The sequence below is a fragment of the Leptidea sinapis genome, chromosome 14, assembly GCF_905404315.1.
Source record: "Leptidea sinapis chromosome 14, ilLepSina1.1, whole genome shotgun sequence".
In the NCBI taxonomy this organism is placed as follows: domain Eukaryota; kingdom Metazoa; phylum Arthropoda; class Insecta; order Lepidoptera; family Pieridae; genus Leptidea; species Leptidea sinapis.
The window spans coordinates 5,395,076-5,467,164 of NC_066278.1; the positions used below are offsets into that span (position 1 = coordinate 5,395,076).

Genomic DNA, 72,089 nt, shown 5'->3' on the forward strand with positions numbered 1-72,089 from the left:
AAGCTCATTCTGTGGAATTTGTAGTACGTGGAAGAAAGCTCCTTGAAAACCGCACTGTGAACGACCGCCGCACATCCAGATGGTGGGGATAATATCCTAACTTGTGGCGTCTCATGCGAAGGTGGAATTCAGCGGCAGGATTCAGGTTAAACAGCTCTTCAGAACGCTCGCCGTGATAAATGTGGTAGAAGACACACAATGAAGCGACGCGACGTCTCTCCGCTACGCCAAGTGATCCAGACGTTCACAGATCACTGGGTCCCCGACAATTCGAGCTGCTCTGCGTTGGACGCGGTCAAATGGATCGAGCTGATACTGGGGTATGCCAGACCAGAGATGACAGCAATACTCCATGTGTGGCCGGACCTGCGCTGTCTAGAGTGCTAGAATGTGGGCCGGATTGAAGTATTGCCGTGCTCTATTAATGACGCCGAGCTTCTTTGAAGCCTATTTGGCTTTGCCCTCCAGATGGCCACGGAATTGGCAATTACTCGAGATTTCGAGACCCAGTATTTCGATACTAGGCGAGGCTTTAAGGGCAGTGTTGTCGAAGAGCGGTGATACGACAAATGAGTTTTTTTTTGTGGTAAACGCGCAAACTTGAGTCTTCTGGGGGTTAACTTGGACAAGATTCAATTTACCCCATTCCGCGACCTTCTCAAGAGAGGACTCGATAGAAGACATAAGTCTCTCCCGGCACTAGTAGACGGATTTCCGAGAGAGACCTGCATGGCCCGTGTATACATCACCAGTGCTATCATGTACATAGCAATGTATGTTGGAGGTGTCCAACATATCATTGATATGCAGAAAAAACAGCGTGGGAGATACCACACAGCCTTGGGGCACTCCAGCGTTCACAGGCTTCGGGTTCGAGCAATAACCGCCGACAACGACCTGTATGCTGCGCCCAGTGAAGAAGCTGGAGGTCCACTTGAATAAGCTCTCGGGAAGCCGAAAAGATGGAAGTTTTGGAAGAGAGGAGCGCCTTGTGACATACACGCTGTTAGGTATACCAGAAGATCGACCCACCCTGGCGAAAGCCGTACTGTCAGTCGTTGATCAATAGGTGACCTTCTAGGTATACCAAGAGCTGGCGGTTAATTATGCATGATTTTGGAGAGCAGGGAATTAATAGCAATAGGCCTGTAGTTTGCCGGATCCGAACTGTCTCCTTTTTTTGGATCGGATGGATAAGGGCTGACTTCCATGAGTCAGGGACTACGCCTTTTGAATAAGAGTGCCGGAATAAACGCGTTAGCACCGGCGTCAACTCAGGGGCACACGATTAGATGCCATCTCATTATAATGCCATCCGGCCCGCTCGACTTCCTGAAGTCCAACGAAAACAGAGCTCGCCGAACAGTTTTCTGTCTGAACTGTACTTCAGGCATAGAGCTCTGACACCGCGGAATGGTCGGCGGTGTTTTTCCGTTGTCGTCAAGAGTCAAGTTGGAGGCAAAAAGAGCGAACACTAGATCGGCTTTCTCTTTTGCCGTATGGGACAGGGTGTCATTCCTCATGTGCAACGGCGGCAGGGATGGCCAGAACGGACCAGAACTTGCGTGTTCCAGTCGGGTAACTGGAAATCTGTCGCTGATTTTGACAACGTGCTTCGATTTCGCACGGGCGACTTGCCGCTTAAAGAATCTGGAGGCACGGTTATATTTCCTCTTTAAAACTTTGCAATTCGGATCCTTTAAGCCCAGCGCCGCAACCCAAGTTTCATACGTCTGTTTTTTGCAGTCAGATGCTGTTTTGAGTGACGCATCGAACCAAGCCTGTGATCTGCCACCGATTGGCAGTATCACACCGGCTACGGCAACGGCGCAGGTACTGGGATCATCCAAAAGGAAAAAAATCTTGCTCCAAGGGTAGGATGCAAAAAAGGAATGCATCCTATCCCAATCTGCTGACTTGTAGTGCCAAACTCGGCAAGTCGTTGGATAGGCACTGACCAGACCAGACAATAGTCGGACGTTCCGAGCGGGTCCTCGACACTAACCTATGCGAAACATAGCGGCACTAGGCCGCTATTTCACGCCAGTATTCAGTGCGAGTGTGGTAAGTCTGGTGATTGTTCTGACGTAATGAGATGGCAGCGTGACTCTCCCACTTTTAAAAAGCCCTTAGTCACCTCTTACGACATGTATGTACGGAACCAAAAACAATTATAATACGAATGTCTATTCATTCCGAGTATGTTATTATTCAATACTTTATTTTAAGAGTATCTTATTTTTGTATCGTACTATTCTAAGCTTAATAATTATAAACGGCTTTATTTTTCTCAAAATTGATTCCTTTAGAATTCTCTTTGATGTCATTTCTAACACCACCACCGCTTCGGAAACAAATGGCGCTATGAGAGAGAAGAAACAGCAAAAGAAATTATTATTATATATTGTTTAAATATATTTTTATGAATGCTAAGCTCCGTCTAAACGATTCCGTTGTTTCTATTATGACAACGGCTAAGAGAGATAAAATTACTACGCTCGAGCACAATCTTGTCCCACGTCTAGTATAAGATGATGTTTAAAGGGGGGCGCTTCTGGCGTTCTCACGTATAAAATGATCTGTATATTATATTCTTAAAATAAAATTGAAAGAAAAAAAATATCATTATATAATTACTTTACGAGCTTAATCTCAATATTGCAATTAAATTTACTAAAACAATTATCCAATAATTATAATAAATTAATGGATTGTTTTATTACCACGGGTCAATTTATATTTGATACGAGTTACGATAAATTCTAACATTCTCTTACAAGCCTTGGCCTAAGTTCATCGCGCGAACTCAAATCGTATTTAACTCCTTGAAATTTATAAGTGTTTATAATATCAGTTTATAATTTCGTATGGTAAGTTAATATTATAGTTATTTAAGTTTACTTATTTATGATTATCCAAATGATTTGAGTTTTCTTTAGTGTTAATTCCGCCAATATTTGTCTTCAAACAATTCGACACGTGTTTCGCCTCTACACGAGGCATCCCCAGGACATGTTGAGTCGCCAAAATCTGGCACGAGACTCGTGTCTCGTGACTTAGTCTCAATGAAAACTCAAATCATTTGGATAATTATGGATTTCCGCAAAGTAACGCCTACTTCATTAAAATTAATTTTTGATTACTTAGTTTAAGAGATCAGAGAAATTTATGATAGACTCCTGTTGTAAGTAGAAATAAACACTTTCCTTGGATTTGTTGTAGGTGAAGTTGAAATCTTTTTTTTAATGTAAAGCTAACAATTGCAACGTTTAAATAAACTATTAATTAAATAGGTCATTATATTAATTTACGGTAATTACCTTAATTATGAGCAAATTACCCAGCTTTAATATTTTTCAAATGTTAAGGTATAGATTAATCATTAATTTTTACGTGACAAGTTGAAAGCTTTAATAACAAGTCCAATAAGTGTTAATTATAGGAAACAAAAGTTGTAGCGGTTCTGCAAACATTCTCTATTTATTGCCTAAATGATTAGTGCTTAGATTAAATATTGTTCTTCGCTGCGCTCCAACTAGATACCGCAGGTGTAGTCGCAAAGTGCGGCAACTAATACTACGCCCAAGTGGGCGTACTCGAGCCAGTCTAGAACATTGTGCGACGTTGAAGGGCCACATGTTCTGTTAAACTTTGCTAATAATTGAAACTAAAATGCCGGGGTTGCGTTGTAAAACATTGTAAAAATAAATACTACAAGAAATAAGAAAGACACTTGGATCACATATTATCATCAGTAAGTATATTGTATTTTATTACTTTTTATTTGCTTCACCTGTATGTATGTTTGTTTGTAACCGACTCATTTAGGCGCGATTTTGACCCACTTTAAACGGCCAGATTTTATTTCAAACTTCGTAGATGAAAGGAGGATCGATTACAATACATTAATTTGATAAAATCATCCCATTTTTCAATTTGCAAAAAAATATTTTTGTTAATTTATATAATTTTTTCATCTATCGTCGATATGGCAGTAATTGATGTTCAACTATTATCTTTTCAACCAAAGCGTGTTTTTTAGTTTATTTAAACTATTTTTATTAATTTCAATATAACGATACAAACGATTTCAATATACACGAAGCGTATGTTACAAAATTTGAAAGTTGCCATTGAGTGTCAAGATGTCACGCACACAAGTATCTAGTAGATGCCGTGATAAAAAAGCTTATCGTTCTGCGGTAGTGCGGTGTCTGGTCGCAGCGGAGAACAATCCTTAATTTGAGGATTAGTGGTTCATTTCAATGTCAGTTTATTAATTGAACTTCCCTATTAAACCTGCTTATTATATTATAGTCTATTTCTATTCGTGTCATATGTTTGTCTTTTACAAATAACAACGTTAAATGGTAAATTGTGATACAAGGGTTGGAAATAGGTTGATCCAAACGAGCCGACAGAAGTCCAAAGCGAAGGCGAGGGTTTTTAATGCGAGGAGTTTGCAATAATATGCTGAATGATTAAGTTTATTGGTGACAAAATCATATTTTGTCTGATGTAGGACGCCCACGTCCGCTCCGGATCATGCAGCAGATGACTTAGGGTACCCACCTCCTTCCCATAGTCCTTACGACCTTTCGGTCATCAAGACCTAGGTACCCACAGAAACAACGGGAGATGTACCGGATTTGAGGTGCGGAACATTTTCTTGACTCCCGACAAGTTCTCATTTTTTTATGCGTCCCTAGATGGCCCTCTCCCCTTTCCTGGGGACGACTTAGGGACTGTCAAGATAAGAGCATAATCCCAATCTTGGTTTTGCAGTCGTCCATGGTGCCTGTTTACCTCTTTTATATAAAACAACAAGTATCGTTAAATCATGATAGATGACGACCTGTATAGCCGAGTGGTTAGCGATCCTACCTACTAAGCTAGAGGTCCCGGGTTCGAATCCCGGTAGGTGCAAGCATTTATATGATGAATATGGATGTTTGTTTCCGAGTCATGGATGTTTAAATGTATTTATGTGTGTTTATATGAATTTATGTTTGTTTAAGTAAGTATATTGTATTAAATATATCGTTGTCTTGTAACCCATAACACAGGCTATGCATGCTCTCGTGGCAAGATAATTTGTGTAAAAAGTGTGTCAATATTATTATTATATTTTTATATATTTTTATTAATATATTATTATATTATGATAAGTATTACTTCCCATATAAACAAATATGTACATAGAAATACAAGAATTAATACCTTGAATATAATAAGTCCACAATAGCACAAGGTAGATTTGTTACAAACAACCGATAACTAAAACCTAACCTAATTTATATTAAAAATGTTTTCAGACAGATTGTTGACATTATGGATTGTACGTGCGATTTCATTTTACCTACGCTCAAAAATTGGGAGGAACACTACGATAACTGCAAAATTAGATGGTTGTCTCGTGGAGAAACAAAATTTATCAAGTATGTTTTTACACTGTTGTTGTTTAACCCAGCCTAGCGAAACACAAAACGGCATTTTGGCAAAGCCGATTAAAGTAAATAACATTCCTTTCTTTTGGCTCTACCTCAGTACTTATAATAATGTTATAATAATCTCAGTACTACTATTGATCAATAAAATATTTTCAAATAATTACTCTAGAACGAATGTGAAACAATCCTTATAATAGAATATCTACAACATTCAATGATATCAACGATTATGACGTTGACATTTTTCACGACACGTTTAAGTCATTTAGAAATAAAGTTTTAGAAAAAATAACGACCACGGTAGATAATAGTTTGTATTAGATTGTTAATGACTTATTAATTCTTACTTTTATTTTTGGTAATTTCACACTTACCACATTATAATTATTTACATTGTATAGTTTCTAGAATAAATATTTATTACTAAGTTACTTATTTTTTTCTTATTTAAAATGTTGAATGTACTTAATTAGAATAACCTACATAGAATTAGTATGTAAGTGCAAATCAATTGTTAATGTTAAGTTGAGTTATTGCTACATCTAAAATAAATAAAAAAACAAAAAAATCTTCATTTACACTTGATCGTTTGGACTAATCTAATCAAAATTGATTCATTATTTCTTCCTTCCAGAAATAATGACGGGACAATTATATTACGAAATGAGCACGTGTTGAAGATGAAAGTTGATGTGTTATATCATCTAGGGTTTGACACCCACACTCACGACTTGCCGTCGATGTTCGGAGATGTTAAGGTACTAAAAATTCCATGAAGTTTGCTAACTTTTTTTTACCTATAACAGAGGAGTGCTCTTGCGATATGGCCAAGCGGCAAAAATTTACCACCACTAAACACTTTTGACAAAACCTCATCTTCTTCTTTATAAATAAAAATCTATGTTTGTATGTTTTTTCCTATGCGTTCTGAAACTATTGATCCTTTTGACATGAAAATTTGATAAAAACTTCAGGAAGTACTCGCGAGAGTTCCTGGCCCAAAAAATCAAGAAATACTAGAACCAACCGTGCTGACTATACTCATCTTTTCAAGACATGCTGTATCGGATTGAGGTTGGGACATCGAGTTGTCCAATCCGAACTTCGAAATCCGACCAATAGCATATACGCTTCCACATCAACAGACCGATGAGCGCGAGCGATGTTGTCCATAGAAATCAGTATCCATGAGGAATCAGTGCGGATTATGCATGAGAACTTCCGTTGAATTTCATATTCATGTCCATTCGATGTGCCATTTCATATGATAACTTCGAATTGATGATTCCGTACGATTTAATTTATGCCTTGACAAATATTAATGCACCAGCGATATTCAAATTTTTTCAAAGCATGCCTCTTTCTCCTCACCTGCTCGCACTTGGCGATGGTCAATTCTGGAAACAGAGTTATTACAGAGCCTCTTGATATATTTTTTGTGTCAATGGTGGTTAGGTTCAGTGGGGTCCACATATTGCCCAACTAGCAGATAGACTCAGCTCTGCGGCATATGCCGTTAAAAAGATGAGAGAGTACACTAATGTTGCGACCGCTAGATTTGTGTACTTCAATTATTTTCACAGCATAATGACGGTATTTTACTGTGGGGCCATGCTGCTGACATTGACATTTTGCCCTGTGCTGCCTCGGGGCGTAAAAAGAATAGGGTAGTAGGTCCAAGGGTGTCGTAAGAGGCGACTACGGGCTTTTTGAAAGTGGGAGAGTCACGCTGCTGTCTTATGACGTCAGCACAATCGGGCCAGACTCGTCCGGGCTACTTACCACACTCGCACAGAATACCGGCGTGAAGTAGCGGCCTAGTGCCGCTATGTTTCGCATAGGTTAGTGTCGAGGACCGGAGGCCCTCCCCCCCCGCCCTTCCCCCCCCCCCCCCCAACAAAATATGAGAGCGGTCCTAAAAAATAAAATAACCCCAGGAGGGTACCGGCTCTTGTAGAGCCGGAGAATCCCTCTCCGAATCCTCCCAGAATACGAGGGGCAGCCCGAGCATTCGCGCTCGGGCTGCCCCTCGTATTCTGGGGAGGGCACAGTACCGCGTATGTCACAGGACAAACAGGGCAGCAACACCACGGCACCCCGCTCCACGCTTAATGTGGACTTTTGTAACATCCGGGGAATTCACTCCAACTTAAACGCCGTCCACCACCACCTTGAGACGGCGCAGCCGGCCTTGTGTTTCCTTACGGAGACGCAGATATCTCGACCTGCCGGCTGTCGCCGTCTCGGCAATTTTGAGGGTAGGGGCCTGTCTACTCTCTGGCTCCGCGTAGATTTAGAGGACCGCGTCCGCATCTATGCGTGTGTCTACAGGTCCCATAGTGGTAACGCAGAAACGGATCACCTCATGGGCTGCGTTCAAGCGGCATTTGATGACGTGCTTGCTCAGATCCCCTCCGCTGAAATCGTAGTCTTGGGTGATTTCAACGGGCACAATGCCGAATGGCTTGGATCACGTACCACAGACTACGCAGGGCGATCTGTGCATAATTTTGCATTGGCGTATGGTCTGTCCCAATTGGTTGAGTCGCCGACGCGGCTCCCGGATGTGGATAGCCACATGCCGTCCTTATTAGATCTTCTGCTGACTACACATCCCGATGGTTACCAGGTCTCTGTCGACGCCCCTCTCGGAACGTCCGACCATTGCCTGGTCAGGAGTGTAGTGCCTATCCGACGCCAACGTCGCAGACCACCAGCGACCCGCCGCGTTTGGCACTACAAGTCAGCAGATTGGGATAGGATGCGTTCCTTTTTTGCATCCTACCCTTGGGGCAGGGTTTGTTTCCTTTCGGATGATCCTAGTGCCTGCGCCGTTGCAGTAGCCGATGTGATACTGCAGGGCATGGATATTTTTATACCAAGCTCTGTAGTACCGATCGGTGGCAGATCACAGCCCTGGTTCGATGCGTCAGTTAAAGCAGCATCTGACTGCAAAAAACAGGCGTATCGAACTTGGGTTGCGGCGCTGGGCTCAAAGGATCCGAACTGCAAAGTTCTGAAGAGGAAATATAACCGTGCCTCCAGATTTTTTAAGCGGCAAATCGCCCGTGCGAAATCGAAGCACGTCGTCAAAATTGGCGAGCAGCTTTCCAATTACCCGACCGGAACACGCAAGTTCTGGTCGTTGTCGAAAGCTGCTCTTGGTAACTTCAACCAGCCGTCCATGCCGCCGTTGCACATGAGGAATGACACCCTGGCCCATACGGCAAAAGAGAAAGCCGATCTCCTGTGCACTCTTTTTTCCTCCAACTCGACTATTGACGACAACGGAAAAACACCGCCGACCATCCCGCGGTGTCAGAGCTCCATGCCTGAAGTACAGTTCCGACAGAAAACTGTTAGGCGAGCTCTGTTTTCGTTGGACGTCAGGAAGTCGAGCGGGCCGGGCTCCAATCGTGCTTAGAACGTGTGCCCCTGAGTTGACGCCGGTGCTAACGCGTTTATTCCGGCACTCTTATTCAAAAGGCGTAGTCCCTGATTCATGGAAGTCAGCCCTTGTCCATCCGATCCCAAAAAAAGGAGACAGTTCGGATTCGGCAAACTACAGGCCTATTGCTATTACCTCCCTACTCTCCAAAATTATGGAGAGCATAATTAACCGCCAGCTCTTGGTATACCTTGAGGGTCACCAGTTGATCAACGATCGGCAGTACGGCTTTCGCCATGGTCGGTCGGCGAGATGGGCGGCGGCTATTGAAAGCAAGGGGGAAGGCCTGGCAGTTGGTCTGGATATAGCGAAGGCCTTTGATCGTGTATGGCACAAGGCGCTCCTCGCAAAACTTCCATCATTTGGGCTTCCCGAGAGCTTATGCAAGTGGACCTCCAGCTTCCTCACTGGGCGCAGCATACAGGTCGTTATCGACGGTTATTGCTCGAATCCCAAGCCCGTGAACGCTGGAGTGCCCCAAGGCTGTGTGCTATCTCCCACGCTGTTTCTTCTGCATATCAATGATATGTTGGACACCGCCAACATGCATTGCTATGCAGACGACAGCACTGGTGATGCCGTATACACGGGCCATGCAGGTCTCTCTCGGGAAAACGTCGACCAGTGCCGGGTGAAACTTGTGTCTTCTATCGAGTCCTCTCTCGAGAAGGTCGCGTAATGGGGTAAGTTGAACCTTGTCCAATTTAACCCCCAGAAGACTCAAGTTTGCGCGTTTACCACTAAAAAAACCCCATTTGCCGTATCACCGCTCTTCGAGAACACTTCCCTTAAAGCCTCGCCTAGTATCGGAATACTGGGTCTCGAAATCTCGAGCAATTGCCAATTCCGTGGCCATCTGGAGGGCAAAGCCAAACTGGCTTCAAAGAAACTGGGCGTCATAAATAGAGCACGGCAATACTTCAAGCCGGCCCACATTCTAGCGCTCTACAAAGCGCAGGTCCGGCCTCACATGGAGTATTGCTGTCATCTCTGGTCTGGCGCACCCCAGTATCAGCTCGATCCATTTGACCGCGTGCAACGCAGAGCAGCTCGAATTGTCGGGGACCCAGTACTCTGTGAACGGCTGGATCACTTGGCGTTGCGTAGAGACGTCGCTTCATTGTGTGTCTTCTACCGCATTTATCACGGGGAGTGTTCCGAAGAGCTGTTCAACCTGATTCCTGCCGCCGAATTTCACCTTCGCACGACACGCCACAAGTTACGATATCATCCCCACCATCTGGATGTGTGGCGGTCCTCCACAGTGCGGTTTTCAAGGAGCTTTCTTCCTCGTACCACGAAGCTGTGGAATGAGCTTCCTTGTGCGGTGTTTCCGGGACGATACGACATGGGTACCTTCAAGAAAAGCGCGTACACCTTCCTTAAAGGCCGGCAACGCTCTTGTGATTCCTCTGGTGTTGCAGGAGAGTGTGGGCGGCGGTGATCACTTAACACCAGGTGACCCGTACGCTCGTTTGTCCTCCTATTCCATAAAAAAAAAAAAAAAAAAAATTGATATAGTTCGTGCTATACATCACCTTGGTTATAGACAGTCTCTCAAAGAAAATTTTAAAGTAATAAATATTATGACTGTTCATTGGCAGTAAATTTATGAAAACTTAATATACGTTTACAAAAATAGTCACCTTTTTGCTCTTAATAGTGATTTTCATTATTATAACACTAGAAATAAGGGATTGCTTGTAACTAATTCTAGTAGGCTTCATAAGATACATAATATAAGATTGATATAACTTTTTTATTTATGAACCGATTGAAATGAAACAAACACTTACCCCCTTATTCATAATAGTCTGCTAACTTAAAGCATTGCTAATTCGCACTCCGTCTTCTTCTATTGACCTAAGTCAGAATGAGAAAAAACACTCCTTAGCGGCTGTTTAGTTAGCGGACAATTATGAATAAGAGGTTTAATCTTATGTGGAGTAAAGCGCAACGCAACAGTGAAAACAGTGCATTTAAATCGGCCGTTACTGAGATGAATTAGCATACACATACGTACACAGACAACCAGACAATTAATTCTAAAATCGTTGTTTTCGGTTCTATTGCGCTCACAAAGTCCCCCTATAATAGTTTTTTTTTACATATATCTTCCATATTGTCTGCATATGGAAGATATATGTAAAAAAAAACCACCAGTTACGATTTTACTATATTATGTACGTATTGATTGATTTTTCATATTCTTGGTTTGTTTCTCAACTATAACATTATACCAACTTTATTTGTAAGGCCGTAAGAAGTTTGTAGTTTTGATAACTTCCAGACAAAGAAGTGATTATTAAAATTTTATTATGGGATGACTTTTAGTGTCAATTATATTATGAGGATCATTTATAACAATATTTTAAATAGCTATTTTTTTCCGCAAAATAACAGTTTCATTAACGCGTCTTCATCCAAATGTTTTGAGCCTTCTTTGGTGTTAATTCCGCAAATACTCGTCTTTAAACAATTCGACACGTGTTTCGCCTTACACGAGGCATCCTCAGGAGATGTTGACTCGCCAAACTCTGGCACGCGACTGGCAGACAGCTTTAAAGTGAAACTTTTATTACATCGTCTCAAACTTTTTCGTCTGTGTGTTGCATGTCGTGTGACGGTCGGGCGGCGCCTATAGTTCGCAGCAGCTGACCGTGTAGTGTATAGACTATTCCTCATATCATTCCAATTTTCCAAGTATATATAGGTTTAAAGAGTTTATTTCTCAAAAATAACAAAAGTTCTCTTACATGAGAACAATGATTCTAAATAAATATAAAAGAAAACATAAATTTTATAGTTACGGTGATTTTAAACAATAATAGATTCAAAACATGCTATATTCTAAGGTAACAATATATCTATTGTGATTGACAGTGCTTTTATAGATTGAAGATTGATAAAGCGATTTTTATACCCTTAATGGAATATCATCCCAAATTTTTTTAATTAATTTCTATAATGTCAAAAAGAGTTTCACTTTTACCGTGGTTTCATAAAACCACACATTCCTTTTTTTTCTGTTTAAAGACGAGTATTGGTGGAATTAACACTAAGGCTCAAAAAAAAGTAACTTTGTGGAAATCCTACTTCAATTTTGCCTACTTCAATAAATGTGTCTTCAGTTTGTGTGCATGGGTGGAACTAAACAGAGGATGATGGAGATGGCTAAATACATGAGTAATTTGTTGGGCGTGGAATGTGATCTTGTCAACTTGGTAAAACATGCTCACCGATATGCGATGTACAAGGTTGGACCCGTACTCTGTGTTAGTGTGAGTATATGTTTTGTTGTCTTTATATATAGGTACTTAAAGTTGAAGTTGGCTCGTTATTCACTTGGTATAATTCATTCATAAAAAAGTGTATGTGAATTTATGTACGCACTACGCACGCAAGAAGTTATACTTCTTCGGCATAACAAAACAGAAATCCCAAAAAAAGTAAAATAACGTTTATTTATTTAAATATCATTAAATTATTTTTTCACAAACATAAAGAAAATATTTTATTTTACTTTACAACATCAGAATACAGAACAATGTATTCTGAGTTTACAATATACATATTATATTGAATTCTTGTGCACTGGTTACGGTTCAGTAGTATGTTAAGGCGACACTAAATGCCAGCGACCTTGAGTGATATGAGCTCACGGCTGCCGGCCCGCCATCTATGTAAAAAGCCAATATTTTCAATATTCTTGCGTGGAAAACGTAACATTTTAACAGTTTCTAACAGTTTTTATGCTTAAAATCCTCGCTATTCATTACTAATTTGAAAAAATGCACCTACACACAAAAAGTACAAGCTATTAGAATAACTTTTCTTTCTGAGAGTTGTACTAAACAAATGCATAATGCCATGCGAAAAATCTTCTTTAACTGCTAAGAAAAGTGGTAGTTCAAAAAGGCTCTGGAGTGTTAAACTATAACCAACAGCAAGCATTAGAAACCTACAAATGAGACTTAAGGATAGGAACAGGACTTAGTAGTGTTCATAGCTCCAAATGCTATATTTTCACCACAAAACTTGTCTAAAACACCTTGTTTGCGTGTTTTCTGCTTACCCTTCGCCTTAAGTATGGACTCCGCGCAGGCCACGGAATGGGTTCTCCTCGTCCTATCTAACGTTTAGGAAATTTAGTTACAGTTCATGTGTTTCAATTTGGTTACTCAAACGCAGTAATGACTCAAACACTCAAGAACCATTGTAACCTTAAGTATTCTCACAGAACTAGTACCAAAGTCTATCACTATATATATATATATATATATATATAGACAAATCACGTCGTATAAAAACAAAGCCGAAATATGGAAAATGCCACAAATTATACCGTAATTAGCTTTCGACTGCTATACCTATACATTGCCGCATTTACTCCAGTTTCTAAAATATTCTTGGTCAATAAGCAGCAATGTAAAACATTTATTCAGTTCAGGTTACGTATGTTGAATTAAGAACCCGATTCGAACAGTGTCAGTTGAAATACGACTAAGGAGAAATGTGTGCTTACATTGTCTTAAGCACACTTTTGCTGTTCCGCTCTCAGACTGCGAAAAATATGTCTAAAGGACGCGTTTACGAATCCGACAAAAATAAGATCATTTTCGGTAGAGTTTGTGATGAAATGAAACTTATTCTAACAAAACTAAAAATTGCCATAAATAGATTACTTCTTTATCTCCAATTAGCGGGAAATTTTTGCTTTGAAATTTTGATATTTTATGTCGTAAAAACGATTATCCGTTAACTCTTCACACAAAATTGACGAAATGGGGCTTCATTCAGGATCAGTTTTCTGCTACTACTTACATAATTTTGTCTCTTAAAAATTATGTAAGGAATGCAGATATAATATTTTCAAAAACACGATAAATAAATTAATGAATATGTTATAAATAATCTCATTAAAAAATATAAATGAATCGTCTAAAATTCATATATTTTTCTGAAAAGCATGAGCTTTAAAGTGTGGTATTAAGGGTTATTTTATTTTGTCACTCCGTACGCATTGCACAGAAAGATCTATCGAAACAACGTCAGTCCGCGCTCGGCCGCCGTCGTGGGTAGACTCTGTGTCAGTTGTAAGCAGCAGCTCGTACTCGAAAAGATCGCTGTACGAACATGAATATTTTGTATAAGCTATACAATACTGTCTTTGATACTTTACATATTTTGTAAGCAGTCAGATTTTCTAAAAATGATATTTCTTATTTTTTTGTAGAATTAGTGATTTTTAAGTTCATCCCTAAATATAAGGTCTATATTAAATCGACATCGTGTTAAAATTTAAATTAAATTAAATTTACCTTAAAAATTTAAATTAAAAAAAATTAAATTTACCAACTTCTCTTCATGGGTGTCATTTTCATGATTTTCGGGGTCAACAATAACGAATATCTGGTCAAAATCGAAATCCAAGATGGCGCCCATGAAATTTACCAACTTCTCTTCATGGGTGTCATTTTCATGGTTTTCGGGGTCAACAATAACGAATATCGGGTCAAAATCGAAATCCAAGATGGCGCCTATGAAATTTACCAACTTCTCTTCATGGGTGTCATTTTCATGGTTTTCGGGGTCAACAATAACGAATATTGGGTCAAAATCTAAATCCAAGATGGCGCCTATGAAATTTACCAACTTCTCTTCATGGATGTCATTTTCATGGTTTTCGGGGTCAAGAATAACGAATATCGGGTCAAAATCGAAATCCATGATGGCGCCTATAAAATTTACTAACTTCTCTTCATGGGTGTTGTTTTCATGGTTTTCGGGGTCAACAATAACGAATATCGGGTCAAAATCGAAATCCATGATGGCGCCTATGAAATTTCCTAACTTCTCTTCATGGGTGTCATATTCATGGTTTTCGGGGTCAACAATAACGAATATCGGGTCAAAATCGAAATCCAAGATGGAGCCTATGAAATTTACCAACTTCTCTTCATGGGTGTCATTTTCATGGTTTTCGGGGTCAACAATAACGAATATTGGGTCAAAATCTAAATCCAAGATGGCGCCTATGAAATTTACCAACTTCTCTTCATGGATGTCATTTTCATGGTTTTCGGGGTCAAGAATAACGAATATCGGGTCAAAATCGAAATCCATGATGGCGCCTATAAAATTTACTAACTTCTCTTCATGGGTGTTGTTTTCATGGTTTTCGGGGTCAACAATAACGAATATCGGGTCAAAATCAAAATCCATGATGGCGCCTATGAAATATACAAAATTTTCTTCATTGGTGTCAAATGACTGTAAATACATCGTCAAAATTAGAATTCATTCATGAACTTAAATTTTATTTTAAAAGGCCTGTCTAACAATATCCCACATGCTAAATTAATTCTTCATTCCCGAAATATATAAATATTTACGTTTCTACTTTTCACCCACAATATTTAGAAAACACATTCCGTTACCAATCTAATTAAAAAAATCTCAAAATTTTATTTTGAAAGACCTATCTAATGATACTCTACATGCAAAAAAAAATTTCTTCCTCTTTTTAACCACAAGAAGCTCTACCCTTCTTATCAATTATTACCACCATATTATGTCAAGAAGAGTTATTTCAATAGATATTGTAATCATAAGGTATAAGCTATTACATAAATGTAACGTATATCTTCCTTAATCCCGCATTATTTTCAAAAGACCAAAGGAAATGTCATGTATCAAACCAGAATCTAACTTTCAAAGACCTATCCAACGATACCCCACAAGGTTAGTCTCCAGTATTTTTTTCAACTCCACTTGTAGGGGAGGTGTCCTTAGGGAGGAAGCTACGTCCAAAGCACAAGACAACACAAGAAATGGCGTGCGTACAAAGTACACATGTCAGAATTGAAACTTATTTGTGAAAACCAATTTTTAAATCTCGTTTATATTAATAATTATCCTAATCTGTTCTCTAAACCAATTTATTTTTCTCAATATTAGAAATTATTAGATGTTTTACTAATTATTATTACTCATGAAACCTGTACAATACAAAGCTAGTAGGGAAGATGTTCTACTTACTCGCGGCCGCACGCTAAACCTACATGATACAATGCTAGTAGTGAATTTGTTTTACTTCATAGCGGTAACGTCTGCTTCATACTACATTCACATTTTCTCACTCTATCTCAATCAGACTCAATCTCCCTCCCCTCTTCTTGGATAAAAACGTCCTTCATTTTCGTGACACTTTATTCCGTTTCATCCGTAAAAATTTTACTCTCATGCGGGCAAAGAAGTTTCACTTCAAAAATGATCCCAAATTCGTTCTTTACACCCTCGAGAACCTCGAATACGATATCCATATTGCTGAAATCATAATTTTGCGCAGCGGCCATCTTGTATTTCAAAAGTGATCCCAAAATCGTTATCTGCGTCCTCGATAACCTCGGATACGATACATATATTGCTGAAATCATAATTTTTCACGGCGGACATCTTGGATTTTAAAAATGATCCGAAAATCGTTCTCTGCACCCTCGATAACCTCGGATCCGATACCCATTTTGTTGAAATCATAATTTTGCGCGGCGGCCATCTTGGATTTCAAAAATGATCCCAAAACCGTACTCTGCACCCTCGATAACCTTGGATACGATACCCATATTGCTGAAATCATAATTTTTCATGGCGGCCATCTTGGATTTTAAAAAAACTGCGTTTACTGTACACGACGTTATGCGACGGAACTGCCATCTAAAGTTTCAATATTTAACTACTAAACGAATACACCAACCAATTATCAAAAATACATATGTATTAAAAAAAAAACAAAATTCAAACTTGCTAAAGTATCAAATTCATTTGATTCCCGCTATTAGCTTTAAGTACGTGTATGTGTTTGAGCGGTGTCAATGTAGTGGTGCGATTCGATACCTCTCTGTTTTGAGAACGCGTCCTTAATAAGTGTATAGAAAATCATTAGCCGGGTCCTGACTGAGCGAGCAGCATCGCGAGGAAGCCGCGGACGTTTGCGGCACAACGTTAGCCGTGATAAGCCGCCTCGGCCTGTAGATTTTTTGCATGAGGCTACCACGGACAGGCACCAGTGGGAGGCTCCTTGCACAGGATGCCGGCTAGATTATCGGTACCACAACAGCGCCTATTTCTGCCGTGAAGCAGTGATGTGTAAGCATTACTGTGTTTCGGTTTGAAGGGAAATGAGACTTAACATCTCATGTCTCAAGGTGTCGAGCGCAATTGTGGTGCCGCTCAGAGTTGTTGGGTTTTTCAAGAATCTTGAGCGGAACTGCAATGTAATGGGCAGGGCGTATCAGTTACCATCATCTGAACGTCCTGCTCGTCTCGTTCCTTATTTTCATAATATCCATCGAACTCTCAGCTTAACGTAAAGTCGAATAGAGATATACAAAGGTACACTGTGACAGAGACTTCACGTGCCTTATATTAAAGCCAGATTTGCAAAGCCAGATTTGCATTGGGGTGTCCGCGTAAGCGGACACCCCATACCGACTAAAACCTCCTCTGTGCTGTTAGCAGCTCTGGCTTTCACAGCGAAGTAGGACGTGGGCCGTGGAGGCCGCAAAGACTACGCAACAACAGTCGCGGGGCGTCTCCTAAGGAGACTCGAACCTCAGACCGGCTGTGTGCTTGTGGGAAGGAGAGAGAATGAAAATGAAGATGAAATGAAGATGAAAGATGAAAAGGTGATAAGAGCACACTCGCCGGCGAGTGTGGTGATGTTTTGTGTAATGTATGTAAGTGTGTATGTATGTGTTTATGATTGCAAGTATGTGTGTTTGTATGTATGTACGTAGTGTAAATGTTTGTGTGCATGTATGTTTGTGTTTGTGTCTGTTTGTGGAGTGTGTTTGTGATTGTAAGTATAATTGGTATGTAAGGTAAGTATATAAGTATAAGTGGTGTATGTCAGTCCGTCAGTCAGTCCGTGTGTGAGTGAGTGTAGTGAAGCGATTACAGGACGAGGACTAACGTCTCGTCGGGTATCAAAACAATGTGTGGTGTATCTAGGGTGCGGGCCGCTGGCCATCGTCAGAGTGACGAGTGCCAGTGGTTTGCGGTGGTTGACCGCGCCTACGCCTGCGAAGGCGGTGTGTGCGTGTCTGTGTCGGTGTTTGTGTGGGTGTCGCGTTCGCGATGGTGATGTCGTCATCCGGGTCTACCGTTACGTGTCTGGGACGTCTTATTGGGTTGAGACTATGGTGAAGGGGGGTGTACCCGCATGCCTTCCTAACCAAGATGTTGGGATGGTTAGGCACCTTGTCAAAGAAGCGTCGCGAGATCTCTTTAAAGTGTTGAGCTATTGACGGAAGCTCTAGGTCGCGGTGAAGGTCAATGTTTCGGATGAACCACGGGGCTCCGGTTGTCATGCGCGTGAATTTATTTTGAACTACTTGCAAACGACGTAAGTAGCTCGGTCGGGTGTGCGCGAAAACGACGCTTGCGTATGACAGTATGGGCCGTACGATGGTTTTGTACAGCGTCACTTTGTGTTTGAGCGGAAGTTTGCTTCGCCCACACACAAGTGGATAAAGGCGACTGAGGACAAATCGGGCTCTATTGCATACCGTATCGATATGTTTCTTGAAGTTCATATTGCTGTTGAACGTGACTCCTAAGTATTTGTAATCCTTAACCCACGGTATGGGTGTTTCATACAGTTTAATAACGTCGGTCGGTTGTTTTTTAGCGCGGATGCTATTCGCGTTACCGAAGAGTACCGCTGCACTCTTGGTGGGGTTCACTTCAATCCGCCATTTTCTGAACCAGTTGCCTAGTTCATCGACGGCGGCTTGAAGCACTTTAATGTTCTTGCTCAAGGTTGAGCGGTTGGAGCCGAAGTAGAGTGCCGTGTCGTCAGCGTACTGAGCGAGCTGGACACTCGGAAACTTGGGAATGTCGCTCGTGAAGAGCGAGAAAAGAGTGGGAGAGAGGACCGAACCCTGTGGCACGCCAGACCTGATGGGTCTGGGTGAGGATAGGGTGCCCTCTACTCGATATGGAAGGAGCGATCGGTAAGGTAGGCTCGAATGATGCGCACGAGCCTGTCTGGCACTCCCAGTTGATACAGCTTGAATACTAAGCCGTTGTGCCATACCTTGTCGAAGGCCTTCGCGACATCGAAAAACACGGCTGCCGTGGTAGCGTGAAATTGACGCCGTATGAGAATGTACTCGGTGAGTCGGTGAGCCTGCTGGGGACACGAGTGAGCGGTTCTGAATCCGAACTGTATGTCGGGTATCAGGTTAAGCTCCGCGATGTAATGATTAAGACGCGCGAGAATTAATCTTTCGTAAATTTTCCCGATCGAGTTAATTAAACTAATAGGCCTATAGCTACTCGGATTAGCTTTAGGTTTATTGGGTTTTGGGATACCGATAACAATGGAATCCTTCCATTGTTCGGGGAACGCGCTATTAGACAATAGAATATTAAAAATGGTAACCAATAAAGTAATAAGGGTCGAGGGTAGGATTTTAAGAACCCTATTGTTTATAGTGTCGGGCCCCGGGGCCTTTTTGGAGTGAAGCTCCTTAATGATTAGTTTCACCTCTTCGTAAGAGGTGGGTTTTATTACGTCGCCTGAAGGGCTCAGAGCGGAGCGACGTTCAACTTCACGATCAACTTCGTCAACGTGTGTCGGGTCGGCTGCTGCATTTGGAGAGCACTGACTCTCGAGACTATCGGCGAGGCATTCAGCCTTCTCATCGTCATCGAGCGCCGGCTGCAGTCCCGGTCTGTCCAAAGGAGGCATGACAGTGGGCGGCTCCTGTTTGAACGCGCGAGGCAGCTTCCAGAAAGCCACATGTGATGGCTTAAGGTTGCCGAGCAAGCGGTCCCAACGTTCGCCGCGGAGTTCCGCGATACGTTCCCGTACCACCCGCTGTAGGTAGCGGAGGTGGCGCCTATTCTCGACCGACGGATACCTGTCGTAAAGTCTAGTGGCTCTGTGCTTCTGTGTGAGTAAGTTCCTGACCTCTGGAGGCAGGTTTAGGCGATGCGGTTGCATCGTCGGAACCTGCCTGGAGCAGGCCTTGATCCTACTCTGTATGTGTGACGTCACATGAGAGATAGCACTGTGAGCCGTGTCGACCGAGTCGATGACGTCCGGTATACGGTCAAGGTCGTCGGACTTGATAGACTCGAGATCCTTTTCCAGCCGTTGCCAGTCGATCACTGTTTTCGTCGGTGGTTGAAAGTTAACCGGTGGGCCTAGATTTAGGACGACGGGCCGGTGGTCTGACTCTAATTCATGAAGAACCTCGATTGAATTTACATTGAGCGTTACGTTTTTAAGTAACGCAACGTCTAGAATGTCGGGTCGGTGCGCGACGTTATCCGGATAACGTGTTGGTTCGTCGGGTGCTATTACTGAAAAGTTCCGCGTGTCTGTGAGAGAGTCTAATAAAATTCCGTTTCTATTTGTGGCTCTACTGTTCCAGCTAGAGTGTTTGGCGTTAAGATCGCCGCCCACTATGACTGCGGCCCCGTGGCCGAGTAATGCTTCTATATCTGTGTCTAATATTTGTTTGTTCGGCGGAAGATAAGCTGAAATAACAGTGATCGGCTGGTGATTCGCCATACTGACCCGGATGGCAGAGGCCTCGATATTAGTGAGGACCGGAGGATCTATAGGTATACAGTGTAGAGACCTTTTAAAATAAATGAGGGTGCCGCCCATACGGGTGGTGCGATCATTCCTAACTAAGTTATAATTAGCGATACGCGGATCGCGTATACGTGGTTTTAAAAATGTCTCTTGCACTAAGAATAGGTCTAATTGATGTTCGTGAGCGAACTCCTTCACCAAGTCTAGTTGAGGCTTAAGGCCTTGGGCGTTAAAATACGCTATACGGAGCGTATGTGGTTTGACCCGTCCGCTTACGTAATTAGGCATCGCGAATGTTGTTTTTATACTTTAGCCCTATTTCGGTGAGGGCACGGAATATTTTGCCGTTGTCTGCCATAACTTGCAGGAGCGACGGCGGGTCTTCCCGGACAGCATCGAGCCTGCTGGCCAGGGCTGTTATTTCATCGATGTCGAACATCTCTGACAGTTCGAACATGAAAGCAAAGGTGCTGCCGCCTTTGCTACCTGTTGCCGCGGACGCGGGCGCCGGTGGCCTCGGTCGCGGGACCGACGCCGCCGGGCGGGACGCTAGCGGAGGCCGGAGGGGCGCGGGGGCCGCGAAAGTGGCCTCTGTGGCAGCGTTGGCAGCCGGAGGAGACCTCGCCCAGCCGTTTACCTTTGGAGGCGGCGCAGGTTTGAAGGTTGGAGTGAACTCCACCTTCTCTGTTCTGCCTTGCGGCTGGCGGCGCCCTGGGTGACGCTTGTGTTTGGGTGCCTTGGGACACCCGCGATAGCTCGCGGGGTGCCCCTTCTCCCCGCACAAGACGCAGGCCGGGGGCTCCGCGCATTGCGCTGGTCGAGGGCACTCTGGCGTGCCGTGTTTCCCGAGGCACTTCACACACCTCGGGGTGTGTTCGCAATTTCGTGCTGAGTGCCCGTATAATTGGCATCTGTGGCACTGACCGGGCCCCCCGCGGTTGCGAGGAGCTACGGTACGAATGCCCTGAAGGGAACAAACCGATTTTATATTGAAGATTTCCTTTCCCTCTTGCGTGAGGTCGAGGACTACGAGAACCATGTTAAATGGTTGTTTATTGTTGGTTCCGCGCATACGGTGCACCTCGTGTGCAGGGTAACCCTGCTCTTTGAGGTCCGACAGAATGTCGGCCTCGTCTAACTCTTTGGGGACGTTTCTAATAACGACCCTCAGACGCTTCTCCTCAGGCAGGGCGTACGTGTGGAAACCCACACTCAGCTCTCTAAGAAGAGATGTCAGGGCGCGGTGGTCCGCTACCTCTCTGGTCTCTAGTTTGATTAGAGATTGATACGCCCTCGCCTGGAAGGAGAGCGTCTTCGGGATCCTGTTTTTGATTGCTAACCATCGGCCTCGGTCCCCTATAAAAATAGGAGGCGGGCGCTTGGTCGGAGGCGGTACGCGGGCTTTAGCGGGCGCGGGCGCGGACGCGGGGGCGGAGCCAGTCGTGGCCGCGGCTTTCTTCGCGGGTGAGCTATCCAGAGAAGGCGATTCACGACCGCGCTTCTTCTTGCGACTGACGGTGATGAAGCCGTCAGCATCCGACGCGACACTCTCCGCTCTCGACGGTAGAGCGGATTCCGGCCGGGCCGGTGAAGCACTGGAAGCCTGAGGGGCTACCGTGCGGTCAGAACTGACCGCGGGGACCTTAGGGGTCGCCTGCGCGTCAAAGTACGCCTGAAGGACAGGCGGACGGGCTGATCGGGTGTTCACTTTCCTCGGTTGGACCGAGGCCACGGAACTTGCGTCGGACGCATTACCTAACTCCATTTCGGATTCCCCGTCGGAACTCGAAACGTCAGATGACGATCTGTATTTTTTAGATTTGGATTTCGCTGTCTGGATATCTATCGTTTCCTTAATTAACGGAGCGATCTTCTCCGTAAATAGCTTATCTAGCAGGGCGCTTAGAAGGCCCTCGTCGGCAACCATTGGTGAAGCCATGGTTGTTATTAAAAGTTAAGCGGGTGACAACCCCCGCTGCCCGAGTCAGGCAGAGGGGGAATATAATGAAAAAGTGGACAACTATAGTTTAGTTGTGCACTTGCACATTAATAAAATACTATTAATATTAATAAGGTATGCAAAATTAAAAGAAATTAATAATAATAATTAAGCCTAAGACTTAGCTTTGCTGGATGTAGACTGGCTGGGCCGGAACCCCGATGTACGCTGTGCAGGCCCCCACGGAGAAGACACACACGGCACGATCTGCAACACTCACAACACACATGATTAGCGTGCAGAATCGCGAAACACAGCACAGGTGCTAACTAACACGATCGTAAAACCGGGTAATTAACACTTATAATCACTAAGCTACGTTCCGCGAAGGAACGTAACAGGTGCGAGACTCAAAGAGTCCCGAACAATGGCGCGCGATGACAATAGCTAGCCCAGGTGGCCTGAGCAGATAGTGCGATAACGCAGGTAATAAAAATATTCGAAGGAGGACAGATAACGCGGCACGTGTGCTCGCGTCGCCTGCCTGAATCGAACTACACTTACCGAGGCGCTTTTGAGCATGGACAAAATCCGACAACATATGGCTCGGGCGGGGCACGTCTTGACCGACCGAGGATTTCCTTCACGAGGCTCAGTCAGTACGCGGCTATTGACCTAAGTACCTGCAGGTTTTATTTTATTGGTGCTAGCTGGTACAACTTTTAAGGGCAAAAGCAAATTTTCAATATTATCTTGGTAAGTATATATTTAAATCACATGATAAAATAGTTGTTTATATATCGATCGTTTGGCTTTGTATGTTGCAGCATGGCATCGGTATACCTTCATTGACGATAGCTCTGGAAGAAGTTATAAAGATGTTGTATTATGCAAAAGCGAAAGACCCAATATTCATCAGAATTGGAACGAGCGGTGGAATAGGTCTACCAGCAGGGTCTGTTGTTGTATCCAGTTGGGGTTGCAGTGGAACTTTGGAGAAGACTTACGAAATTGTAAGTTTCATTAATATGCAACTATTACTATTATTATTATAATGACTTACGGTATGCAGACATCTTCGCTAACTATGGGCCTGATAACAAGCATATGATCGCTCAGAGGGCAATAGAGAGTGCTACGCTCGGAGTTTCCCTGCGAATCGATCAGAAATGAAGAGATCCGTAGGAGAACCAAATCACCAATATCAACATAGCCCAAATTATTGAGAAACTGAAGTGGCAGTGGGTAGGGCACATATTTTAACGGAGAGATAACGGCCGGTGGGGCAGAGAAGTTCTCGAATGGTGACCATGTACCGGAAGAGGTAGTGTTGGTAGGCACAGATAGGTAGGTAGGATAAGATGGACCGACTATCTTCTGGTCAAGATCGCCAGAATACGTTGGATGAGGGCCACGCAGGACCAATCGTCATGGAGATCTTTGGGGGAGGCCTTTGTCCAGCAGTGGAGGTCTTCCGGCTGATGATGATTAGTATTAAATGGAGTTTTCAGAGTTTTCCCTATAGTTGTAGTATAAGACGGTTTTACTTGCCAAATATCATAGTTTCAGGTCAACGGAAAATACCCTAAAAATGTGAAGTTCCTTGAGATTGTCGAAATCCACTTTTTTACGGCAAAAATAGCCGTATCTTATTTTTACGTTACTAAGAACTTTGATTGTTTGACAGCCTCAAGAGACTGTAGACGTGTAGCCTTGTAGGCACAAAACATAACGTAAAACGTAACATTTTTCCTCAGTGACGTTAAACAAGTTCCCAAATTAAAAACTTTAGTTATAATTCATTTTTATATTTTCAGGCTATCTTAGGGAAAGTGAAAAAATATTCAGCTTATTTCGACAAGCGATTAAGTCAAGAACTTTTTTCAATTTCATCCGATTGCGTAGATTTTGAAACATTCAGTGGAGGCACTTTGGCGGCAAATGATTTCTACAGGGGTAAATGTTTCATATAATACCTACTGCATATTGTATACCTCTAGACAAACGGTATTGCCACACAAAAAAACCTAGATTATTCTGAGAATATGCTGTTGATATTAGTGTTACACTGCAGAGGAGATTCTTCTTCTTCCTGACATATCCGCTACATGATAATTATCTGATTATGTGTAACAAGGCCGTAAATATTGTTACAGTTTAAAAAGTTCTAACTGTTATTTTATTCAAATTTGGAGTGCGTTTATTTTATTGAACACTTTTATCATTTCCAGCCATTTCGTATAGTATTTTCGAAGTTCATATCACATAATATTGGAATGGGGTTTAAAGAAAACAGAATTGTGGAAATAGTAAGGAGATAAAAATAACAAGCCATTTACCAGTGGGAGGCTCCTTTGCACAGGAAGCCGGCTAGATTATTGGTATCACAACGGCGCATATTTCTGCCGTGAAGCAGTAATGTGTAAGCATTATTGTATTTCGGTTTGATGGGAAATTACTGGGTAAATGAGACTTAACATCTCATGTCTCAAGGTGTCGAGCGCAATTGTGGTGCCGCTCAGAATTGTTGGGAAGGGCGCCGTATCTAGTGAAATTACTGGGCAAATGAGACTTATCATCTTATGTATTATAATAATTACTAGATTAGGTTCTTTAGTATTAATTTTTTAATATAAGATTAAGTGTATATAATTAGATAAGGTACCATATGTTATTTTTTAGTTTATGCTCATTTTAAATGTTTATTTATTTTTATAAGATGAATGTTACACTAGCGCATTAGGAATAACCCTGTAAAGCTAGGTGTAAGTGTTGAAAACAAATAAATAAATAAAAATAAAATAAAAAATGTCTCAAGGTGACGAGCGCAGTTATAGTGCCGCTCAGAAATTTTGGGGTTTTTCAAGAATCGTGAGTGGTATTCTAATGGGCAGGGCGTATCAATTACCATCAGCTGTACGTCCAGCTCGTCTCATCCCTAATTTTCAATAAAAAAAAACAAGCGCTTAAATAACCACGAGGAGGAGTGAATTAAATAAGAGTGATCAAAATTGATGATTTATAATTTTTTATTATTATTATGCAATGTAATTAAATACAAAAATATATGTATTCACAATTTATATTTCGAAAAGAAATCCGTAAAACATAATGACTGATATCTGCGTGATAAAAGCTTCAAATTATAGAGATTAGGGAAGCCCGGACTTCAAACTGTGGCATGTTAATTTAACTACACCTTTAACTTCAAATTACCGAAGGGCCCAATTAACATTGATTTTATTCAATTTATCGAGTATTTTTCAAGCAGCCGGAAAAAAATTAAAATTATCGAGTGATTCAGCATAACGGGTTCAAATTTTCGAGAGCCGGTTGCAGACTGAAATTTAATAACTTTAGTAAATTATAATTTTCACGAGTATTTGTGAAATATTTTTATAGGTGAGGCTAGAACAGATGGTGCATTCTGCAGCTATACAGAAACAGACAAGTTAGACTTTCTAAGGAAATTGAAATCAATGGGCGTCCTGAATATGGAAATGGAAGCGACGGCCTTTGCTGCTGTCACCAGGGATGCGGGGCTGAGAGGGGCTGATGTTTGTGTTACGTTACTGGATAGGCTGCAAGGAGATCAGGTAAGTTATTTTGTTTTATTGAATTAGGCGTGATTTTTATCGAGTGTAAATAACGCCAAGTTTTTATTGAAGTACGCGAAGGCGTTTCTTTGCGGAAATCCATAATTGTCGAAATGTTTTGAGTTTTCCTTAGGGTTCATTCCGCCAATATTCGTCTTAAAACAATTGGACACGTGTTTCGCCTCTACACGAGGCATCCTTAGGACATGTTGACTCGCCAAACTCTGGCACGAGGCTCACGGGTCAGTGGGACTGACATTAATCTGTGAACATAGCAGCGGAAGGCTGCTGGTTTATGTTGTAAGGGGTGGCAAGATGAGACGGGAATAGCAATATCTGTATATTGTTTTAAGACGAATATTGGAATTAACACTAAGGAAAACACAAAACATTTGGATACGCCAAGTTTGCCAAGTTTTGTCCTTTGTCAAGGGGACAAAACTTGGCCGAATTTACACTCAATAAAAATCACGACATTTGGATATGTTTAATTTTGCAGGACAAGAAGAAATAGAACTATATTATTGTTTTCAGAAATGCTGTACTGGAAATTACATAACTTCTTTAGGTAATCTAAACATCTTTAGGTAATCTAAAGAAATTATGTAATAATTTAATCATGTGGAACCAGAGCAGCTGTTTCAAATGGGTTTATGATATTAAAATCTATAGACTTAAGAATATACTAGCGTTTATATGATCTGACAGCATGATAATGCATGTGACCACCTTAATTTGTATAAGTATTAGTATTTTAAATATAATGCCAACCGTGGCTCATTGTATAGTCAAAAAAACTCAAAGTCAAATATTATTTATTCAATTAGGCTTAAACTCATTCAAAAGTACTAAAGAATAAACTGGATGCATAAATCTTCAGAGCTTCAATTCATTGTTTGTGTAAGGATGCTTCGTGAACATGATGGTCGTGATTACTGTTGATATTTGTTGTTGTATCACTTTGCATATATATCGTTATTGAAATGATTTGTAAATTTAATTGAAAATAAGAACCTGTAATACCATTCTGTTTGGAAAAGAGCAACCTTAGAGTTTCTTGCTCGTCCCTCTCTAAGGAATCTGCCTTCCGAACGAGCTTTATGAGAAAATTACATATTTCAAGTGTAATGCAATTTATCTACGAAATAATACATTTTTGATTGATTGATTGTCATAATGAACAAATGCAAAGATTAATTAACCTCGACCTGGCAACACACGCAGCACCCATTCACGAGTTGAAGCATGGACCAGCCATCGCTCAGTAAAAAGTGCGAAGGGAAGACCCGGCACACGACGCTGCCGCGAGCAATGACTTATCACTCAAAATCGATAACAGTAACAGTTGCTATATTTCCGTTAGAGAAATTCTTCTCTTTCGCATGCTTCGTCTTTACTCTAGTATATTGTAAGTCAATTTCACGTAAATAGTGCTATTTTAAAATAATTACCAATCGTTCCTTGCAGGTGACACCGAGTAAAGAAACTTTAACTGTCTGGCAAAGACGTCCTTTAGTCCTCGTGGGAAAATATATATGTAAATATTACAATATATAAGGCGAATATTATTTGTACCTGCAAACATAACTATCAGATCTATATGAATTCTCAACACAAATTATAGTCTTATTATATTAATTCATGATATATATATTTTTATTATTCACTAGCTGATACCCGCAACATCGTCCGCGTACACACATGATGAAGCACGTTGTACTTATAAAGATCTTTATTTCGGAAAACTGCTCCAGTTGTGTGTGGTGCGCGACCGAAGCCATTCGACATTTTGCTCGTTAAAGTCACACAAGACTAAGATTACAGCGCAGGGTATCTGTGCAAGATTGTGTGCGAGATTGTTTAAAGTCATTGACTGTTTAAAGGGTTTCTGCGAAAAATATTTCAAAATTTTAACCCGGATATGTTAAGTATCGAGATATCGGGGTATGTTACATATAGAGAGTATTATTGAAAAAATATAACTCTTAGGGAAAATTTCGTAAAAAATACCAAGTGCTACAAACCAAGAGTGGTTATTGCAAGACTTTGCTGTCATAAGGGCAAGGACTGTTTTTATTAGCTTCACCTGTATTTATATTTGTTTGTAACCGACTCATTTAGGGGCGATTTTGACCCACTTTAAACGGCCAGATTTCCTTTAAACTTCGTAAATTTATCGAGGACCGATAATTACATTAATTTAATAAATTTATTCCATTCTTCAATTAATGCAAAATAAGATTTTTGTTAATTTTTATAATTTTCATCTATCGTTTAAAGTTTTGCCAGGAATTGATGTTAATTTTAAATTTCAACCATTATTTTTAACTGATTTATCTAATATTAGGAAATTTTCGAATACCAAAGAGAATTTTTAATTCAACAATGCAAATAGTAGTTAAAGAAAATATAATTTCTTTTATAAATAAACCAATCTAAAAAGTACAAAATATATTCCATTTTTTTTAGTTCGGTTCTATAACACGCGTGTTTTTTAGTTTTTTTTTAACTACTATTTATTACTTCTCATACTATTAAATACACGCATAAAGTCAGGAAGTATTTGTGTTCTAAATGGCAATAATTTTCTAACATAATTAGCAACGATCAAAACCTTTGTAACCCAAGCCGGGAATGCGCAGGTTTCCCTCCAATTTGTAAATTACGTCAGAGCTCAGTTGACGCGAGCCGTCGTATTGGACGGTTGCCGCCAGTCTCGCAGCGCTTTTTAATCACTCACTGAAAATTCAAATACAGGCTTTTTGTATTACAAATGCTACGGTTTTGTATGAATGTGTTTAATTATAGTGTTAATATAGAGTGGTGCTAATGGAAGTCTATTTTAGTTCTAAATGGGTGAGTATTTTAAGTCGTTATCATAACCTTTTCTACCTTAATATTTTAAAAGGAAATTATTAATTACAACAATTACGGTATCACAGATATGAAATTTGCTGGTTATATTTAATTCCTCATATGTAGATTGTAAATTAAAATACGTGTGGTGAAAAACAAAAGTCGAACTCTGATAATATGACATCTTCTATTGCTCCGAAGTTATCATGCGGATCTGCGAAGATGAAAACATTATACCTACACAGAATAGCTGTACAACTTAGATATTATTTTGTTGATGTTAGGTATAAACTCGTGTAAAATAAAAGTTTATACTTATTTGTCTATAATGTTTTATCTTATAGCTAAAAATAACAATTGAATTAACTGGATGGTTTTGCAAAATTAGTGTGTGACATATTGAACAAATTTAAACAGACATTTTCTTTTAGGGTTCCATAACCTATTACTAAAACTCGATAATATAATACATACTTACGATACCTATGTCCGGTACTTTTTTGACTTAAATTTTTCAGGTTTATCATAAGTTCAAAAATTTTTATAATTTTGTTTAAAGCAACAAAAATACAGAGGTTCAGTTTTATGGGCTCTGACAAATCTATTCTACATGATTGAACGATCTTAAATAAATTATATTTTTGTGTTGAGTTTCCTAGCAGTTTTTTGTTGGAAATATTGATGAGACGAGCAAAATATTCACATCCAATGCATTGCCGCTCAGGATCCTTGGCTCAGCTCAGGCTTGTCACTTTAAGAAGATGTTAAGTACTGACTAGTCCAGTAATTGCACTAGGTACGGCGTACTTCGAACCGGAAATAATAATGCTTGAAGGTAGAAAAAAACACCCCTGGTCCTCTTCTCGCAAAGTTATACATATACATCTGTGCCGATGTTATTACACGTTTTTCATAATATTATCGCTTAGCTACATACGCTTATAGATAATCTAGAATTGTATAAAAGAGCTAATGCCCTAAATTCTTTAAGACTGTTAAAATACCTAAAGGTATGTTACCTTACATTGTCACTAGCAAAATTAAATGTAAATCTAACCTAATAAAATTGTTTTTATGTAATATAGACACTCAGCTTTCTTTCTATGTATTTCTGTGGTGAGCGTTTGACTCGCCGATTACGCATAAACCTAGTCGGTTTTTCTGAATATGCTTTTTTTTTTGATATGTTCTTCCTTGATAGCTAACACTCCACCAAAACACAACTGAAGTTGGATAAGACCTACGTTGTACTGTACTGAATAATTAGGAAGCTTCCCACAGACTTCGTCATTTTGCTTTTTAAAATGTTGCGAGAGTAAAAATATTCTCGTCAGTAAATATTTATTTGTCCTATATATATATATATATATCCTATTAATTTTTAAGTTATCGATTAAATAATAACTAGCGTATCTTTTATAAGCTTCAAGACCAATAATTATAATAAAAAAACCTTTTGTACCGAAAAAAAAAATACATGCAATAATTTTAGAACTAAATTTACAAGGTATCCCTAATAATTTCCATTGCCTCCCTGTCTTGTGTGACTCTCCTCCAGGTCTGGCCCGCTGTTAACGTAATTTCATCCTGCCATCTGGAAAACTGCCTTCTTCGATTTCGCTTGCCATCCCTTGGATACCATTCCATCGCTGCCTGGCTCCGTTTTCCGTTTGTGTCTCGCATCGCCCTTTCCACCTCCAATTTTGTTGGCCAAGACCACTAAATCTTTTAAATACGCTTCATGGTTTAAGGTGCTGTATTCATTTCCCGAGAATACAATTTTTTTAGAGTTAATGATATATATTCATATAAGAACGACAGGGTCCAAATATAAACTTTTTTTTAAAACAGTATTTATGCTCAGACTAAGTTTAAGTCTGTCGATAAAAATTATTTCAATTGCTTTACAAATTCTTCATTCAATAAACAGGTTTTCGAATCTCTGGCAATAGTTATAAATCATGCAATTCTACAAATTTCATTTCAACTGTGTACAATTTTACCAATTCAAAGCGTCAAAGGAATTATTACGTATTATAATCACAGTCCTCTGGCCGTTGTCGATACATCGCAACGAGATTATCTAGAGTGGGAATTAGATCACGTCCTACATCGTAAACATTCTATTTCTATGCATACCCATACCCATACTAACATCCGTTATAAAATATTGTTTTTATTTGGTTTCCCTGCCAAAAGCAAGCCTATGCGTCCGTCTGTCTGTCACTGCAATAATTAAACATTGGCAATTTTTTTAATACGCCATTTGCAAAACAATAATTGTGAACATTGGAGCGTGTATACAATTTTCCACCTGAAAATATTGTTGGCCGATTCGGTTCTGGCACTCGCCGGCCGCTACCGCGGCACGCTACACTCGGCGTTGTGATTAACAGTGTTAATTTGTTTTTGGGACCTACTACTGAACAAGGGCCGATTCCCTAAGATAACAATTAGTTGATTACACTAATGCATAACTAAAAAATAATGACTATACCATAAATACAAGAAACAGACCAAAAAGAGACGGCCTCATAAATTAAAGACCAGTAAGATTGATGACTAATCGATTGATAATCTACCATGAAATTGTAATATCACGGCTTTGACAATATAGCTGCGACATAAACATTTATTAAAAGTATATCTCAAAATGGCCCGAATGATATTATAAAAATACATTTAGTTTTGATCATACCAACAGTCACCACAGTCCACACGCTATGTGTGAACTGTGGTGAATCGTCCCTCGAAAAGTCCCTCGAAATAACATTCATATAATATGTTGGTAACGGGAGCGAAAACGGGAACCGGAACTGGAATAGGACATGTTATAATCTTCAATATCAAACTTTCTTATAATTTCTAAATACCCCTTATCTACGCGGACGCAATCGCGGGCATCAGCTTGTACAAAATAAAAAAAATGCATAAAGTTATATATGGTGGTATTATGGTAAGGAACTGTCCACTGAAGGCATGTCGGCCGACTTGTAGTTGTAAGTAAGCTTATTTATAACTACAGTAAAAGACTTCGAAGTTATTTGAAATAGGGCGATATAGACGGTTTGAATAATTAGGTTATGTAATAAAAAAAGAAATGCCTTGGCATATAAATTCTTGCTTAACATAATCAAGAGAAAATTCATGCCATAAGTATGAATAATGTAAATAAGAAAAGAAAGATGTTCTGTCTGGCATAAATGATTGAAGTAAAAACTTCTTTATAAGCACTGAGCACTTTATTTTGTCGGTATTGAATGATACTAAGCCATCACGCTTGACTATAGGTATAAGTAAAACACGTTTTCGGTTCGTTTTGCTTCCAACAGTGTTGCGTTACCAACTAGCCTGGTCGTTCAGCGGAAGTTCTGCGGAGGCTGATTCTTCGGTGGAGGGCGAGAATAACCCCTTTATAACTCCCGTGTGTATGGACTTGCTGGTGGGCGGGAAATGCAGTCTGCATGAAGGCTTAAAACTTGTAGTGGAATTAACACTTACCACATATCAGATGGATCTCCGCAAAATAATGACCAATTCAATACAAAAGAATCTTAAAAGTACTATTTCATTACCATTTCTCGACGACAATACGACGACGATTCTCAATTTACAAAAATTTAAAACATATATTCAGTTCGTAATAGGCACTCGTATTTCGATGGTTGCATCCATAATCTGATTTCTCATTGAATTTTGATGAACATAAGAGGGCATAGGCTTATTCCGCTGTTGTTCTCGAAATATATTTTCATTTTAATGAGTGATGGAAGGGCATTGAAATGCGTATTGCTTTTTCAGCTCCAGATTGAAAGTGGTTAATTTTTTTTTATGAAAGTAAGGGACAAGACGAGCAGGACGTTCAGCTGATGGTAATTAATACGCCCTGTCCATTACAATGCAGTGCCGCTCAAGATTCTTGAACAAACCTAAAAATTCTGAGATAAGAATTCTTATCCCAGAATGTTTGGGTTTGTGTCTCATTTGCCCCGTAATTTCACTAGCTACGGCGCCCTTCAGACCGAAACACAGCTTAGCTTACACATTACTGCTTTACGGCAGAAATAGGCGCTGTTGTTGTATGTTTAATTGAAAGTTTGTTGATTTAGAGAGGGTGAATAAAACTATAAATTGTAAAATTTTATTGCACAAACGAGGATACAAGCAATGGGCAGATCTACCTTGTAATACATTCTCAGATCAAAATCTATTAATACAGGAGAACTTCAAAAACAAAACGATTTGTAAAACTGCCTCCGCCGCGTAAAGCTTGCTGCTTGAACTAATGGAAGTGAACTAAACAGCTCGGATATAGGTAACTACAGCTACTATAACCAGTGGAGATCAATAAAAAACCTTAGAGAGAATAAAGGACTACTACTACCTCTTGGCAATCGTCATATCGCTCTAGATATGCATCCGGATTTTATGAACGATACTGAACATCGCAGAACTATTTTGTTGTCCTAATTCCTAGTTGTGTTATTGAAAGTCCTTGGTCTTTGGCAAGGCGCGATGACATAATATATATGACCTCGCTTCAAATATTTGTCAGGAAATACAATACTCAAAGCATTAAAAGCATTCTTTACAAAATAATACATTAAATACTGCACTAGTACCTACTTTTATAAAGGAAACCGACAGTAGACCTACCAGCATAAGCGAAATATTCGAAGATTTCTTGCCATATCTAGGACGCTGTTCAAAATCATTTGAGAATAATCCTTATGGGTATATATAGACGCGCACTTTTCATTGAGTCATTCAGTAACTGATAAATTGAACATTTAGTGCGATACTACTTCTGTGTTATTGATACTTTTGTAGTTAGATTTATTTTACTGACTGACTTTATTTTGACTGACTGAATTTTAATGTTTTTTTAACCCTATAGGCGTACACCCTATAGGCGTAACACGTCACAGTACAGACACACCATACTTATGCTGGGTTTCATCAACTCACTTTAGCAATAGCTAACATGTTAAAGTACCAGTTAAGAAAAAATTATTGCAAAATTTGTAAATTTTTAGATAACGTCATAACTTTAACTGTTAACTGTAACTGTCCAATATTCGCCGGCTAACGGCCGTTTTCAATAAACTATCTATCCTTACTTTAACTTACTAAAGGTAGACAAATAAATATATCCTTTTACGCTTACTTAAATTTCAATAAACTATCGACAGATAGCATTGGACTATAACTATATTTGAAATAACTATGGATAGATAAGATCTTGTCAATAAACGATGATAGCAATATATCCGTAACTAGAGATACGTTATTGAAAACGGCCGTTAATATAATTTTGAATAGCTAAATATCGACCTGTCAAAAGTTTCAAATGAATATTCGATATTAATAAAATATATCATGTTTTAACTTTAACAATGCCAAGGAATACGATTGTGCAATACATTCCGCAGCCTATGCTATTCTATATATTAAATTCAACCTTACTGTTAACGTTAAGTTTGACTTAAGCCTTAACTATAACAGTTAATATGATGCAATATAGGCTATATTACATACAGATTATTATATACAGATTTATTAAATGTGTAGATCTGATAAGTAGTATCCCTGTGGGGCTTAGTGTCGCCGATTGCTAATACAAATGTCGTGTTATCTGTGGGTGGTCTCTTACCAGCTGTGTTACTGACATCACAGTAATACTTAGAGAATTTTTGTATCTGCTACCGTCTGCGATTCCATTCGTATTTATTATAGAATCTGACTATTGAATCGGGTTTTATTAGATATTATCATTTTCTGAAGTCCACACATAAGTGAGGGGCGCAGGGTGCGCCGCCGGTGATGACGTCCACTAAACTTCTGTGTCACTATTGGTGAAACTAGTCGGTACCAACACCGATCGTTAGTAAAGCCGATTTAAATAAATAAAGTCTTATTATTCCAGTAATTACAGTAGCTACGGTGCCCTTCAATCCTAAAGAAAATATGGCTTGCACATTACTGTAGAAAAATACACCGCTCTGGTACCCATCTAGCCGGCTTTCTGCGCAAAACAGCCTCCCAACCGCTGTCTTTCCGTCCGTATGTCACGGCCACTTTTTTCCGAAACTATAAGAACTATACTGTTGAAGCTTGGTAAGTAGATGTATTCTGTGAACTGCATTAAGATATTCAAACAAAAGTAGAAAAAAATCCCCATACTTAGAACTGAAACTCAAAATTTTTTTTCGCCAACACCAACCACAACCACATGGGTTTGGTGAAAAAAAAATTTGAGTTTCCCACGTCTATACGTGGGAAACTCAAAATTTTTGGATTATTATCTATGGATAGCTCTTCAAATGATATTTAGTTTCGAATATCATTTTTGTCTAAACCCTAACTTGTTGTAACTTCTAAAACAAGAGAATGATAAAACTAAAAAAAATATATGATTTACATTATCATGCAAACTTCCACCGAAAATTGGTTTGAACGAGATGTAGTAAGTATTTTTTTTAAATCGTCATAAATCGTAAGCCGCAATTTACCTTTAATCGTTTACTTGATGCTACGGAACCCTTCTTGGTCGAGTACGACTCGCACTTGGCCGCCTTTTTTTTAGTTAAGCATCAGTGTAACATCTTGTATTAAGGTTTCTCTAATTAATGAACATAAAATATAAGCTAGTAAGAATTGTTCGAAAACTTAGGCATTATAACATATGAAAGTTATCAATGATCTGTTATACAGGATGTCCCAAAGTTATGGGACGTGAAGGGAAAGTACCTTAAATATCGAAGATAGGCTATTTTACTGAAAGAAGACTTTATGTTATTTTTAAAAGTTAGTAATTCTGCATTCAAAGATTTTCTAAAAATTACTTGCCTCGTCTGGGAATCGAACCGACTTAAATGTAAAAAAAAAACACCCCTACTTTTATGATGCCAATCGAGATAAGAGAGAGAAGACAAGAGAGATCAAATTTTGAGCATTTAATTAATTAATTTACAAAAAAAAACCCACTTAATTGACTACTTTCTTTTTAATACTATGTTACTTAAGAAGAGTTATTAGTTTTGGCCATTCTTTCGATTGGCATCATAAGAGTAGGGGTGTTTTTTTTACATTTAAGTCGGTTCGATTCCCATACGAGCCAAGTAATTTGTAGAAAATCTTTGAATGCAGAATTACTAACTTTTAAAAATAACATAAAGTCTTCTTTTAGTAAAATAGCCTATCTTCGATATATAAGGTACTTTCCCTTCATGTCCCATAACTTTGGGACACCCTGTATATATTTCCTCGCTAACCTCATCTAAAAGAAAGTGTCACATGCAGATAAGAAACGAGATAAAAGCTTTAAAGAGCTTTTTATCTGGCCTTTACATAAGTCAAGCCACTTGAGTTTGATTTAAGTGCTTAACTTCATGGAGGAGGAGATAATCGAGTGTATGAGTGATAAAAATTATTTTAAGCCAAATGCTTACTCACTTTAACACTTATAAGTTACTTCATATAAAACAATTTGGCTTAACTATGGGACGCTCGGCTACGGATGCAAGTGTTGAACTCATCAGGAATATTTTTGAGGCCTGGGAGGAATGCACTTGGTATCTTCTGTGATTTATCTAAGGCTTTTGATTGTGTTCAACATTCAACGCTGGTCAGGAAGCTATGTCACTATGGTATAAGAGGATCTGCACTCGATCTTCTGATCTCATATTTAAATAATAGGATTCAGAGGGTCGAGGTGAATGGCAGGAGATCTCCTGGGACTCCTCTCGGTATGGGGGTACCACAAGGGTTTCTTATTCTTGGACCCTTCCTCTTCCTAATTTATATAAATGATCTACCTAACCTTGTAGAAAAAAAACACAAGATGGTATTTTTTGCGGATGACACTTCACTTATATTCAAAGTGAAACGAAGACAAGTTTTATATGACGAAGTAAACAATGCTCTATCTGACATCGTGTACTGGTTTAGCGCCAACAACTTATTGTTAAATAGTCATAAAACCAAATATATTAAATTCACCGCGCCAAATGTCAAAAATGTAGATGCGAATATTTTATTAAATGGAGAGGTGGTAAAACCAGTGGAATCTGCTGTATTTCTTGGCATTACTCTTGATTCCAAATTGCAGTGGGGCCCCCATATTGAAGGATTGGCGAAAAGGCTTAATTCTGCAGCATATGCGGTTAAGAAAATTAGACGCTTAACTGACATAGATACTGCGAGATTAGTATACTTTAGTTATTTTCATAGTATTATGTCCTATGGTATATTGTTATGGGGCAGTGCGGCCGATATTAATACCATCTTTGTGCTGCAGAAGAGGCTATTCGCGCGATTTATAACCTAGGTCCTAAAGAATCATTAAGAGAAAATATTTAAGAATTAAACATTTTGACTGTTGCTTCTCAATACATTTTTGATAATGTTCTGTATTTTCATAAGCACATTGAGGAATTTTAGAAACTGTAACATTCATAATGTTAACATGAGGAACAAACATAAACTTGTTATGCCTACTACTCGGTTGCGTCGAGTTAGTAAGTCTTTTGTTGGGCGATGTATATGCTTCTACAATATGATCCCAGAAAATGTACAAAACAAATGTGTTACAAAATTTAAAAGAATTGTTAAAAAACGTTTGTGTGGCAAAGGTTATTATAGCATAAACGATTTCTTAATGACACCACGGACTGGGAATAAAGCGAACACCCTCAGGCTCTTTAATTATAAATGTTTATTGTACGATATTACATTGTAATCCATATTTTATATTAAAAAAAAAGGCCGCTGAGTTTCTTGCGCCCATTCTTCTCAGGTCTGAGGCAGTCTTTTGATTGGGCGGTAGTTTTTGACGTTCAATAAGTGATTTTAAATAAAAATATTTGAATTTGAGTATGGGTCACCTGGTGTTAAGATTAATAACAGAAAGAAAGAATGAATAGTCATTTATTCAAATAGGTCAAAAACACACACATGAATGTGTAACGGCCATTCCCATTATTCAGTCTTTCTCCGGTTGTGGCCTACTTGAGATAAAAAAACGTAACTATCGTTGACTTTTGTGTCCCAATAAATTTATCGACGTTAACTCATCTTATCCGTACACGCTGTCTGTCAATTGGAGGTCGTATAGCATACCAACGATAGAAGTTTGTACATTGGAAATTGCGATTCACGCGTCCCAATATAAGGCGATAAGAATGACTTATCAGGTATATTGGGACAGCTTCAGATTATTGACAGCTAATTACTGACAGTAAATATTATATTGGGAACGGCCGTAAGATACTCTGACGCGCTAATTGGGACAAGACAAAAGTTCGGAGACAACTGCAGCTCAAAAATCAGGGTTTGACCTCCTACTATTACCTACATCAAAACTTAACTATTTGCAACGAAAATTCGGTAACTAATTGGGAAGGAATTATTCTGCGTCGGAATGTTTTCCTTGTCGGGTTTATATGCCACGCTTCTGTTTGCGGCTTGCATAATTTTAAGCTTATTTAACTGAGCCATTTTAAATGCTGTTTGGAGTTATCAAGAATTTACGAAAAGAAACATCAAAAAGGTAAACATAGAGACAGTATAATGACATTGATCGTCGTGAATTTTTAATATAATAATTAAAACCATGAAGAACCACATTCCAGAGCTTTTATTTGGAAAAATTGCTGCTTATATTTCCTCTACACAAAATTTTTATGTTGACTAATAAATGGAATGCGGTTTTTTTGTTCAATTATACTGCGAAACTACTGAATCGATCGTAATAGTAGTTATACCATAAGATGCAGCGTGTTTCGGAGAAGGTTTTCGTTTGTTTGTTGGTGATTATAATAATAATAATAAAGCCTCATTTAATCCAAAACTCTTTTTACACAAGCGAATTATTAGTAGTATTAGTAGGTAAGATATATTTCTAATAGTTTGGTGTTAGTAAGATTAGTTGCATATACTTCTATTTATTTGAGTTGTGAATCTCGTTAGAGTAAAGGCCTCCTCCATGTTTTTCCATAGTGTTAGATTTTTGCTTTTATGCATCCAGTCTTTTCCTGCAATCTCTATTAAGTCGTCAGTTGTTGGTGATTACTAATCTGAAATCTATATTTTTTGACTGAGATAAACCTAAATATTCGCAGTACAAATAATTCAGTCAAGCACTCACTGAGATGAATGGCCGCGGGGTATATAATTTATATGGCTAAATAACATTAGCCGGGTCAACCAAGGGTCAACATTTAATTAACAAACTATACATCACGCGATCTATATGATTGTTTTGAATGTATTCACAACAGTGTACAATATATACCTACGTTTAATTTTATGAAACTAAGGGACGAGACGAGCAGTACGTTGATACGCCCTGGCCATTACAATTCAGTACCGCTCAGGATTATTGCAAAACCCAAAACTCCTGAGTGGCACTACAATTGCTCTCGTCACCTTGAGACATAAGATGTCTTGATGTCTAGTCTTATTTGCCCAGTAATTTCACTAGCTACGGCGCCCTTCAGACCGAAACACAATAATGCTTACACAATACTGCTTCATGGCAGAAACAGGCGCCGTTGTGGTACCCATAATCTATCCGGCATCCTGTGCAAAGGAGCCTCCCACTGGTAATCTATATAATTATAAAAGAGATTTCCACCGGTAATTGACTCATCATGAAATCTCAGAATCTACAAACCTTACAAACTTGGAATTTGGGAGGTAGATTATTTGTAGGGCGTAGGTGTCAAATGGGGGGGGTCGAAGGTTGTATGAAAGTCTAAGTGTATGTAAATTGTGACCTCTTTAGGTATGACCTGTGAACTGCGGTGTTTACTGGCAGTAGCTTTTGTCGATAAATTTGATTGCCCTTCCAGCAGGAATATAATCTCATAGGAGACCAGAAATTATACGCGGACGAAGTCGCGGGCAACTGCTTGTAATATTAAATACGTACGTAGTATTCCCTCGCGATGTTGTGTTTTCAAGTTGTTTACTGTTCAAGAGTCGGATCATTAACGTGACTGAAGTAATTAAAAGCAACAATGTTGACAAGAATTTTGTGCGGTCGCATTCACGCAAGGAGCTTTATTAAAAAATATTATACACTCTATGTAGAGCACACGCGATTTTGTCTCTACTGAAACGCGAGCTTGGTTTGTTTTGAGTTATTCTATTTGGTCTTAATGTTGAAATTTGCGTGTAGTTTTTTTATATGTTAGGTATAATTAAAGAAATATGAATAAAATAAAAATTTTACAAAAAATTTCGACCGAATTTTATTTAACAATCATTTAATTTGTGCCTAGTTGACACTTATAATGCTATCATAATAAGTGCAGCTAACGAGCTGTGTGATGAGTGACAAGTGATACACTCTGCTACAATATGATATTACAAGGCAGTTCCGATCAAGCTTATTGATTGAACCAGGGGCGTGCATATGATATAGACAATAAGTCAGTGCCTACCTCGTTATGCCTAAATAAATAAAGCACTAGTGTTCAGGTTAATTGAGTTTAATTTGGTTCCGTCATTTTATTCCCAAACCTTTTTTTTTATGGAATAGGAGGACAAACGAGCGTACGGGTCACCTGGTGTTAAGTGATCACCGCCGCCCACATTCTCTTACAACACCAGAGGAATCACAAGAGCGTTGACGGCCTTTAAGGAAGGTGTACGCGCTTTTTTTTGAAGGTACCCATGTCGTATCGTCCCGGAAACATCGCACAATGAAGCTCATTCCACAGCGTTGTAGTACGCGGAAGAAAGCTCCTTGAAAACCGCACTGTGGAGGACCGCCACACATCCAGATGGTGGGGATGATATCTTAACTTGTGGCGAGTCGTGCGAAGGTGGAATTCGGCGGTAGGAATCAGCTTAAACAGCTCTTCGGAACACTCCCTGTGATAAATGCGGTAGAAGACACACAATGAATCGACGTCTCTACGCAACGCCAAGTGATCCAGCCGTTCACAGAGCATTAGGTCCCCGACAATTCGAGCTGCTCTGCGTTGCACGCGGTCTAACTTCTATTGAATACCCACTCATACAAATTTCCTTACGCTAGATACTAAATACCTACGGCAAGCAATCTTTGCTTGTTCCAAAGATTAACTACGACTAGTTAGATCCTCAGTGCTTACCTTGATGGAAAACCAATGCACGCCCCTGGCCCAACCCAAAATTCTATGGAATGAGTTCTACAGAGCGTATTAAACTTAGGTAAGTGTGATAAAACGTGAACTAAACTTGATGGGGCTGTCTTAGCTTAAAGTCAGCATAATTTCAGCTGTCAAATGGCTATAAAAAACGAAATCAAAGATTTTGCTAAGCTTACATACAGCTAAGCTTATAAATCACAGCTTAAGGCTCATTAGCACAGTAATTTCACTAGCCATGGCGCCTTACAAACCGAAACACAATAATGGCTGGAAGCTAGAATCCTGTGCAAAGAAACATCTCACTGCACTGACCTGTATAAATACCACTGGACAGGCTGTTCCATATGTTTGACACCAAATTTTTGTGCCTATTTGAGGCGCCACTCGCGAGCGTCCAGAGAACTAATTTTGACGTATAATACAAATGGCTGCGAAGAAAGGTACAAAACTCTGAAGTATTTTTACATTTTGTTTATTCAATACAGTCATTAATTTTCGTGTTATTTATACTTCAAGAATCAACGTAATAAAGCACACAATTTTCTTTTGTAAATTGTTTCCCACCGTCTATGTTGTCCACTAGATTGTCATCACTAGTTTTAGTACCGCAGAGTCTCGCTACATGGCCAACAGCTCTATAATGGCGAATATCAAACAGTCACAAAAGCACTTTGACAGCCGCCAGTCCAGTAGTATATAGTAGAGGTCAGTGTCTCACTGGTAAAGTGACTTAATATTAGTGTCATGTATTGCTAATACGAAATATTATATTGGCCTCAATCGATAATTATCACCAACTACAAAATATTATAAGTAATTTTTTCAATAAAATATGATCTAACGGGATTTTTTATAACAAATCTTAATACCACTTACCAAAAATTCACAAACTAGCTAACATCTAAATAATCTTAATATATATACCTCTTTTGTGCGTCTGTTGTAACTGAACTCCTCCTAAACGGCTAGACCGATTTTAACGAAACTTTCTATGTGTCTTCAGGCGGATTCGAGAATGGTTTCGATTCACAATTGAACTGCCTACTTCCTAAACGGCTGGACCGATTTTGATGATTATTTGTGGGTTCCTGTGAATTTGAGATTGGTTTAGACTCTCAATTCCGTCCATATAATATAATTCTCCTGCTCATGTATGTATGTTAGTGAACTCCACCTAACAGCTGGACCGATTTTTCAAATTTAAGTCGTGTGTCCAGGACGTCTGTCGGGTCCACTAGTTAACTATAAAATTAAATAGATCAATTTGCTAAGCTCTTAAGAATAAATTATCTACTATATATATAAATATATTTTATTACTTTTTATGAAATATTTCATATTTAAAGCGCTATTTAACTTTGAACATGATTCATAATATTATATTGAATGCAGCACCTTACAAACTAATTTGTTATGTATATTACAGCCATTGTAAAATGCTATGTTAATTGAAAAGAGTGCCCGTTAAGTTTCTTGTATGGTCTTCTCACGAGCTCTACTTTTTCCGAACATATGGTAGTTCAGTAATAAAATATTTGACTTAGTCGTCAAATTATATAATTATATATCTAAATGATCGGACAGCCTGGGACTAGATTGTGATTATTTTATACCGATAGAAATATTTTTGTTGAAAAGAGCGTAAGTAAACTATATATTTTCATTATTATAACACTAGAAATAAGGGATTGCTTGTAACTAATTCTAGTAGGCTTCATAAGATACATAATAGCTTTAAGAGTATATACATAGAAATATATACATAGAAATGTATACACTTCTATAATAAAGTCCCAGCCACTGTTCAGGCATTATCAATAAATAAATTTAAATGTTTTATAAAAAATGGCTCTGTCGTAAATCCTATTACTTCAATGCTGAATATCTAAATGATGGAACAGCCTGGGACTAGATTGTGATTATTTTAAAGCAATAGAAATGACTGTACAATATATTATATTTTTATTGAAAAGAACGCAAAAAAAGAATGCTGGGAGTTTCTTGCGCCGCTTCTTCTCTCTCAGAGCGCCATTTGTTTCCGAAGCGGTAGTAGTATCTAGTAGTTATTAGAAATGACATCAAAAAGAATTCTAAAGGAATCAATTTTGTGAAAAAATAAAATAGATGCCTTTTAATTCTAAAGTTTAAGCCTATTTGAATAATGTTTAGTAGATTTTGACTTTGACTATAATATAAATGACTTTCTTGATCAATTGAATTCCTCAAGCTTTTTAATTATCGTTTTAGGACAATACGATATTATGCTACCATCGAAAAAGCCGCGTACCATTTTTAAAAGGCCGGCAAGTCTGTGATTCTTCTTGTGTTGTAACAGAATATGGGCGGCAGTGATCACTTAACATCAGGTGAAACGCATGCTCGTTTGACCTCCTTGTACATAAAAAAAATATAAATTTTAATGTAATGAATGAAAGAAAGCCCGCTGAGTTTTTTGCGCCCGATCTTCACAGGTACCTTTTTTAATGAAAATAAGGGTCGAGACGAGCAGGTCGTTCAGCTGATAGTAATTGATACGTCCTGCCTATTACAATACAGTGCCGCTCAGGATTCTTGAAATACCCAAAAATTCTGAGCGGCACTACAACTGCGCTCCTCCTTGAAATATAAGATGACAAGTCTTATTTGGACCTTCGAACCGAAACACAGCAATGCTTACACATTACTGTTTCTCGGCAGAAATAGGCGCCGTTGTGGTACCCATAATCTAGCCGGCTTCCTGTGCAAAGGATCCTCCCACTGGTAAAGGTTAGGTACTGGTAAGGGTCGAGGCATATATTTTATAATGGGTGGTAGATTTTGACGTTCTAAAATCCTTCTTTGTATAAACTATTTCAATTTGATTTTTTGACTGGTTGATAAATAATTCTATGTGGTTATTATTAAATCTTCACCATGTTGCTCCTCTTCTGTACTATCCCTCTCCTCTAGTATTCGGTAAATAAGGTATAAGTACTCTAATATTGGTGCTTTGTTTCAGATTCGTCACTTATGCACGCCTAGTACGCCAAACATCAAAGTCACCTACAACACGTAACGCAACCGGAAAACCAATGTCAAATGGTAGGAAGCTATGTCCAGTAAGAAACACTCACCAAAAGCCAGTAAGTAAATTTGATCTATTTAAATTCAAGTTTTATTTTCAACGACTTCATAAGCAGAGGGATTCTCTATTTTAATATATTTTTTTGTAGGTTTCTTACTCCATACATCCGCTGTTTATTTTTTTTTGTATGAAAGGGTATGCTCCTGTGTTAGTGCTATTGTGAAAATGAGATCTGATGATGGAATCTATGAGTAATTGAGGGAACTCCTCAAAATTTAAGAGAATACGATTTAAAATGAATCTTAATAGCGCGCATTAGAATAGCTACTTCTTCAAAAGGTGTAATTATGTGAAGCTTCTGTTACTATGAATTTTTATTCTGTGACAAAGTGATGCAACGCAAATACTATATGTAAAAAAGTAATCAAATTACAAAAAACAACCTCAAAACTGTACAGTATTAAATGGCCTACACAAACAATATATAGATAAAGTTATTATGCAAATAATACAATAATTTACAGTTTAATGTATAGTTGTTCTTTTCAACAAATTTGTTCTATTGTAAATTTAGGATAAAACATGCATAGACGGTTTTGGAATGCACCATCTATTATATTTTTGTTAGATTTTTCAAGTGTGGCCGTTTATGAGTACGAAGTATTCATGGGTCACCTAGTAGTAATAAAACCTTTAAATGCTCGCCATATAAATACGTTTCACAGCAGTAGCCATTAAAAAGTAAAATATAATTATTATATTTGCCACTTTCCCGTTATTTTGATGAATTGTATTGTAGGATTATAACTGCTTTCAAAGTAATTACTTTTTCATATAAGGGTGCTCCAACACAGGCGGAAAACTCACTTGAAGTTTATGTATGTATTGATATATGATTACACCAATAGTTAGGTACTAATAAAACTGATATAATAATATAATATCACTTTACAGATTTTTTGTAATTTTTATCAATATTATCTGACTAATTTACTGACCAATGAGCATTATTTAATTACCCTATATTTAATTTAATTCTTTATTCTTTATTTGGCTACTATGGCCCACTTAAATGTCATAATAATACAGTCAGTCATAATTATAATTAATACATAAATAACATAAAATAAGTACATACATCATTGAATTTAAAAAAATAATAATAACAAAGCCCCATATTCCTCAGTCCCTGTGTGCAACGTGCAGTTTACAACAGCGATTTATATAAACACAGTCGAGACGATCCGCCAGTGCAGCTAGCATGCTGTTGTTGCTCCCTCGGACTCGGCGCACCAGTAACATGCCTCTCTTTCGCATTATTGTATAGAAACAGTCAACACGGGTTTCGCCAAACATCGCTGAGGCGCTGCAATAGCGAGGGAGCCTCAACAGCATCCCAAATGCATTGTTGTACTGGACCCGAAGGGCGCTGTACGATCTTTGCGTATAGTCAGTCCACAGGCTGCAGGTATAGAATGAGGTGCAGTAGGCCCTAAAAAGAGTAATCTTAACATCTGAAGAGCACCTTGCAAACCTACGGATCACCTTATTAGCTCTTACCGACATCGCCCTCCGTTCCCGCTCAACATCTGCGTCATCCCTCAGGGAAGGTGTTACCAAATGGTCAAGATATTTAAATAGATCAACCATTTCTAACGGTGTTCCATTTAGCCTTATAGATGGCATCTCTGTTACTTTTCTAGGCCCTCCCTGAAAGACCATGCACTTGCTCTTTTTAACATTATACACCAGCCCGTGTTCAGCTGCATAGCCCTCACATGTGCTTATCAACTTTCTGAGTCCACAGACTGAAGCGCTCAGCAGAACCATGTCGTCCGCGTAGCTTATGTTATTGAAACATACGTCGTCTATGTAACAACCGACATGCTGTTTGCTGAGCGCCTCGATCATACCATTTACATATAGATTAAAAATGGAGGGCGAGCTCAACCCCCCCTGCCTCACCCCGCATTCCAATCTGTACGAATCAGACATGGTGCCCGAGCATTTCACATTATTCAACTGGTTCTTATACCAGTACTTAAAGATGTTAATAAGCTCATTAGGAATATCGGATGCTCTCATTTTTTCATATGAGACCAAATTGAAGGCTTTGGAAAGGTCAAGGAAGCAGGCGTAAACCGATGTATTTCTACCTGTATAGTATTTGACAGCACTCTTCAAGCACAATATCGCAGTTTCCGTGGAAAGTCCCTGCCGAAAACCAAACTGGTTATCATGCAACTGCAAGAATCTATTTAATTGTGCATTTAGAATGCTGTCAAACACTTTAGCTATAATTGTAGCTAAAGATGTAGGCCTATAATTATTTATATCTGATAAATTTCCATTTTTATTTTTCACTACAGGTACTACAATAGTCTTCATCATGTCCGTTGGTAGGTATGAGTGGGAAATACACAAGTTGTACAGCATGGCCAGCACCCTGTACATATGAGGTCCAGCGTGCTGAACATGCTCCACACTCAGCCCATCATGGCCAGGGGATTTACCCTTGGTGATCGAATTAATTGCTTTTAATACATCCTTAGCCATAATTCTAGTATTTAAACACTCCCCACTCACCCGACCTGATGTCTGGGACTGTCACGGTCCTAATTGTGATGTCACAACAAAATTATCTTTAAACTTATCAGCAATTAATTTGGGATCACTTGTACCATCCACAGTCACAGGAAGACCAGGCTGACCTATCAATTGATTTGTGTGCTTCCAAAAACCTCTGAAATCCTTCGCGCAGTGCTTAGAAGCGAGTACGTCTATTTTTAATTGATCTTGATGTTTTTGACACCATCTTAATCTTGATTTAAAAATTCTCCTACTATTGCACATCTTTTGATATATACTTCCTTCAGAAGGACTCCATTCACCTCAGTTGAATTGTATTCATTCCGAATACACAATTATTACGTGTCTATTGTGTTATAAAGTCGATGATTAGGTAAAATTATCACCATGCAATCACGCCTGGCAGGTGGGACAGACAGGGGTTCGGACTTCTATGTATCACGGTATTCACATCCTACTATACAACAGCATGATTCGGCTATTGAATTAATTATTTGAAAGTTGGAGTTGATCATCTATCTATCAATAGTTGTTTTAATTTTTTTGATATTATGTAATATTTTTGGCGATGTTAGTTTAAAAAGAATGTACTTATTGTTTTTCAGTCCATTATGTTTATGTTGAGTTAGCTTATAAGTGATGTATACAATTTCTATAACTATATTTAAGAGTGTGTTTTAGAATAAGAATTATTATTGTATGCAACGTGGCTTCCTGTTTATTTAACATAAAATATCTAAAACAATAGATTAAACAAAATTCTTTTTTATTTGCCAGATTTTTAACTACCTATTAAAAATATTCGTAAATGGGAAAAGTTAAAAGATACCAATATTGATTTTTTTACATTTTTGATTTAAAATCTTACCAAATATAGTATACTGACAACAGTATTTTTTTATTTTTTCCAATCATGCTCTCTTTTTAACAGTTTTTAGGCATTTTTTATATTATCGAAAACATTCTTCAACCTAAGAATAATTTGGCATATACACTTTTATTATAGTTAATAGGAAACAATTTAGCTTTTATGTTCGTACCCCTTTTGGAGTAGCAAAGACACTAGTTAAGAAAACATGACAAGTGAAAGAACCTTTTCATTTCACATATTTATGCTACAAATTATTAATTATGTTATAGTATGTAACTACTAAATAGAAATGGTTGTTTCCAACCGGTCTACAACTAACGGTACAGCATAATTTTCAGTTTTAGCTTGAAAACCTCCATCACTTCCTAATCCGAAAGGGATCGTTGTATGAGCATCTGTTCAGCGTTTCATAATGTTGCGAGCAAGATGTTATAGGTATAGGCAGGCTAAACTTGTATCAAATAATGTTAATAAGATTATTTACAACGGTATTCGTAGGTAATAAATAATTATAATCTTAAAAAATTTAAATAAACATTTTAAGGATGAAATTGCGCGCTTGTGTTTGTTGTTCGTATCCTTCAAATTTGATATTTAATGAATTTTATATACTTATAAATCACGTAGTTATTAACTGGAATTAGTTCTGATAGTCTGATTAATGGCGCTATCTCACCAGAATCAGTTTTATATTTATTTTTCTTCGATGCCGTATAATCGGTTTTTGTGGAGCAACCCAATACGTATGCAAGCGACATGCAATCGTTTCAATGACCGTTTAAAGATACAAAAGAAAAAAAAAACAATTCGTTTTCTTGTTAAAATAGCGTGTAAACAGTCTTATATGTATAAGTAGGCATATATGTGCTATGCATTCAATAGAAAGGTATCAGTTTTAAATTGCAAAAAGAATCTTCTAATTCTTATAACAATAGAGTAAATCATGGCGTTTGAGGTCTTAAGTTTGGACAATTTAATCGGCGGCAGCTAAATCGCAAGTTTGGTAGTGGCATAATAGTATTGTTAGTCACAATGGCGCTCGCACGCATCGCTACGTGTTCTACGAACTTGTAGCACGCGACTTGACGATACGACGTAGCTAGCTGAATAGTTAAATATACGAATCTATAATTTAAATACTGCTACTTATTTATTTTTACGATCCCTTATCTTTAAGAGAATTGTGTGTTCGTGTTAATTTGACCCGCGATTTAAGTAAACTTTTTGATTGAGTAATTATTTTTATTTAATGTTTAACTTTTCTACAAGCCAAGTAATGACACAATGGTGTAGTCCCAGTTAATAACTGTTAACGTTTTAAATAAAATATTTTTCAAAGATTAAAACGCATGTAATTTTAACTGTGGTTTTTACATTACATTAAATTTTGCGTAAAAGTTGCATTTTTATTATTATTTTAGATAATCCGACGTTTCGAGACCTTTCCAGATCACGTTTTCTGGGCGACTGATCTGAAATGTGTAACACAACTGTTATTAACTACCAGTATAAGGGATTATCGTGGTTTGAATTTTGAAGGTTTCGTCAAAACGAAGCTACGCCTCAAAATTACTATTAGTGAAAATTTTACATAATATTTAGAAAATCAAATACAATTTTTGGAACCCTTTATAAGTCAAACTGACATATATATATATATATATAGGTAAAATAAAAATGTATATTACGTAACATTATGACTCGCTTCATAATACAACAAAACAGTATTATATTATTATTTTCTATTAGTACAAATACAGAACGAAAAGCAGGAAGTTGTAAGGTTTTCTGCTATTCATATGAGTTACGAGCTTTAATTTCCGCTTGAGCTTTTACAAGTTATTTTCTTATAATGTAATGGAATATTTTTGATTGTTATACGATTTCATATGGCTAGACCATTATAATGAGGTATCGTGGTATTTGGAATGCAAACTGAAAGAAAATGTGCTTATGAGCTGCTTTTCGCGTTACTAGAACGGTTATCACCGGCAACAATTCAAATTCAAATATTTATATTCAAAATATTATTTAAAATCACTTATTGAACGCCAAAAACTGCCATTCACGCGAAAATGAAAGACCTGAGAATAACGGGCGTGAGAAACTCAGCGGACTTCTTCCTTCTTCTAATATATAAAATTCTCATGTCGAGGTGTTTGTAGTTAAACTCCTTCGAAACGGCTTGGCCGATTCTCATCAAATTTTGAGTGCATATTGGGAAGGTCTGAGAATCGGACAACATCTATTTTTTATCCCCCTAAATGTTAAGGGTGGTCAACGCCAAATTTTTTTTTAATTTTTTTTTGTTGACATTTTTTTTTAAATTTGTTTGATTATGAGTCAGCATTAAAAACTACATACAACTTAATACAACTTAACTACATATAACTTAATTTTCAACCATCTACGATCAACAGTTACTTTTGTATCGCGATTTTAATATCGGCAATACGTTTGCTGGGTCAGCTAGTTTTTATATAAAATTTCGTCACTATTTATTTTCGTACAATAAGAATGATTACTAAATGGCCTGAGGGCGTTCGCTTCATTCCCAATCTGTGGTATAATTAAGATAAAAATATGTAGCGATAGCGATGTCGCTAATAATTTTAATTCATTTTGTCGGTTCCTAAACTATCTTTAATTTACCAAAAATCTATGCTATTATGAAAATTTTCCAAATGGTATAAAGTATTGAAACTGACTGTGAATTATTGTCTAACATAAACCAAATAATTGAAAATTGTTATTTTTATGTGCCGTTGGAAATATATTCCATATTTCTGGTGCTAAAGTTGTCTAATTTATGAATTTCGACATTGCAATGAACTATTTGTTCTCTAATGTAGGGCTTCGTATATATTTCAGCCTAATAACTATCATATTATAAATATAAAATTAAAACCTGCGTGACAAAGCAGTGCTCGGTGTGCAAGCCGCAAAATATTGGCAAATAAGTTAATGTATTATTCTATCTATATATATATATATATAAGTATAAGTACGAGAATTGCTTGCTTAAATATAAAAGATAAAATGTGAGGTGTGAGCCTACTGTCTTTTGATAATTAAAGCTGGGCATTCACGACCATTCCAACAAGCCAAATGAAGTAGCGTTGCGTCAAAATATATCCGTGAATGATAAAACTGTAGCATTTGGCGTTGCTTTGGTGGATATCCGAAGTTCCAAATTTATGGAAGCCAGCGCGCCATCCGAAAGAAAATATAGTGAGGCAAATCTCAACGCTACGCCGCCGCGCCAAGCCAAAATATGGCACCGACGTGTATGCTTGGCAACGTATTTAGTCTGCTCCTCGTTAGAATAATAGTGTTCTGTGGTCTGCTCCAAGACGTCACCCTGCAGTCATCGTATACCACGTCTTTCGCTTTATGAAGTTATACTTCTTTAGGCGCGTTATGAAACAATGATGAGAGTGCAATTTTAAGATGCGGGCGCATCACTGTAACACAAAAAGGAACAGGGTGAAGTTGGTTCCTAAAATTTTCTGACGTTTGCGTCAATCGTTATTTTCTTTTTGGTTTCTTCGTCCATTATTAGGACAGGCAAAGGGTTGGAGCCCATGCAGCCGTTTTCATTATCTAATAATTAACTGTAAAAGCCATCTTTGAAATATTTTTACAATAACTATTGTTCTTTCTACAAACGTAGAATAGCACGAGGAATAAATCATTTTAATGATTTTTGCTTTGTTAGGCCAAAGAAGTATAACTTCTTGCGTGCATACATAAGTACATACACACTTTTTTTTAAACAGACGTTGCAGAGTAATACAATAATTGCTCATCAGAATCGGAACTAATTGCCGAAACACTACAGGCGACCACGCAGAATGGAAAAAAGCAAAGAAGCGCCACAGCTGTGGATGTAGTCAAAATAATATGTCAATCCATTTGGAAGCAATCCGTTTGTCGATTGATACAAACGGCTGGTCCGTGAAAACGCAGCTTTATTTACATAAAGAAGTCAACAAAGTATTTTCGTTCCATAGTTCGGATGAGTCAAGTTGATCGTGGAACAAAGTAAAAACGAGCATCTTAACAAAACTTAACTGTTATATTTAACTTTAAACAAACTTGGAGTTGGTAGAAGTTATGATAAATAAATCTTGTTTAGTTTGCTTTTGTAAGTTTATTTAGGCCAGTTAATGTTTGAATAATAAATGTTCTTCAAGAATGTATTTCGAACAATAGCAAAGCAATATTCGCAAATCATAAAGGTATTTGGTGCTAACTCATTGCATTCGTAGCGTGACTTTTTCCCAAGACGCGTGTGAGATTGAAGTCTATCATTACTCTATGGTTGACTTCTTAATCAACAAAATTGTAATAAACCATTTCCAGTCATTTCCTCACGCTACACACATTTTTCAAATTGCCGTCAATGTATAGGAAGAAATGACATGAATCCAAACTATAAGGTTACTAAAGAGTTAAAAACTCACAATTTAAATTAGCTTTTCACTGGATTTGTTCCTTACCATCAGTTCACAACACTTTCAGTGCTACCCGTTGCCCTTGTGCCTTCTTTATACATAAATACTGAAACAAAGAAAAAAAAATCTATTGTGAATAACATTTATTACTTTTATAGTGTGTTAGTTTAATACATAAATATAAAATAATTTAAAATACAGGGTGGACCAAAAGTCCGTTTATAATTGGAATGATGATTAAAAAAATACTAATTACAGTAGATCAAAACTGTTTATTGTTTTCGATAGTAAACAAAGGGGGAATTTATTTCTTAAAAATCACATCATCCATATGCAATCCTTCATTATTCTGGCATTGCTGCAATCTAGAGCGGAAATTTTCGATGACAGCTTTACATGTTTCTGTTGAGATTACTGGGTTACTGGGTTGGTTGGCTGGAATGCAGGGGTTTTTGATCACCATGACATAGTGTCACTCCAATAACGACAATTTTGTCTATTAACATGCCCATTTAGGTGGAAGTGTGCCTAGTTGAGAAAAAAATGTTTGTAAATCTGGTGAAACGCTCTACCATTTCGTTCGCAAACTGCAACCTAGTGGCATGGTCCTGAGGCCTTAATTCCTGCACCATTTGGATTTTAAAGGAATGTAGACTTAAATCTTTCTTGAGAATGCGGTTTAATACATCATTATCTTGGCACGTTAAGGACAGCAGACCGCTTTCGAGTTGATAGTCCAGGTTGGTCACGAACAGACGATTTTACTCGCTCCACGTTTTCGGGGTCCCTCGACGTTCTAGGCCGGCCAGATCTAGGTAAATCCACTGTTGAACCCGTCTTCCAAACTTGAGCACCCATTATTTAATTAACACACCTGATGGAGCTTGATTTTTGTGTCGTATCTTGTAATGATTGCAAAACTTTCGTTGAGCTAAAGTCGCAGAATCGTTGTTTCGATAGTACTCGCGTACACAAAATGCACGTTGACTACCGCTAAACGACGCCATGGTACTAAATTCCCATTGGCCGCTCTTGCAATGCGTAACCCCTCCACCCCCCTCCGCCGCCGTTGCTAGACGTGGCAACCGATTCAAATGTAAACGGACTTTTGGGCCACCCTGTATTAAAAGCTTATTCGAAGTAGTCTCCATTGGCTGCAATACAGTCCGTTGAGGCCAGTTATCAATAGAAGCACACACTCTTTCCATGGGAAAATTCTTCACTTCTAATCGTATGAGGATTGTTTTAGGGATTCCAAATTATCATGACGTTTAGAGCAAGCCGTACTCTCTACAACTAAACACAAATCATAATCCAGCGGATAAGATCGGGACTAGACAACGACCAGTCTTCAGCTCTGATGAAGTCCGAAACGTTCGTTTCCATCCAAGACTGCTTTATGATCCGGCGCCGAGTCTTGCTGGAAGAACCATTCTTGGTTATTGAACATGGTGTTGTTAAGGGGCTTCACTAACTTCGCAAGAATGGTATCTTGATACACTTGTGCCGATGTTTTGATATCTTTTTCACAAAAATATGGCTCAGTCATTCCTTCATTCACTGAAGTCGGATAGTGCCCACATTCACTCTGTCGACAAATTGAGAAGCTTCCTTTAGACCTTTGAGCATAAATACGGTCATTTTGTTTGTTAAAATGTTTAAATTTAAAAATTTTCTCATCCGTAAACAAAAATTTTTCTGTGACCCCCCTTTGCGTACCGCTTCAGTACTTAGTTGTTTCGATTTTACAGTTAAGAAATGATCAGTACGTCTATTATGGGCTGCAAGTCCTAACTCATATCTTAAAATACGCGTCTTTTGGTTTCGGGCAGGATTTCTTCGAATTCCCTTACTGCTTTAACCACCTTTTTCGTACGAACTATACGTAGACGGCTTGTTTTTTTTCTATCACAAACAGAGGTCTCATTGTACCTATTTATTAATATGCAGTACACAAACATTTTACTAATACCAAACGTATGGAGAGTTTAAAAAAATTGCATTTGGCTCCATACCTACTTTGTGTAATTCAATCACAGCGATTCGGTTCTCTTTACCACCCCACTCCATATTAATATCGCAAAATATTGTACAATCTATTGACGCCAAAATGATGATTCCAAATTTAAATGTAATATTTTGTTTTATTCTTAATTGTTTCTATCGTTCATAATTATTTTTAGGACCTAGGTATATCGCGAATTAACACGTTTTTGAACTTGTTAACGTAAAAGTAGTTTTTGGATAGATTGGAATCTAGCTAGTTGATCTGAAATTTTGCATTTCAGAACTTTGGTTTCTAGCCATTCCTTCTAGTAGTAGCTTAACACTAGATTGCAGTACATCAACATTTAAATAGTTCAACCGATTATCATGTGCACTTGTGGTAGGTACCTACATATTTACGAAATATTTTTTTGCTATCGGTTGCCTTCAGATGGCTCTGCAGTGCATGAATTTATCACTATAAGTATATAGTATAAAACAAAGTCGCTTCCCGCTTGTTGAATTTGGATGCGGTTTTTTAATAGATTGAATGATTCAAGAGGAAAGTTTTTATGTATAACACATAGTATAGTAGAGAAACAATGATTATTGTAGAGCTTTCTTATGTGATGTCGTAAATCACATTTTTGTGCTTATATTGCAAACGCTGGCTGAACCCAATGAGATAGATCAAAATAATGTAAGTATCTATATTGTACACTATAACCCACAATAACCATTTCTTATACGAAACTTTTTACGAGAAATGATGGCTTATTTACGAAGCTATTTTAGGCAATACAGTATTAATCCTTAATTTAGCACCTTAAATACATTGCGCATTTATATAGATCAATATGGCCCTTTACAGCATGTAATTCAAATGAATATGTCCAAAGATATTTCAATTTAAAATGCATACTGGATTACTTGGAAATGCCTCGTTATATTAATTTTATCTTTCTTTTAACTTATGACAGAACGAAGTCTATCCGGGCAGCTAGTTTATTATACAATAAGAATGAGCAACTGAAGCTTTTTGAAGTTATACTTCTCTAGGCGCGTTATGAAAAAACGATGAGAGTGAAATTTTAAGATGCGCGCGCATCACTGAAACACAAAAAGGAACAGAGTGAAGTTGGTTTCTAAAATTTTTTGACGCTTGGGACATTCGTATTTTTTTTTGCTTTCTTCGTCCATTATTAGGATAGGCAAAGGGTTCAAGCCCGTACAGCCGTTTCGTTAATTAATAATTAATTTTCAAAACCGTTGTTGCAAGATTTTTACATTATTGTTCTTTCTACAAACTTAGTATAGCACGAGGATTAAATAATTTTAAGGATTTTTGCTTTGTTAGGCCAAAGAAGTATAACTTCTTGCGTGCATACATAAGTACACACAGACTTTTTTTTGCTAATAAAATAATATAAAACCAACTGATTACATCTGCCCCCCACATAACATTATACCTCGCAATTCTCAGCTTTATTGACGCCATCAAGAGACATTGGTAGCGATACCTGAGATTTTATCTCTATTTTATATTCATTTTGGCTCAGTCAGCTCTCATTTCGACTTTATGTTCTCGTTATATATTATAGTATCTCCGTTTTCATTATAAGGCATTAATGGTTAATGTATATTAAACTTTTATTACAAAATTCGAATGTTCCATTTTTTTTTTAATATTTTAAAAATGAAATTTCGAGTTTTTCCTCTATAGCGATATATATCCACCTTATTGTACCAAATCTTATTGTAATTGAGTGAAATTCGTATTGTTTCTTCCTTACTTGCTTATATTTATCATACGAACGGAAAAAAGTGTATTGGGTCCAATGACATTCTATAATGGGGTCAATGACTTCTTACACTTAATAGTCATAATATGATTGTGATCAAGGAGTATTAATAGAACTAAGCCTTATTATATGAAAACTTATAACGGAATTAACACAAAAGATCATAATTAATAACGTTTGAAGTACACGAAGTATATCTACCGTCTGAATGTAGTGTATAAAAAGTACAATAAATTAAATTGAATAAAATCTTCTTGCGAAAATGTATTCTCTTTTGTCAATTACAACGTCCATTTTACCGTGCCTGCGATTCCAGTAAATCTAGGTTTCGTATTCCCTCGCTTCCTTTATTGGTACTAAACGTTAAAGAGATCTTTTGTTAAGAATCTTTACCTTTTTTAAGCCTAAGCTATCTGATTGCCGGATTACTTTGCTTGGGAAAAAAGTTTCTACGAATTGTATATGGAAAGTCAAACATATTTTTTCTATGTTTATTTATATTTAATTACAGTATGTGCCATTTTGTCGGGTGACATTCTATCTTATAGATATTGACAAGATCCCGTTGCTGTACAAATTTTGGGACTTACAATCAAAAAACGCGAGTAGCTTTGGGCTGTCCTCTCTTATTTAACGCGAGTGTTTCATATTTAAATAAAACACTTTTGAAAGGATTAAAAGGCGTATAATTGTAACTGTGTTTTTACATTACATTTTGCGTAAAATTTACGTTTTCTTTTTAGATCCTAACGTCTCATTACCTTTTCAGAGCACGTTTTCAGGGAACTGCTGTTAACAGGAGTTGAGATAGTGTTTGTCACAGTTGTCATTATGAAGTTTAGCGCCATTTGTTGCCGCGGAGGTGTTATTTGCTGTAGACCGATGGTTTTTGGCAAAATTTACTGATACTCTTAATTTTTTTTTAATGTGTACGCAATTACGCAAAAACTAATGTAAAGCACAGTCAAAGTTACTGCCTACAATAATTCTGGAGAGATCGAACCTGAAGGTGGAAAATCAGAGCATTAACATGGATTAACCATTCCAAGCCATACTCTCTTAATTTTTGCTGTGAGCTTAAGATAGCTTTAACTTAACAAATAATATAAATATATGACAGAGCAAGGCCGATTACATGGTCACTATCTTCGTGGCTGTCCATCGTTTAGGGCGTTTGAACACGACAGCAAGTAAAACACAGTCTAACTCCGATCACGTAATAAGAACATGGTGTTCCCAAAATGCGCGTGCGACACAACCGTCTCGCTCGATAGTTCTTCCCTGAATGTCTGCTCGGCGCTCGCCCGGCGCCCGCATTCTTCTGCACTCGCACCACACGCCGATTACACCCGAGCTTAGACGAATACTAAATCATATTCGTACTCGTATTTTCTGCTCAACGTTTTTGACAAATATATAGTATACTCGCGCAACCAAACTGTTCTTGATAAACACGATACCAAGACTATATTCAGGTCGAGCTAGAAGTGAAACTTCTTGATAAAATCGGGTCTGAGTGAATTCCGTTCTCGTCGTACAAGTCACCGGAAATTATTCGACAATGGGAAATGGTAGTTATGTGACAATCTTTGCTTTTCCATTCAATCTGTTGTGAATGGTCAATTAAAATTTGCCGGGTTATGTTGTTATTGGGTCAGATTGGCTGAATACACAATAGGAGTTTTCAATTGGAAAAAGGAAACGGGAAAAAGTAAAGTAAAACCCCTGCATTGTTAGATTTAATTTTTAAGGCTTTATAAGCAAAATAAACCATGAATTGTGTATGTTTTTATAAGCTTATGCTTGTTATAATTTTTTTGCCAAAAACAATTTGATAACTGCAACGCAAAAAAATAATCAGTTTTTCTCATCTGTCTATTAACGCGCTTCGATCGAATTAGCAACAGCAAGACGCACGCACGGCACGCTATGATGGCCGATTTGACATATTATAATGGTGATTTGAAAAGTCAATTTACTCTCGAAAAAAATATAATCATATATATTAGTTTTCTTGCGAGTAGTACCTGATTAAAAAGGTTTAATAAAACAAAAATATAAATGTTTACTTAATATATTTGAACGAACTGAATTTTGGAATGCAAATGAATATACATACTATATATGCACATAAGAACATATGAATGCAAAAAGAGACCAATAAAGGTGTGACAAAAGGCCAGATTTAATCAGATTCGTGCATACTGCTTTCGTTTTTTTCATTGTCGTCACTTCTATTATCACCTACATTAATTATAAGTTCGTTTTCTAAAATATTATCTATTTTCACATCTGTTTCATAATCTGTTCATATTAATTTAACAGTTCTATTCAAAACATTTTCCCAGTCTCCTTTAGTCACATGTTCACGAGCTTCTTCTAATATTTTTAGCATTTTTGTTGTCGTAAATGGGGGTTCTGTATTGCGTCTTGCAGCATATCCCTTAATTTGAGCCCACATCAACTCAATTGCATTATATTCACAATGGTAAGGCGGTAACCGTATAACTCTGTGCCCATATTCTAACGCTATTTCGTCAATGATATATCGGATCGTGGTTGGTTTGTTTTCTTTTAAAATACGTACTAATTCCGCTTTTAACTTATTTATGTTTGCATCTACGCCATTTTTTGAAGCCATGCGACGATGTCAGCTTTTTTTTGGGATTGGGCAGGTGGCTTGTCAAATTTGCATCGAGTGGTATGGGGCGTTGTCCATAATTATAATAGATGGACACAACATTGAGGTAAACCATTCAGTAAACTTTTCTCCATTCATTTCTTCATGATAGTCTCCAGTGGTTTTTGACGTAAAAGCCATGAGAGAACCTTCGACAAACCCGTTGATGGTTCCGGCGTGACAAATTATTAGTCGCGAATGTTGTTGTTGTTTCTCCATGTTTCATCCAAAAACACAACATTTTGCTAATTTTCAATTTCTTTCACTTGCCATAAAAAACTATATCTTGCCATCACGATATAAAATCTTTCCATCAATATTTTGCGTTTGTTCCATTGTTTGTATCGAAATCGCAACGGTCTTCAAAATCTTCGTTAAAGAACTTTCCCCACCGAAGAATAATCCAGCTTCCTTAAGTGATTGCACTAACTTTTTTCTTGTTGGATACTCCTTCCGTAAATAGTAGCGGTACACATGTCTTCGGATGGCATCAGCATCAAGCTATCGATGCCTACGACTGGTTTTGCTCGTTTTCTCTTTTTTGGTGTGTGAGTATGTGACGTTTATTTTCTTCTGTGCCAGTCTCGCCATATTTTTCTTTAGTTATTCGTCTAACAGTTCGTTGTCAAATATCAAGCGCATCAGCTACGCGTTCAACCACTGACGTTATAGGTAAAATTGGCCCACCGTTTTGAGATTCACGATCGAAATAGTTACAAAGACGTATAACGAACTTACGTGTCTGACTGTTTAGAACAGTTCTCTGCGTATGTTCGGCCATATCGACGATATCCACAACAAAAGGCGTAAACAGAGTCCAAATTAACGAGCAAGGGTCAATAGTAATGCAGTATCAATATCCGAAATCCAAAGCCAGGTCAAAACTATATCACAATCGCAGTGCATTCACAATTTGTACTTTTCGAAGCAACGTCAAGTCGAAACTGCTTTGTTTTGCATTGAGCATTGACGCGAGTTTGCCGGAGGTTATAGTTGTTCTGGCCAGCGCTCGAATTAGAATTCATTTTTTGAAATTTTGAATTTCAAAAAACAAATTCCGTGTTTTGTGGTAAATAAGTACACCAATAATTAGAATCTTATAAAAATAAAAAATAAATGTTTGCGGGACCCTAATATAGTTTAGAAATCAATGTAATAAATAAATTTTGTGTCCTAAAATTATACATTCGATAAATTTTTATGACTAACTCCACGACACTATTGACAATAAAGAACAGTAATTTGCTCCTTCAATGTAATTATTAATTAAAACGAAACTTCATGAGTGGACAAACGACAAAACCGCCATCATAGCGTGCCGTATGTATAAGTTATACTGAGTACAGAAAGACAAGTATAAAGTGTATTATAATGAAAAGTATTTGTGCAAGAAAAAAATAAAATTTAAAACGTAAATTTGTATACGAAATGTTTTCCAGCAAAGTCCGCACATGTGAATAATTTAATCACAATTCTAAAGTGAATTAAATATTCACTTAATTAAAGATCAGTTTGATTTAAAGTAATTATTTTATATCGTGTTACGAAAACGTTATATCATACATCTGCTCGTGTTGTCACTTTTTTATGGAAGAGGAGGTCAAACGACTAACGAGCGTACGGATCACCTGATGTTAAGTGATCACCGCAGCCCGCATTCTCTTGCAACACCAGAGGAATCACAGGAGACGACCGTTAAGGTGTAGAGGCTTTTTTTGAAGCCATGTCGTCGAAGGTACTCATGTTGCGAAGCTTATTTCACAGCTTTGTTGTACGAGGAAGAAAGTTCCTTGTAAAACTGCACTGCGGAGGAACGTCACACATCCAGATGGTGGGGAAGATATGCTAATTTGGGGCGTGCGAATGCGGATTTCGACGGGAGAAATCAAGTGAAAATGCTCGGAACCCTCCCGTGGTTTAGAGAGTACTGGATCCCCGATAATTCGAGCAGCTCTGCGTTGCACGCGATCAAATGGTTCGAGCTGATACTGGGGTGTGCCAGACCAGACATGACAGCAATACTTGTGTGGCCGGACCTGCGGTTTGTAGAAGAATTGCCGTGCTCTATTTATGACGCCCAGCTTCTTCGAAGCCAATTTGGCTATGCTATCAAGATGACCGCAGAATTGGCAATCGCTCGAGATTTGAAACCCAGTATTCCGATACTATGGGAAGCATTAAGGATTGTGGTGCCGACGCACAAACTTAGGTATTCTGGGGGATAATTGCACAAGGGTCATTTAACCCCATTCCGCGACCATCTCAAGAGAGGACTCGATAAAAGACACAAGTTTCTTCCGGCACTGGTTGATGATTTCTCGAGAAAGACCTGCATAGTCCGTGTATACGGTATCACCAGTATTATCGTCCGCATTACAATATATGTTAGAGGTGTCCAACATATCATCAGCTTGAGTTACAGTTAATTTATATTGTGTTACGTATACCGGACATCTGTTCGTGTCGTCACTTATTCGCTTCCCCTGTTCACGTTTCGATGTAATATTCCAGAAAGATCGGATACACTGTGCGGGCGTCTTTCAAAGTCCGCGTCAGAGCTGTCATGTGCGTCGCCAGTGCAAGCGTCTCCGCCTCGAGCCCGCTCCGCTCATCACCACACCCCACTCTCCGTCGTGCACAAGACGCACCACTTCTTCAGCAATTTAAAGGTATGTCAGTTTTTAACTTAAACATTGAAACGAGCAATTCCGTTACATATTATTATTATAAATATATTTTTCTTGGGCTAAAATTGGCCTTTTATACGGTTCAGATGTGCCTGAAGACTAAAATCAGGCATGTATTTGTTATTGTGTAAGGTGAAATACAAACATTTACTTAGATATTTTTTTTTTTCAATTATATTCAGTGATAAGGGTCTTAAGGGTTCTGATGTGTATTTTGTGAATTTCTTTCCAGACCAGTCCGAAAATAAAGCTTGAACTTACAAATTTAATTTGTAGGGATTTGTAATTTGTTTGGCTTCCGAAAAGTCTTGACCATCTTTGTTCCCTTAAAATATATCCGAAAACACGCCGTGTTAGGCAAGCTATTTTTAACATTTTCTGAAACAAACTTAAGATTATGCAAATATTTACTTATTCAAATGCTAATGTTTCATAAATGGAATACTTAAATAAATCGATATTTGAGAACACAAAAAATAACATAATATTATTAGCCTTTAATTAAAGTGTATATGTGCCATTTTGTTCAATGAGTTTTTTGCCATCGTGTAGGTACTAGGTAGTGAACAGGACCATGCTGCAGAAATTTTGGCACTTCTGATCAAAAAATATGACAAGTAGTTGTGGCAGTCCTTTCTCAAGAAACCATTAATGTTTACCTGACACATAATTTTGCTACATAATTTTGAATAACAGGTACAAAACTGAAGGTGCATGCATGGTCAAGACATAGCGGTTGCATTATTACATCCCAGTCAAACTCTTTTAAGTTTCGCTTAGTGGTTAAACATTTGTGTGGTCCGGTGTCATCGTAAAGGAAGCCTTCATATTGGTATTTTTTTTATAGAAAAGGAGGACCAACGAGTGTGGTGGTTAACTTAACCTGGTGTTCACCGCCACCCACATTATCTTTTGCAAACCAGAGAAATCACATTTGTGCGGGCGTAGCTGGCTTTTAAAGAAGGTGTACGCGTTTTTTTTCAAGGTACCCATGTCGTATCGTACCGGAAATACCGCCCAAGGAAGCTCATTCCACAGCTATGTTGTACGTGGAAGAAAACTCCTTGAAAACCGCACTGTAGGGGACCACATCCAGATGATGGGGATGATTGCGCTCGCTTTTTCACAACTTTTAATCTTGAGTTGTTGACTACTCTCAACCGAACCGAGATCCGAATTGACGTTACTGCACGACGGTAAAAGCTCATAAACTATGCGCTTTCAATCGCACCATACACACAGAATCACCTTATAACATAATAGCCCGGGTTTTACAAATAGTACAGGAGATGTTATTACAAGTTTATTACATACTACAAACGAAAACACTTTTTCACTGACCTAAAACGAAATAAATAGTTATTTGTTCAACAAGTGAGCAAAGTTATTTTTTGCTGCGAGTGCTGACTTTAAATCACGAATTGGCGAAGTGGTTTAGAATTGAATCACGAGCGTAGCGAGTGATTCTAATATAGACTACTGAGGTATTGAGTGATTTAAAGGCACAAGACAAAAAAAAATTTGCTCTCGTGTGAAACATAAAAGTGAAAAAAGTGTGATAGGTATAGGATAATTTTTGTGACAATGAGATAATACGCTAGGCTAAAATGAGTTTCGGAACGCACCGGATCGCATTGTTTATTTTTTTAACGCGGAGTAATTCCCGGATGTATCACGTGGTCACGTGGGGTTCGAAATTTAAATCACTTTGCCTCACGCTCGCAAAAAAACTACTACGTACTACTACTACTACTACGTGAAAACTTGCAACAAAAAGCGTTTTTGCTGCAAGTTTTCACGTAGCAGTAGTGCGTAGTTATTTTTTTTCCACTGCTAAATGATTCAAAAATTATAATCACAGAAGCCTCATTGCTTCACGTTATCTAAGTACTGAAAATTATAACAATCACTTTGCATTAATGAATTACATTGAAAATTAAAATCTATCAATTCACCAGTGGGAGGCTATTTGCACAGGAAACCGGCTAGACGGGTACCATAACGGCGCCTTTTTCTGCCGTGAAGCAGTATTTTGTAAACATTCGGTCTGAAAGGCGCCGTAGCTTATTTGTTTTGAAATTACTGGGCAAATCAGACTTAACATCTTATGTCTCAAGGTGACGAGCGCAATTGTAGTGCGGCTCAGAATTTTTGGGTTTTTCTATAATCCTGAGAGGCACTGCATTTTAACTAGAATAAGATATTCACCGATATTACAAGGAACAGTTCATCATTCCATTCTACGTAAAGTTATTTTATTTCGCAATAAAAATAAATGGCCAAGAAAAGAACGATTCCATTGAATAAAACATAAATTACATTTGAATAAGCAATGGAATTGGATTGAGTGGTATGGACACTGTTCATTGATATTGTTCTTTGTTAAATGGAATATAAATTTCGTAATAGCAACGATAAAATTTCGATTAACCTTTAATAAAAATTTAAATAAATATTTAAATTAGTTATAGAAAAATGAGAAAGTGTACCCTGGTAACATCATCTTTGAACATCAAAATCTACCACCCATTCTAAAATAATTGCCTCTGACCTGATGAAAAGGCACAAAAAAACTAGAGGCCTACCTTGTTTTGGAAATAAAGGACTTGTCCGTAAGTGGTCTTTTGATATTTTTATTTTTAAAACTACCTATATAATTGAAAGTTTTTTTGATTTAGGCCTTCCAATATAGGTTTATTTGATGATTAAAATAATTTTAAACACCTGCGTTTACACCAATAAAAATTTAACATCAGTATCACTAACTTAGATAAAGAACTGCTCTCCGCTGCGCTCCAACTAGATACCGCAGTCGCAAAGTGCGGCAACTAATAGTACGCCAAGTACCGCGTTCTCGAGCCAGTCTCTAACAATGTGTGACGTTGACGTGCCACATGTTCTGTTAAACTTTGCTAATAATTGAAACTAAAATGTTGAAACTTACCATGAAAACTTTGTAAAAAAAAGCTACTACAAGAAAGACCCTGGGATCACATATCATCAGAGTTTTGTATTTTATAAATTTCAATGTCAAAAATAACACGAAGCGTATGTTAAAAATTTGAAAGATGCCATTTAGTTTAGACAAGCATCTAATTGTTGCCGTAATAAATAAGCTATTGTTCTTAGGTAGTGTGGTATCAGTTGGAGCGCTAGTTGGTATCTAGCGGAGACCAATACTTAATCTAATAATAAACCACTATCATACGCACACATTGACAAATCAAAATTTGACACTCATTAATCATTGTCGGACTGTTAGGTTATGCTTAGGAAGTAATAATTATCTATTCATATTTAGGTATTCACAAAAGCATGAGGGGAGAAAAACGATCATTTTTTTATTTAATAGATATGTACTGTATGTATGTACTCCCTTGCAAATTTTGCCAGCCCTTATACCGATGTTTGGATAAATTGGATTACAATGTGGTTAAGCTACGCTTGCTTGACCCAGTTAAAACCATTTTGAATCAATTTTTTATAAAAATACGGACGAGCCCGACGTTCAACTGATGGTTGATGATATACCCTGCTCATAACAATGCAGTACCGCTCAGGATTCTTGAAAAACCTAAAAATTCTGAGCGGCACTACAATTGCCCTCGTCTCGTTGAGACATAAGACGTTAAGTCTCATTTGCCCAGTAATTTTAGCTAGCTAGCTACGGCGCTCTTCAGAACAAAACACAGTAATGCTTACTCATTACTGCTTCACGGTAGAAATAGGCGCCGTTGTGGTACCCATAATCTAGCCGGCATCCTGTGCAAAGGAGCTTCCCACTGGTAACAACGTGGTTTAGTCACACTTGCATTAGTTAAAACTATTTTGAATCCAAAAGAAAGATCAAAAAAATTTGACATTATAAAATGGGATTTTTATTTACTATTAGTTAAATAATAACAAGAGACTTACAAGAAGTATTTGAAACTGCTTTCTCTACAAACGAGGAAACACTACTTTGAATAGTAAACAAGAATAATGAACTCTTTCTGGGCCACAACGAAACAGGAAAAATGGGCCAAAACTGAACGAGCATTCACATCAATAAGCTTTCAAGAAGCTTAAGACGCGATGCGATGTTTTTATGGCACCCTGGAGATAAGAATGGCTAACATTAAAAAAAAAGACTTAGTGTGTAATATTACCAGTAATACTAGTGGAAGGTTTCTTTGCACAAGATGCCGGCTAGGTTCCTACCACAGCGGCGCCTTTTTGTGTCGTGAAACAGTAACGTACAAGTATTACCATACTACAGGCCATTAAAGACCGGCAACGCATTTCTTGACACACCTGTTGTTGCGGATGTCCATGGGCGGTTGCCTCACCTCTCCCCATCCCGTGAGCCTCTTGCCCGTTTGCCCTCTCTCATACAAAAAAAAAAAAGTATTATTGACTTCGAGCGTAATTGCAATGCCACTCAGTATTTTAAGTTTTTAAGAATTGTATGCGGCACTGTGTTGTAATGGTCAGGGCGTATCACATGACATCACGTGAACGTCTAACTCGTTTTGAAAATATATTAAAATGATTATAAAATTTGTTATTGACGTAGAGATTGAAGTGTACAAGTGAACAAGATCTTGCCACCATTTAATTCCTAATTTTTTGTTTAAACTGTTAACTCTTATCTTTCAGATGCATTTTAATATTACGTCTTATTTATTACGTATTTTTTTAAATTATTTTTAAAATAAAAATAAAATCTGATAATTTGTAGCCTTATAACCAAAGGTAAATTACTTAAGTTGATTTCATAACCATTATTGTTATTAAGTTACATGTAATTGGATTTAAATTTTACGAATTAACCAAACTGAGTTATGTGTACATCTCTTATAGTGATCTGTATCAGTGTTTGTTCCTCTGTAAACTAAAACTCAATGATTATTAAATATAACATGATGTTGATGTTTCGTATAAATAAATAAATATAAAATTACTGTTATAAATAATGATATAAATGGCTTACAAATAAAATTGGCATATAGTTATAACTAATCATAAACCAAGAAAATGCAAAATGTTCACAAATAGACATTTTGCTTATGATTGGTTAATCCGGACGTATAACGTTTCCCGCGTTTATTTGCAAGGCAGCTTGTCATTCGAAAAACTTCATAAATATCATTATATTGACAGTGTTGTCAACGATATCGTAAACATTATGCATATTCTTTGTTTATGCTTAGTTATAACTATATACCAAGTTTATTTGTAAGGCCGTAAATCTTTAAACGAGCAATTCTTGTTTATATATTATAAGAACTAGCTGACCCAGCAAACGTTGTATTGCCGATATTAAAATCGCGATACAAAAGTAATTGTTGATCGTAGATGGGTGAAAATTTGAAGTTGTATGTATTTTTTAATGCTGACTCATAACCCAACAAATTAAAAAAAAAAATGTAAAAAAAATTAAAAAAAAAAATTCGTGTGGACCACCCTTAACATTTAGGGGTATGAAAAATAGATTTTGGCCGATTCTCAGACCTACTCAATATGCTCACAAAATTTCATGAGAATCGTTCAAGCCGTTTCGGAGGAGTACGGGAACGAACACTGTGACACGAGAATTTTATATATAAGATGTATAATCCGAATCTCTGAAACGGCTCCAATTATTTTCATAAAATTTAGTCTACAAGGGATTTCGGGGGTGATAAATTGATCTAGCTATGTTTAAACAAATGTAGTTTTATCCGTCTTTTAATGGGAAACAGCTACAATAACATTACATACAAAGGTAATAATAGCTCAGATGCGACATTTGGTGATCCGGAACGCAGAAGACCCCGGTTCGAATCCTGATGTCCTATTAGGTTTTTTGTTCAAGTTTTATACATTCTTAAAAATCCGAGCAACGCTCGGTTATCCGGATATTAAATATAAAGTGTTGTACAAGTCTTCTAAAAATCGTTTTTCTTGGTAAAAATAAACAACTTGAAAGTTATGTCATTGTTGTATATACTATTTATGGACTTAAATACATCTAGGGTTGCTTGCGCGTTTCTGAGTTAAATAGGTTATCGAGGTGTTAACAACTGTTAACGCTACTTCACTCAGTTCAATGATTTTAATAATCTTTACAGTTTCCGATGTGTATTCATTTGATCATCATTATCATCAGCTGGAGGACGTCCACTGCTGGACAAAGATTTCCACGAAGATCGGTTCTGCGTTGCCCTCATCCAACGTATCCTGGTGATCTTGACCAGATCGTCAGTCTATCTTTTGGAGGCTTACCAAAACTGGTCCGGTACGTGGTCGCCATTCGAGGACTTTACTGCCTCAACGGGGCCCATAGTTAGCGACCACGTCTGCGTACCGAAAGTCATCACTGGCAACAAGAGTTAAGGAAAGCATTTCACAAAACAAATTATACGTACGAACTAAGTTTAAATAATATAGTTAAAATACAAATGCAGTTCAACTTAATATCGGACTAATCAAACATTTGTTGTTAAATATAAATTATTATCGTCTTGTTTAAGTGATAACTTATTGGTCATTGTAAAATGTATCGTTTAAACCTACAAATACGTAATTGGCCCTAGATAATGTTATACATCATTTTTTATTGTAATGCCATAAACTTAAAATATAAATGAATGAATGATTACAACTTGCGTTTTATACAAAGGGCCTTGTTCGCAAGTGTAATCATGTGAAATATGTAATGTAGAAAGTTCTGGAAGAAATCATAGTAGTATGAGTAATCTGGAGGATGTACAAAAGAAATTTTTGCGTATTTTAAGCTATCGTACGAAAGGTGGTAGGACTTACTAAATTAAACTAGTAAAAACATAGAATTTACTTGCACTAAGCAAAAGACGTCGCTTGATAGATTGTGTCACCTTAACATAAATATGTATGTATGACTAAGAATTAGGATTGGTCTCCGCTGCGCTCCAACTAGATTACGCCCAAGTGGGCGAAATCGAGCCATTCTCGAACAATGTGTTGACGTGCCACATGTTCTATAAAACTTGGCCAAAAATTTGACCTAAATGGTGGCGTATTAAAATTTTGTAAAAATAATACTACAAGAAATAAGAAAGACACTGGGATCACATATCATCAGTAAGTTTTTTGTATCTTATTAGTTTCAATGTTGAATAACACGAAGCAACAAACTTAAGATGCCATTGAGTGACAAGATGCCACGCACACGAGCACCTAATAGGTGCCGTAATAAAAAATACCATTGTTCTTAGGTAGTGCGGTATCTAGTTTGAGCGCAGCGGAGAATTATTTCGAACTTCTGGAGCTTTTGCTATTCAATGTTCCTGCCGGTCTTTACCACCATTTTATTATCCACTAGTTATTGTTGTCGTCATTTATAATATAACGTTGTGTATTCGCCAAAAAATATTCTTTTGTGTTATCAGTGACACTATTCTAGAATATATCCAATATTGTAATTTTTATATTTTATTTGACCCCTTTTTTAATATAGTGATGTTTACTGCCTTAATAAATAAATTAATATTGTTATCAGAACCGATGGCGAAGCAAGAGTCGCGAGCGATGTCCAGCCGGAACCAACCTGTCGCTGGCTCCAGGACACGACAGCAGCGGCACAGAATACGCAGACCACAGCTCGGAGCACAGCACACCGGCACATTCACCGCGACGTCAGATACGGAAAGGTAGGCTATGTGAATTAAGGCTGGGGACCGAGCCAACGGCCTTGAGGAATCGAGCGGAGCTAGGTTACCTCTCCCGTACAAGATCGCAATATAAAACACAATACAATTTTCTTTACAAAAATAACAAAACTGTGTTATGTTATATAGGGTTGGTCAACAGTTAATAATTTTTCATATAATTTTTATCTAGATTGAATGATTAACATGGCTGCAACTGTAAAAGTTCGTTTCGTAAAATAGAAAAGTAATGAAATACTGAATTTTCTTCTCATATTCAGTAGATATATACTTTTTTTTATAACAATATAAGCATCATATAAACCGTTAAGAAATGGTTTCAATTATGCGCTAGTTTCGCGATTTCTTGGTCTTAAGCTTGCAGCCTGCTGTAGATCGTTCAATATGTGATGCCTTATTTGAGGGGTCGCCAGTAGATGGAAAAAGGCACACACAATTTTAGTGAGAAGGATGGCCTTGTTTAATTCTTGAAAATTTTTCACTTTAAAATCTCTCTTTTTAGTTTTAATGTCCACCATTGAAGAGAATGTCAGTTTACTCAGGTATGAAGTGGCTAATGGTACTAATAACTAAGTGCCATTAGCCACTTCATAACAGACAGACAGAGCTGACAGGGTTCAGCTCTGGATATTCTTGTTTTCTTGTTTATTCTTCTTTTCATCCAAAACACATCGACATGTCAAAACGTGTTGTCGTGTTGTAAATACATAATTATTTGAGTGACAAGGGAGTCCCGGTATTTTTGAGCTGTAATAGGGTTGCAAAATAAATAATATTGAAAAATACTACACTAGTGAATAGCGCTATATATTTGTCGGAAGCACCAAGTTCTCGCTCACACGACACGACAATTACAGCAAAAGCACAAAAGCCTACCGGTGTGTACATAGCCTTTTCAAATAAAATTGAGTTTCTTTTTAATTCTATTGTTTGTTCTACGTTACTTCCAATGAGTTAAAGTTAAATTTTATTTTTCCAGAAGTAAAGAATATTTTACGGAATTATCCGAAACTAACGCATCTATCTAATAAGCCAACAAAAGATAAAAGCTGTGAATTACGATTAAAAGAAAAAGATGGAACATTATTCGCACTTTGCCAAACAATGCAACAGAGGCCAACGAAAATCTGTATATATATGATTGTTATTATAAGTAATATAAAGTTCAATTAAAATATACATTTATAAGCATTTTTGGCATCATTATTTTATTGCAATTCAGAAGCTCGCCTTGTTAGCAGCGTACTGTCAAGAATCTTGCTTCTAATTATTTGCCTCAGTTTTTGAATCATATTGTAGACTACCCGTTTTGAATTCAGCTAACATTAATTTAAGATAATACTAATAGAAGTAATTTTTACAAATATATGAAAATTACAGAGAAACTGTTTTAATGTCAACTAGTTAAGTCGACTTGTCGTCGAGACTTGGAACAAAGCCATACTTAGTAAACGATGTCAATGAATGCGCTCATGAACTCAATAATGTCAGCAAGATTACATTACTAATATTACACTTATGAAATTTACATATCTATACATAAAACAATCAATCAACAGAAAATGTTGTGTCTACAATTATAAATGAAGTGTACTTATTAATAAATAGTTGTTAAAAAAACTAAAAACACGCTTTTTATAGAAAACCGAACTAAAAATAGAAAAGAAATTTAAAATTAATATATTTATTATGAACATAATATATATATATATTATAATTCCTGCCTTAAAGACGATATATGAAAATTGAAACAAATGCATCGGTTAAAAACAAACATACATACAGGTGAATTAAATAAAAAGCGTGTAAAAAAGAATGAAACTGAGCAAGTCAAGGACACAAATTCATTATTTATAGATAGTATCCTACCCTCTGAAAATTAGTGTATCCTACCCCTGAATATCAGTGTATCCTACCCACTGAAAGTCAGTGTTGGAATAGTATCATAATCTCAATTCCAAATATGATGAGTCCGTTTCCTTTTAAATAAATACCTAGTTACTTTACTATTTTTAGAATTACTTTCTGTGAGCTTTCTGTTTGTTTGTTAACGCAAATCTCCAGTACTACTAAAGGATTTTAATGTAGTTTTTCAGTGTATAAATATTGGGAGCAGAATAATTATTAAATTTGATTGTTCAAAGTCACATATCGAAATTTACTTCAAACCTTTAGAACTTTGAAACATGCCTATGCCATATATAAAGAAATACTTATTCTAATCTTATACTATACTATTATCTATAAGTAGTTATGATTTTAATGCATTTAAATATATTTTTTTCATATTTTACAACGTAAGTAATGAATGTAATTACCATACAAGGTACCAACAAAGAAACGTAAGCACCAAATAGGTACCATTGATTGAATTTTCTTTAATAATTACTTATTAAATTAAAAATTATTTCTTACTCATAATTTTTGAATATTATTGAAAATTTTTAATAATGTGTTGTTTAGTAGTTTAACCATAGGCTAAGAATAAACTATATATAACTAGCTGTCCAGACAGACGTTGTTCTGTAGATAATAAAAAAAAATGTTTTACTGGAATGTGCCAATAATATTTCATTACATCCAGAATTATTTCGTAAAAAATACTCCCTGTTGTTATAATGAAATTGTTTCGCAGAGAAACTGTCAAACCGTGCGTCAATAACTTCCCTCATACTAAATATGTCCATACAAAACAAATATTGAAAATAAAAATAATTATGGGTCCCAAATCGAAATAAAAACTATCCTATCTCTCAAGTTGGACTAAACTGCACTCCATGAAGTAATCCCCATTAAAATCCGTTCAATAATTAGGAGTCCATCGCGGACAAACAATGTGTCACGTAATTTATGTATATTAAGATTTATAGAAAACGTGACCAATTTTGATTTGAGCATTAAATTATTCATGTTCTTTAAGTGCAATTAAATTCAACGCCATCTGCTTATTTTAACAACACTACAATTTACATTAAAGCGACATCTAGTAGGTTATTATCAATTTCCTACGGCAAGTCGTATGCTAAGCTTCTAATTCCAATACCAACCAGCCGTTAGCCTAGAGTATTTAACACAACCGTTTTCAGTGAATCGATCTCTACTGGATACCACACAAAGATAAAATTTTAAATATTAATAATTTAAAATAATCTTGAATGAATTTATTTTTTACTTTTAAACATGTAGGAATAGGTGTTCTGCGATATTCCATTCTTGGTACGTTTCTTCTTTCTTATTTAAACT

At 37.5% G+C, this 72,089-nt stretch overlaps 1 protein-coding gene across 3 annotated transcripts; it reads left to right on the forward strand.

The window, feature by feature from the left end:
• The first annotated feature begins 2,780 nt into the window (after positions 1-2,780).
• On the forward strand, positions 2,781-27,691 carry LOC126967829 (uridine phosphorylase 1-like). 3 transcript variants are annotated; one of them, XM_050812516.1, is made up of 8 exons: positions 2,781-2,870; positions 5,316-5,438; positions 6,085-6,208; positions 12,030-12,179; positions 23,276-23,461; positions 24,266-24,404; positions 25,851-26,044; positions 27,512-27,691. In XM_050812516.1, the coding sequence occupies exons 2-8, from the start codon at positions 5,332-5,334 to the stop codon at positions 27,599-27,601; spliced, it is 990 nt and encodes a 329-aa protein (XP_050668473.1). In that variant the 5' UTR covers positions 2,781-2,870; positions 5,316-5,331; the 3' UTR covers positions 27,602-27,691. The 3 variants fall into 3 exon arrangements, with proteins under 3 accessions (XP_050668473.1, XP_050668472.1, XP_050668474.1); XM_050812515.1 differs by having other exon boundaries at positions 2,855-2,870; positions 5,320-5,438; XM_050812517.1 differs by lacking the exon at positions 2,781-2,870 and having other exon boundaries at positions 5,369-5,512.
• Positions 27,692-72,089: the final 44,398 nt, after the last annotated feature.

Excerpts from the sequence above, each read along its gene's own strand:
- LOC126967829 (XM_050812515.1), top strand. Across the intron at positions 5,439-6,084 it reads GGAGAAACAAAATTTATCAA|AAATAATGACGGGACAATTA; the intron begins GTATGTTTTTAC and ends TCTTCCTTCCAG. Across the intron at positions 12,180-23,275 it reads GACCCGTACTCTGTGTTAGT|CATGGCATCGGTATACCTTC; the intron begins GTGAGTATATGT and ends TGTATGTTGCAG.